The sequence below is a fragment of the Prionailurus bengalensis genome, chromosome B1 (assembly GCF_016509475.1).
Source record: "Prionailurus bengalensis isolate Pbe53 chromosome B1, Fcat_Pben_1.1_paternal_pri, whole genome shotgun sequence".
In the NCBI taxonomy this organism is placed as follows: domain Eukaryota; kingdom Metazoa; phylum Chordata; class Mammalia; order Carnivora; family Felidae; genus Prionailurus; species Prionailurus bengalensis.
In genome coordinates this window covers 72078373-72150461 of record NC_057344.1, presented here as the reverse complement: position 1 = coordinate 72150461, position 72089 = coordinate 72078373, and the positions used below count along the sequence as shown (strand labels likewise).

At 37.9% G+C, this 72089-nt stretch overlaps 1 protein-coding gene across 1 annotated transcript; it reads right to left on the bottom strand.

Annotated features, from left to right (window-relative positions):
• Window positions 1-21419: 21419 nt before the first annotated feature.
• Window positions 21420-51435, bottom strand: ASIC5 (acid sensing ion channel subunit family member 5). Its single transcript, XM_043555827.1, is given in 11 exon segments — window positions 21420-21633; window positions 24013-24104; window positions 30942-31110; window positions 33780-33836; window positions 36850-36997; window positions 37931-38080; window positions 40894-41019; window positions 42453-42693; window positions 48263-48500; window positions 48503-48568; window positions 51396-51435. Coding segments are annotated over 11 exon segments (1515 nt in total). The 3' UTR covers window positions 21420-21445.
• Between the last annotated feature and the right edge of the window lie 20654 nt (window positions 51436-72089).

Genomic DNA, 72089 nt, shown 5'->3' with positions numbered 1-72089 from the left:
CTGAGCCGAAGTCAGATGCTCAACCGACTGAGACACCCAGGCGCCCCTATGAGGTGACTTGTAAATCACACCTAAGGATGGAGGCTGGTGCCAGTGGAGCCAACCATTGATTGGAGGGTTGGAACTTTCAGTCCCACATCTGAGCTCCAAACTCCGGGGAGGGTAAAAGGACAGGAAGCTGAAAAGAATTGCCAAATGGCCAATGATTTAATCAATCATGCCTATGTAATGAAACCTCCATAAAAGCTCAAAAGGACAGGGTTGGTGAACATGAGGACATAAAGGGTGAGTGATGCCATGGGAGAGGGCTTGGGGGCTCCATCCTTCACCTTCACCCACCTTGCTCTCTTCCATTTGACTGTTCCTGAGTTATACCTTTTATAATAAACTGGTAGTTTAGTAAGGAAAATGTTTCTCTGAGTTTGCATGCTGTTCTAGGAAATCAATAAAACCCAAATAGGAGATTGTAGGAAACTTTGGATCTATAGCCAGTTGGTCATGAACACAGGTGACAATCTAGACTTGCAATTATCCTCAAAATGGGGGACAGTCTTGTAGGACTGAGCCCTTAACCTGTGGAATTTGATGCTGTCTCCTAGTAGATAGTGGCGGAGATGAGTTGAATTTTAAGACACCCAGCTGGTTTCATGAGAACTGCTTGGCGGTGTGCAAAAAAAAAAAAAAAAAATACAAACAAAAACCCACATTGTAAATGGGCGCAGAATTCTTAAAGGGGAAAAGTCACTTACCTGCTTACCCCTAAGTAAATTTCTCTTTTTGCTGTCCTCACTAATGACTCTTAAAAGCTCTAGAGGGCAGCAGAGAATGCTATTTAGAATCTAAGTCTGATAAAGAATTGGGAGGGACACAGAGTACCTCTTGGAAGTGCAGTTCACCACCTTGGCTCCCGACTGTCACTTCTTATGTGCAACCTTGAATGCCTCCCTTCCACTCATCCATCCTCCCCTAGGTTCAAAGGAATGTCATCAAAATAACTACTTCTATCTCATTATAACCGTTTGTGTAGCATGAAACGTATTCACACACATCTTGTTTCAAAATTTCACCCATGTATTTCCTACCAATTCTGTAGGAAGCTGTTTAAATGTATTAAAACAGGCAATTGTGACACAAGCTATAATTTTGTACGGAAGAATTATAGACAAACTAAGCTGTATTTGTCTCATGTTAAAACCTGTTAAATACAAATAAGCAAGTACTATTTATTTACCAGGAGAAAATTAGAAAACCTCTTCTGTTGTATTAAAAGTGTATTTAAATGATACCTCCTTGCTACTTCTACTATATTGGAGAGAGGAAATAGTGTAGGGTAGATTTTAAAAACCAAACGAAAGCAAAAAACACTGGACAGAAAGTTAAGAATCTGAATCCAGTTCTCATGAGTTTAGCCCTGTGGTTTTAACACATCATTTAACTTCTTAGGATTTAGTTTCCTAATCTTTAAAAAAGGAGTTGAAAAAGATACCTAAAGTTAATGCTTACTCTAAAATTCCATCATTTCTTCAGTAAAAATTCGAGTGGAGCGATGCTATGACTTTGGTGTGGCCCTTTTGGAAATACTTGGATAATCTGTACTAAATGTACTCTCTTAACAGTTAATGAACATTGAGTAGATCAACTGAGCCATTTTAAAGTAACTTCTAAGAAATGAACAAATCCAAGGCAAAGAGTTGATGAGGACTTTTGGCTGCAAGCTAAAATCAGAATGCCTAGATCCTGATTAGTGTATGAAAGTATTAATGTATGTGTTTCTATTAAAAATTGACCTTATATTATTTACCTAATTATGATACCTAAGTTTAAATTCTTTAATAAAGTTTTTTTTTATTTTGATTCTCTAAAATAAGGGGAGAAAATGTACCTCTATTTTAAGCAGTAATCATTTTGAATAGAAAATTACGTCTTAAAATTAAAGACAGCAAGTGTCAATATTACCTGTAAGGTTTTTAAAATTAGTACTAGGGGCACCTGGGTGGCTCTCAGTTTGTTAAGCGTCTGGCTCTTGATTTCAGCTCATGTCATGATCCCAGGGTCGTGGGGTCGAGCCCCACATAAGTCTCTGCACTGAGCATGGAGCCTGCTTGGGATTCTCTGTCTCCCTCTGTCCCTCTCCCCTGCTTACACTCTCTCAATATATATAAAATAAGATAAGATAAGGTAAGATAAGATAAAATAAAAATGTTTAAAATTGTTACCAGTTAAATCTATTGCCCATTTTGTATTAACTTATGAAGCATTTCCCTTAAAAAAAAGAAAAGAACTTCATTACTGAAACTTGGAAACAATCTGTGTCCATCAATGGATGAATGGATAAAGAAAATTGATACATACATACAAATGGAATGTTATTCAGCCCTTAAATAAGAGTAATCCTGGGGCACCTCGGTGGCTCAGTCCTTAAAACGTCCAACTTTGAATCAGGTCATGATCTCACAGTTCATGAGTTCACGCCCTGCATCTGGCCCTGAGCTAACAGTGCAGAGCATGCTTGGGATTCTCTCTTTCTCTGCCTCTTCCCCACTTGTGCTCTCTCTTTCAGAATAAATAAATAAACTTAAAAAGACAGAGAGACAGAGAGAAATCTATTTGTGACAACATGGATAGATTTTGAGGACATTAAGGGCATTACGCTAAGTGAAATAAGCCAGACACAGAAAGGCAAATAATGCATGATCCAACTTATGTATAGAATCTACTAAAGTTGAAGTCATAGAAACAGGAAGTAAAATGGTGATTACAAGAGATAGGGTTTGGAGGAAATGGAGGGAGTTTGGTCAAAGGTACAAACTTAAGAGGAATGAGTTCTGGAGACCTAATATACAGCATGACTACTGTTAAGAATAATAATGTGGGGGCGCCTGGGTGGCGCAGTCGGTTAAGCGTCCGACTTCAGCCAGGTCACGATCTCGCGGTCCGTGAGTTCGAGCCCCGCGTCAGGCTCTGGGCTGATGGCTCAGAGCCTGGAGCCTGTTTCCGATTCTGTGTCTCCCTCTCTCTCTGCCCCTCCCCCGTTCATGCTCTGTCTCTCTCTGTCCCAAAAATAAATAAACGTTGAAAAAAAAAATTTAAGAAGAATAATGTGTTGTATACTTAAAATTTGCCAAGATCTTGGGGCGCCTGGGTGGCGCAGTCGGTTAAGCGTCCGACTTCAGCCAGGTCACGATCTCGCGGTCCGGGAATTCGAGCCCCGCGTCAGGCTCTGGGCTGATGGCTCAGAGCCTGGAGCCTGTTTCCGATTCTGTGTCTCCCTCTCTCTCTGCCCCTCCCCTGTTCGTGCTCTGTCTCTCTCTGTCCCAAAAATAAATAAACGTTGAAAAAAAAAATTAAAAAAAAAATTTGCCAAGATCTTAAGGGCTGTCACACACATATGCACACACATACACACAAAAAGTAAATATTAGAAGTGATAGATATGTTAATTAGCTTGTGGCAATCTTTTCATAATGTATACATATATACATACATCAAAACATCATCCTGTACGCCTCAAATACATGCAATTTTAATTTAACATTTGTACCTCAGTAAAGCTAGAGAAAATGGTTTTGTCAACTTAAAAAAATAAATTAAAAAAGTTTATAAATACTTTCCCTTTTGTGGTTTTGTGCACCACATGAATAAATTTCAACATAATTTATATATATTCACGAATATAAAACAATCATAAAGTTCTAGGCAACCACAACACGAAAATCTGGGAGTTTAGTTTAAATGTATTAGGACAAATAACAGAATCAAAGGGATTTGGCTCATCTCTGTGTAAAAATCATTACAGTGTAAGGCACAGGCTGAGCCAGCTTCTGGGCAATTGGCACTCTCAGCGGGAAGGGTCACAGTGTTTCCCAGGGAGTAAGGAGTTTGCATCCTGGAATCTGGGACAAGGTGATGTCAGGGCTGAAGAAAATATCAGTCTCAGGAAGTAGGTAGAAACCAAATTTAGGATCTGGCAGGAAAGCCTCGGATCTTAGAGATAGGGGCCGGGAACCTAGAGATCGCGAGGCAGGAAAGATCTGGGAGTTAAACGTGTCTCGGGGTCCAAAGCATTTTAAAAGCAGGGTGCCAATGTGTATGTGCAATGATGGTTTTGAAACGTGTGTTTAATGATTTTACATTCTCAATTTTTTTTAAATTTTTTTTTTTTAACGTTTTTATTTATTTTTGAGACAGAGAGAGACAGAGCATGGACGGGGGAGGGACAGAGAGAGAGGGAGACACAGAATCAGAAGCAGGCTCCAGGTTCTGAGCCATCAGCCCAGAGCCCGACGCGGGGCTCGAACTCGCGGACCGCGAGATCGTGACCTGAGCTGAAGTCGGACGCTCAACCGACTGAGCCACCCAGGCACCCCTTACATTCTCAATTTTAAATATAGAGCGGGATATAAAATAATAAGGCGGTTATAATTCCTTGATGCATTAGTAGAACTATTTCTGCATCCAAAGCACCGTATCTTTTAAGCTTGTTTAGAAAATTGCAAGGGTGGTCTTTATCCACATGGTCAAAAAGAAATATAACATCAGATGTAAATTTGAGTCACATTAAAATAGGGAAATTTTAAGTGAAAAAATGTCTGGTAGCCACACTTCAAAAAGAAGAAAGAAACAGGGTGCAACAATTTTAATAATATGTTTTATGTAACCAAATATATACAAAATATTATCATCTCAATATGTAATCCATATACAATATTATTAATGAAGCATTTTATATTCTTTATATCTTCCTGAAATTTTGAAATCCAGTGTGTATTTTATACTCGCAGTACATCTCAATTCAGACTAGTGTTAAAATTTTATATGTTAAATATTTTAAGAGTCTATTTGAGCAGCACCTGGGTGGCTCAGGCTGTTGGGCATCTGACTCTTGATTTCAGTTCAGGTCATGATCTCGCAGTTGGTGAGTTCAAGATGGTGCGGAACCTGCTTGGGATTCTTTCCCTCTCCTCTCTCTACTCCTCCCTGTCTCTCAAAATAAATAAACTTAAAAAAAAAATTTTTAAGAGTTTATTTGAGCAAAAAACCATTCCAAGTGGGCAGTACTATACTGGGAGTGGTTAGGAACACTCCACTGACTGGGATATCAGGGAGAGACTTTTCTAGAAAAAAGGTGGAAACAAAGTAAGGAAAATTTTGAATGGCTAATAGTTTAAAGTATAGATGGCTGTTTGTGATTGGTTGTCTTTGGGTTTCAATTTCATAACCCTGAGGCATTTTCAGGCTTAGATTTTGGGTTGCTTATGTAGACTTACATGGCCTTAGAGCCACATCAGTCTAATGACCTCCTCATTTGGTTAATTTAACACCAGCCCTGCGTGCCTTGGTGGCTCAGTCGGTTGAGCATCTGACTTTGGTCAGGTCATGATCTTGCAGTTTGTGAGTTTGAGTCCCGCTTCGGGCTCTGTGCTGACCGCTCAGAGCCTGGACCCTGCTCCCGATGTTTGTCTCCTTCTCTTTCTGCTACCCCCTCCCCCCCACCAAATAAACATTAAAAAAAAATTTAAAACAAACAAATAAAAAACACCAGCCACTTTTCAAATGCTCGATGGTCACTCAAAGCTGATGGCAATTATCAGACAGTTCAGGTCTAGCTACACAGGATACTGACTGCATCTTCTATAAAAAGTGGATAGTCATATGAAATATTTGATTGTTTTGTTTCTTCCTTGCCAGCACGTTGAATCGTACCTTGTTATTTATAAAAACAAAACAGGGGGCTCCTGGATGGCTCAGTCATTTAAGCATCTGACTCTTGATTTTGGCTAAGAATACGATTTCATGGTTGGTGAGTCTGAGCCCCACGTAGGGGGGAACCTAAAAGTGGGGAACCTACTTAGGATTCTCTCTCTCCTTCTCTCTCTGCCCTGTCCCTGCTCTCCCTCTCTCGAACTAAATAAATAATATAAAAAATGTAAAAATATAAGAACAAAACAAGAAAAGTAGCTGAGTAGTTGAAAGTGAAAGTAGTCATGTGATAAAGAAAAAAGTATATGTATGCTTATACTTCCTATTTTAATTTATAATATGCAGTTTTGAATAGAGCTTTTTCTTTTAAACTTAAACACTCTGTGTACTACAACATAATAGAAATGGTGATAAGAAGAGTAATGAAGGAAAATGAGTTGTATCTGAGAGATTCTTAGAAAAATATTTAAGGAAAGAGAAATTGGACCTTTTCATAAGTTGCTAACATTAGCAACTTAATGTTAAAATATTATAAAGATTATAAGGAACCTTGCACTTCCACTTGACAATTCTTTTGCAAGTTTTGCGAAAGAAGCAATTATAAAGTACTAAGCAGCACCTATTATCTTTTGACAAAGACTATAAAAATCTAGTTTATCATTCAGTTACCACCCACATTCCATTTCTCCTCTTCATTTGTATTCTTGTTAAATGCTGCTCTTTCCCTGTCAACGGAGCCTATTTTTAACACCTGACAGGAGTATTATCAAAGTACTAACTGAAAATGAATAATGCAAAAGATAACTACTAGCAGTTTTGCACACCTGTGGACACATGAGCAATTTTTACTTCACTTGTGCTCAATAAAATCCCCTGAAAGGTAGGAGTTCTTCAGATTTCAGTGGGAGAAAATATGCCTATCATACGGAGCTCATGCCCTCTCTTTCGTGCTAAAAAGGTGTTCCTGATTTATAAACTTTTGGGGATTTAAAGCTGTTTATATATAGCTCATTGCATTTGTTAACATGTAAATCCCTTTTAAAAGTTCTTTTAAAAATAGCGTTAAAACTGTAATAAAAGTTACAAAATTCTTTCAGCATACGTTTCTTTAAATGTTGTACTGCACTGTAACAGTTATTTGAACTTGGCATGAAAAAGTTGAACAAAGAGGTGATCGGAATCCCTGCAGCCCCTCAAACTCACACACAAAAAAATCTACACTACCAATGGCATTTGGGGAGCAATACTACAGTCACTGGGTACCTCATGTGCCCAACACCGTTTTGAACATTTTCATGCGTTTAATCCTTAGAGCAACCCATTGGTAAATACTCTTATTATTACCTCCATTTATTTTATTTTATTTTATTTTATTTTTTCATTTTATTTTTATTTTTAATTTTATTTTAATTTAATTTAATTTAATTTAATTTAATTTAATTTAATTTAATTTTATACTTTCAAACTGTATCCAGCTTTATTAAAGATGCTTTTCATAAACAATCATGGTATTTCAGGCAGGGCATAGGGAGACAACCGCTAACAGCATACAACAACTTTTGGGTTGCCTGTGTGGGTCAGTTGGTTAAGCATCTAATTCTTGATTTCAGCTCAGGTTATGATCTGACAGTTTCTTGAGTTCGAGCCCCACGTGGGTTCTATGCTGACAGCGTGGAGCCTGCTTGAGATTCTTTCTCTGCAACTCTCTTAATTACATTCTCTCTGTCTGTCTCAAAATAAATATGCTTAAACACACACACACACACACACACACACACACACACACACCAGTACACAACAACTTTCAAATTCCCTTCTTCAATGGACTACCAAAATCAGAAAGCCTCTATGAAACCCACTGAAGTCTTCATTTGGTGTTCTGAACATCAAAGTGAAGGTTGACATTTCACATGTAACATGTTGTTTAACCACTTTTCACAAGTGGGCCCTGACTCAGGAAGTGAAATGACAATGGCAGAATTACCAAGATCCACAAGCTAAAAAAGAAATGGTTTTAAGAGATGCCATCTCCGTGGTGACACTGCAAAGTCCAGATTGCCTAGTGTGCTGGGGACCACTTCCTGGGCTCAGGTTCCAACGGGTTTTTGGGTTTAAGGGAGTCAAGTCTATGGTGAAGGCAGAAAGGAAAAAGAAGTCATAAAAAATTGAGGAGGAAAGCTGGTAAACGCAAGTAAAAAGGACCAGCCAGATGTCTGAGGCTGGACACTCCCCTTGCATGCTTTTTGCTTCTGCAATCTTGCTTGCCTCTTACATCAGCCAGCAGCCAGGAACCGGAAGCTTGACTATACTAGTCCTGCCCAACCCGGAAGCAAATATAATAACAGATCAGTAAAACCCGAGCCAGAGGCTAGGCCTTTGAAGGTAACTCTGCCGGCCAGCAGCGGTGCGAAATAAACAGTCTTTTCTGATTTCCTGAGTGTGTGCTTCTTGTCCCTTCCTGGGCACCAGGTATTTGCTGTAACAAAATGAATTTCAGTTTTTCCACACCACAAGTGTTTGTGCCAAGGTGGCTAATGTGTGTCAACATCAAGGAATCCCCCATTCCTGGGAACCAAGAGGAAGTTTCTCAAAACTATAAGGCAAAGGCGTTTCACCCCTGTATCAATCCAGCTTCGGAAATATTCTATTAGTGACATGGGCCCTTTCCCCAAACAAAATGAAGCTTTCTGTATACTACCAATATAGTTCAAAAAAAAAAAAAAGAGAGAGAGAGAGAAAGGAAGGAAGGAAGGAAGGAAGGAAGGAAGGAAGGAAGGAAGAAGGAAAAAGAAAATCCTGCATTTTTATAAAACTTGATGAAAAATAGCATTTCACCAGGAGTAAACAGTTGTCAAAAATGCACACACTTCACTTGGCGTCTCCAGGACCCTCACCTCCCTGTGCCTGGTCTGTTTGGGCATCTCTGTTTTCTGCAGGGTTGTTCCCATCCTCACCAGTATTTGATTTTCCCTTTTCCTCTTTGGGTACCTTCTCTCCTTTCTTCACAGGGGTCTTTTGAGGGCTGGGCTCTGGCTTTGGAGGCACAGAGAGCCAGCAGACCTTTTCTGTGGCTCATCCTTCACCTTGGCTTTCCTTCCGCTAGCATCCCCTTCAACGATTCTCTTAGGTATGGTGGTCGTGACAGGGGGATGTAAATGTTGGTTGGAGGGATGCAGTGGCCCTCGGTTTTAGCCCATCCGGGGTCGTTCTTGCCTCTTCTTCACACAGCTCCACCTCCATTTTACTTAAAAGGAAATGGAGCACATAAAGTTTGGGTAATTTGCCAAAAGTCAAACAGAGAGTGAGTGGGAGAGCTAATAATTATACATGGCAACTAGGTGCCAGAACCTTCGCTTCTAAGCAGAATGTTCTGATGCCTAACATATTATAGGCAAGCAAAGCAGTTGGCAAGGGGTGAGCTTCTGATGAGTGTTTTAACATTAGATTATTATCTGTCAAGTGATAAAGTTCTAGTTGGACAAGTGTGCAAGGAGTGTGGGGGAGATATGACCGGTGGTTTTAGCCCTATACCTTATGACTAATACTGAAAGGCAGGATTTGGAGGGCTGGGGCACAGGCAGGTGACAAAAGCAGGTCCAGAGAAGGAACACGTGATAAAACGCAGTGTAGGTCACAAAGCAACAATCATAAGGATAGAACAAGAGGATCATATATGTAGTAGGAGAGATGTCGTGATAGCGATCAGGCCTTCTAAGTATGAAAGGCTTATGGTCTGCCTGAAAACCAGATTTGCCTCAAGTTTTCAGGTTGTGGGACTGTTTAATTCCAATAGTATGCTTTGATGGGCCATAAAAGTAAGGATAGAAAGTCATTTACTGTACCTTTCCATTAAGGCATTTTCCAAGAGTGCGGACTCCTTGGATGTGGAGGGAACCCTCCGAACGTGGCCAACCTCGCTCTCATGCTCCTCGCCTCTATCGACTAGCAGCTTCATTTTATCTGTAGCCGTTGTTGACTAAAAGAACTTTTACTGACTTTCCTTCTCAAGTCTTCTAACAAGGTCTTCCAGAAATACAGGAGACCCTGGTTTCCCATCCTAGTTTAGGTCTGTGCTTCCATTGTACCTGGGCATAATCCACTGCCATTCTTCTGTCTGATAAAATTTTGATGGCTTGTTCTCTTGTCAAATAGATTATGAAACAATGCATGTCCAAGACTGCATCTCCATCCACTCAAATCCCCGGCAGCCAGGCTAGAGCTTTGCCAGATGGCAGGAGTTCAGGATTGTCGATGTCCTTCTTCCAGAGGCACCTGGGTGGCTCAGTCAGTGAAACATCTGACTCTTGGTTTGGGTTCAGGTCATGATCTCTCATTCATGGGATCGAGCCCCACGTTGGACTCTGCTTGGGATTCTCTCTCTCTCCCCTCTCTCTCTGCCCCTCCCTCCACCTACTTCTCTCAAAATGAATAAATAATCTTTAAAAATAAATGATGTCCTTCCAAATACTAGAGAGTCTACTGGGGAGGAAGAATGATATTTGCGCAGTTTCTAAAGCATCTGTGTTTTCCACTTAGCAGCTTGTTCTTTGTGCTGACTGTGGAGTTATTTATTGAAACAGCCTTCTCTTCACATACACATGCACATGGATGGTTAGTACCAACTTGCAGTTTGAACAAAGCTTCACTGAAGATATGAGGGAAGAGATCAGATGGGAATAGCTGCAAAACAAAAAAACAAAAAAACAAAAAAATGTAACATTAAAGTTCATTATTATTATTCTCAGGTGTCTGAATTTCACTGATTATACTCAAGCACAGCAATCCAGCATTAGTCAAAAGACCACTCAGAATCTCTGCCTTCTTGTCTCTTTGCCAGCTTCTGGTGTCACCAATTCTCTGTTGACCACCTGGAGGAATTGTCTATTTCCTTTTATTAATCTCGGCGGAGGGCGGGGGGGGGGGGGCTGGGGGAGTAGGAAGGATGACAATTTATTATTATTTTAAGGGAAAAATTTTAAATTGTTAGCAGTTATCCTTGCTATCAGATAAAATATTGTTGATATATATGAACAGATCTCATCATTCATTCAAGGGTATATGCGTATTTTCTTCTAAATGGTGCCATCAAAAGAAGACTTGATTAGCAAAAGACATATATGATAGATTTATTTTCATATAGCTCCAATAAATATACTCAATTTGACTACTGCAGTAAAATGCTATTATTAGAGCATAAGTATTTTATAATCCATTTTATTCATTTAAAGTAACCTAGATTTCCCCATATATACCTTCCACTCTCCCCACTGGCACAAGTGTGTATGACTGTGTGTATATGTGAGTACATGTATCTTAGAGAATTTAGAAGATGATATTAGCCAGATTTAAAACAGTAATTATATGTACGTAAAGAAAACTGACTCACACTTAGATATAAAAATTTGGATTTTAATTTTTTTTTTCAACGTTTATTTATTTTTGGGACAGAGAGAGACAGAGCACGAAAAGGGGAGGGGCAGAGAGAGAGGGAGACACAGAATCGGAAACAGGCTCCAGGCTCCGAGCCATCAGCCCAGAGCCTGACACGGGGCTGGAACTCACGGAGCGCGAGATCGTGACCTGGCTGAAGTCGGACGCTTAACCGACTGTGCCACCCAGGCGCCCCCAAAATTTGGATTTTAAAATCTTGAAACTTTAACTGGATATTCCTTGACTTTTTTAATTTTTCTTTAAACAGAACCAAAACTAGTAACAGCCTTATTTACTTGTTTCTGTAACTCCCTAATAATATACACATTTTGCTTTTTCATACGGTTGTAAGAGAAAAAAATGGAAAAAGATGCCAACACGTCTCGATCTGTGGGCTTGAAATAAGAGAAATGCCAGGCAAGTCCTGCACTCACTGCTGTCAAGGTGCTGGCTTTCAGTGTTAAAATTCATCCTTGAAGCTCAATGAAGATCTCACAAAAGGCTCACTGCTTAGCTCTTGCAATAGTGCTGATTCAAAGGTTTATTCAACTTTTGTTGCTATATTTTCCCTTTCGTTTTAAAGGAATTTTAAATTAGATAAAATTTGTATTGCATCATAAATCTATATTTAACAAAAAGGCAAAGTCTTAACAAGTTTCTAAAACTTTCAAAAATATGAGATCCCAACAATTTTGCTAAATAATTAGCACTTCAATCAGTATTTTGTATATATAAAATATTTTATTGTCTTCAACCTTTTCTTTTTGTCAAAAGAAGAAAAATTACTCTGACCTTCATTCTAGAACTAAAGCATCTATTAAGTTATTTCGGAAATTTAATCACCCAATATTTTTCTCAAAATTTTTAAATGTCATGACCTGGTTTGCCCATTTACTTTTCTTTTTTCCCCTGGTAATTTTTTTCAGATGTTTGCCATAAGCAGCAACTACTTTAAGTGAAAAGAAAACAAATCTTTCTCCTGGTTCTCACTCAGTAATTTGGGAATTACACATTATTTATATGGGATTGTATATCTTTGTCTACATTTTAATGACTGAATTCAAATAGATTTTTCAATTACTATCTACTGTATTATTTTAATCACTCAAAAATCATCAAATTGTTAAAAATCATTTCTAAAATGTTGCTCCTTATTAAAGCACAAGTTAAGCTAAATAACAACAAAAGTATCAACACTTTAACATCATTAACATCAAATAATATTTCCATAATGGAAAAGTACCATTCTCCAGGCATAAATTATTTATGTGGCCAAACTTGACTGAAAACAAATATCGTCATGACACTGAAATAGGAAATCTTTATTTGTTCTTCCACTGTGAGGCATGATCTATTGGGGGTCACCAACATAAGAGTCCACAAAATAACATTTCTTTACTAATGGACTACCAAAATATCCCCAACTCCCAACGTTGTAATGTATGTATATTTCTCTTCATGTTTTTATGTGTGAATTCTTCCCTTGGGAGATTATACACATGAACAGACACACACTTGTATGTATGTATGTATATATATATATAGAGAGAGAGATAGATATACACACACACTTTTGGAAGAAATACTTATATATTTACTTTTTGAGATTTTTATATATGATGTATGTGATATGATATATACATAATATGAATACATAACATACTGCATAATATTAAATACATATTATATATAATATGTATTTATGTTTTCAATAGTAAAATTTCTGGGTCCTAATTAATGTGTAAATTTAATCTGCATACTACTTGCATAGAATCTGTCAACATTACTATTGGCATTGCATGGAGATTCCCATATTCTGTTGGTATCATACAGCCTATTTTTCCTTTTGATCTGCAACCACAATCTAACCACTCCGTTCAAGAAACGATAGTGTCTCTTCCTCAATTTGCTGCAGGGCAAAGATCAATTACCTTAGAGAAGAATTTAAGGATTCCTATAATCTAATCACTTCTTTTATTCAAAAGGATTTCTAGTTCAACTTGATGTCCTTTCCACTCTCTCTAAACTAATCTCCTTGATGTTTTGCAAACACACTGTACAAATCTACAGCTGTAAGGTTTTGTTTCAAGCTTCTATGCTGAAGCCCTTGCCTTCTCTCTGTTTATCCAAGTTCTACCAATCTGATCTGCAGGATTCAACTCTGTTTAGATATCTCCAAAACTGTGAATAGTTATTTCTCTTCACCTTTTCTGAACTTTTTTTTCAATAAGCTTTCTGAAACTTAACAGTGTATTAGTATAGATGTATATATGCCATATTATTAATATATATGTACATATAATCATGTATTAGTTTTCTTTTCTCTCTGTCTCTTAAAACAAGAATGATTTAGTGGATTTTGTTGTAGGAAAGCTCCCTTTAGGCTCAGGAAGATAAAGGAGTTGAAGGAGATTTTAATTTACTTTTAACAGAGACAGAAATTTTGCCAGTGCCTTAGAGAGATGTGCTAATTTATTGAGGACCTCCAAATGGTCACTGACAGAGTTCATATTTAATTGAATGGTACACTGTGTTTTGGTAACATGAAAATTTTTAATTCATTTAATACTCAATCTCCATGAGTATGACATCAGGGGGGAATTTTGGCTTAACATCTGAAAATACAGCCTCATCCTGGGATCATTGTCTACTCAAGTTTCATTTACCTTTCAATCCATAATTAAAACTCTAAATCTTTTATTGTAACGTACAACTGCAGTGGAGAGATGAAAAATCGTCTTTCCATACCATATCTCAGTTAATATTATCATGTTATTTATCAAACCGTCCCCAAAAGATTTCTTTCTATATAAAAATGCATCCCCTGCTACAAAAACAGTTACCAGAGGCCACTGCTCACTAAACTTCAGGTTCCATCTGGGATAAGAGGAGCAAAATTCTAGAAGCAAATTTCCAACAACATAGGTTTTCAGGTATCACTTTGAAGCTCTGACCATTTTCCTCTCCAACAATCTGACATCTACCTCCTGAGCAATTGGATGTACCATGGGGAAGGTTCTTTGTTGATTCATGGCATTTTGGAGAGGAAATAGCACTGATATATGTATATATATATATATATATATATATATATATATGCTCTTACCAGAAACATGTCATATTTTAAACTGTACAGGGTTTCCACAAATGTATTCCTCTAGCCTGAGTCTTCTCTGTATGAATATGATAAACATGGCTTGAAAAGCAAAACCCAAAAGATGATTCCTACTTGCTCATTTTGCAGGCAGTTTACCAAGGGCTGCCAATTAATATCTTTTCTTCAAATACCTCAAATAGCTTTATTGGGTCAACTTTATAGTTTGGCTTCAGGTCATTTTTCTGTCTCAGAGGAAAAGCACATCAGCATGAATCATGACCCATGACCATACCTGAAAGAATTAAGAGTACTAGGTCTCTCGTTCTGAGCCCCTCTCTGGAACAGAATGACAGTATTCTTTCCCAAGGTTATTTGTCATTTATGTGCTCCTTTTCCATATTCCACAGCTTCTGCCTATCTGTTTTTCACCTGGAGACTTGACCTCTCTAGGCTATAGTTTCATATGCAGCCATGCCATCAACCCCTCACAGGCAAGTAGCAAAAATCTTAGTGTTCCTTTCGTCCATTCCCAATAAAGTGTACTGTTAGAAAGGGAAAGATTAGGGGACTGCCACTACACAGGCAGTGGGCCAGGGCTTCCAATTATTCCCAGGTGAGCCACATAGTGTGGAATCTTCATTCAGTCTATTTTTCCCCTTAGAAATATTTATACTTTCAGAGAAATTGATATTATGGCATTGATTGTTTGCATGGTGGCTCTTCCCTCTTCCAGAACATACAAGTGCAGTCCTCGACCTGGTACAGCTAGACACAGTAGAATAAGAAAGATATTTTTAAAGTGAGAAAGTCAGATAGTATGTGCTTGCATCATCCTCCAACATTCATTCTCATCCCCATATTCTTTACAAAGAATGCTTTGCAAAGGTGCTCCTCCACTATCCCTCATATTCAGATAAAATCTGAATTTACTCATGAGTCGGATCAGCTTTTCATACCTCTATCATACTCTTTCCATTTTTAATAAAGGTTTTTGATTCCAGTTTGAGGATGGTAGGAGATATATTAAGTCCATATGATGTTAAGCTTCTTATCTCATTTTGCCACATTAGCAGCAATGACATGTCTCCTTGATCTGTGAAATGCAGTTGGTAGAATCAAACAGAAACACAATCTGTTGTTCCAAATCTGTGAGGGGATTGACTTCAGTCAAAGGGTAATAAAGCCCAAAGTAGTAATCATGCCTATTCCAGTCAGAACCTATTTGAAGTCACATGGGGTCACTGGTAAGAGTTCCCCTAACCTATCTAATAGCTATTGTCCTTGAGAATCTTACCCAAAGCCTTGTAATCTTTTCCTCTTGGCATTCTGGGAAGTGTTTTATACAGGAGAAAAGAATGTCACTTTTATACCCATCATTGAATAGTTTAAACATCTCTGTGTTCTTATATTTCATATACCAAGTAGCCAGCTTCAGGGGCCAGAACAAGCCTCAGACTTTGCATTGCAAATTCCTTTTGAATCAGCCACTAGGCTTTTCCCAGATGGACATCTACATGACCCATTTAGATTTTTCTTCAGAATTCTTACAGAGATTTCTAAAATTTCATTCTCCATAGAGAGATATTCCTTTTTTTTAATGTTATCAAGCTTTTATTTTTTTTATATGAAATATTTTGACAAATTGGTTTCCATACAACACCCAGTGCTCATCCCAAAAGGTGCCCTCCTCAATACCCATCACCCACCCTCTCCTCCCTCCCATCCCCCATCAACCCTCAGTTTGTTCTCAGTTTTTAAGAGTCTCTTTTGCTTTGGCTCTCTCCCACTCTAACCTCTTTTTTTTTTTTTTCCTTCTCCTCCCCCATGGGTTCTTGTTAAGTTTCTCAGGATCCACATAAGAGTGAAACCATATGGTATCTGTCTTTCTCTGTATGGCTTATTTCACTTAGCATCACACTCTCCAGTTCCATCCACGTTGCTACAAAAGGCCATATTTCATTTTTTCTCATTGCCACGTAGAATTCCATTGTGTATATAAACCACAATTTCTTTATCCGTTCATCAGTTGATGGACATTTAGGCTCTTCCCATAATTTGGCTATTGTTGAGAGTGCTGCTATAAACATTGGGGTACAAGTGCCCCTATGCATCAGTACTCCTGTATCCCTTGGGTAAATTCCTAGCAGTGCTATTGCTGGGTCATAGGGTAGGTCTATTTTTAATTTTCTGAGGAACCTCCACACTGCTTTCCAGAGCGGCTGCACCACTTTGCATTCCCACCAACAGTGCAAGAGGGTTCCCATTTCTCCACATCCTCTCCAGCATCTATAGTCTCCTGATTTGTTCATTTTGGCCACTCTGACTGGCGTGAGGTGATACCTGAGTGTGGTTTTGATTTGTATTTCCCTGATAAGGAGCGACGCTGAACATCTTTTCATGTGCCTGTTGGCCATCCGGATGTCTTCTTTCCATAGAGAGATATTCCTAATTGTCCTAATTGAAGGCTCATTTGATTGGACACACAGCAAGGCTATTGACAAATTCCAATTGTCTATGAATATCCAAATGTTATTCTGGTGGTGGGAGTCCCATGCTTCAGTATCCCCAAGTATAATGTCTTCTATTATGTCCATTGTGTGGACTTACTGTGCCTTCTTCAGCCAAAGATTTATCATTCACAGGGTGAATGAGGGCTCATTTCTAAACTGACTTACATCTTTCAGTGAAGAATTTTCCATCAGTACACCAAGAAGCTTGTTTTGTTTAAACAGAGAGGAAATAATGATGTTTGGGCCATTCAGTAATAGGAACTCCCCATTTTGGGGATTTTGTCATGGCCCTAAATGCACAACTACAACCTGTTCTTGGATGCAATATATTCCCACCCTTCCCTTCCTTCAGAGCTGCCATTGAACATGCTTCTGTAAAGACCATTTCCATTTTATCATACAGTCCTTCTGAATTGTTCTGTCTTTATTGGATGACGTCTCTGACGTTGCAGCTGAATTGGGGCTTAGAATTATTTGATGTGGTTCTGTCTCCACTAAAGCCTGGTAACAGATCAATGATTGACTCCTATGAGGATCATCTGTAGTTGCTGCATTCAGCAACTTGCAACCCTAAACTTCCACTATTTTATGCTGAGATGCAATATTAGGCTTCTGTCAGGGAGACAATAATCTTCATACATCTATTTGACAATATTTTCAAAATTATCTGTGCTTTTTTTAAAGTTAAAATATTAACTGTGGATGAAAATAGGGTAATTCTAAAGGTTCTCACTTAGCATGACAAAATGGAGCAAAAGGTTAAATTGACTTATTTAAGCTACAAGCCATTAATGGCAAAGCCCTCTATTTTATACAATAAGTGCATTCCATTATGGTAAGTGTATTCCATTCCTATCAGGTATAGGCAATGCCACAACAAAATGTTTTTGTTTTTCTTTTTTGCTCTCCAATGTGCAATTTCTTATTAATACTTATGTCATCCACTGCAGCACCAATGCAACCTCCAAGTTGTTCTTTCAACTTCTGGATATTGCCCTACATAGCTTCAAGTTCCTATGTGACCTTGTCCCCTTTCAATAGGAGGGCTATGTAAAGGGCCCAAACATTTATTGATATCCACTATTATTGGCCTCAGGGTTGTATCACTGGAGGGTTTGCTGGTTATTATGTCACAAGCCTAGAGTTCTTTGCACCCACAATATTTCAAATGCTTCAGAACTATTCCATTTTTCTGTAGGTGCACAGACTCTGTATTTCCATCTTCATCAATTCCCAAAGAGGTAACATTTAAAGTTCTGCAATTGTATGTTTAATTATATTTACATTTAAAACATTTGGGATTGTGTATTTAAAATTCTGGGATTTTTTGTTTGGATGCTGAACATGGCAACCAACCAAAATTAATATCCATCCTGAATAGTCTCCTCCATTCCACTGTGTTTACCATTCCATTATTTGTCTCTTGATCATTTAAGCAAAGAAATGAAGAAAGCAAGGATTCATTTGCAATTGATGGTACTTTTCAGCCAAGTGGTCCAACTGTCCTCTGGCCTGTTACTGTATAATACTGAGATGGTACATTTGTAATAAAGTCCTAAATAAGTAGCCTCACAGGGCACCTGGATGGGTCAGTCACTTAAGCGTCCCACTTTGGCTCAGGTCATGGTCTCACGTTTTGGGATTTCAAGCCCCACATTGACTCTGCTGTCAGTGCGGAGTCCATCAGATCCTCTGTCCCCCTCTGTCTGCCCCTCCCTTCACTTGCTCTCTCTTTCTCTCTCAAAACTAAATGAACATTAAAACAAAATAGCCTCATAGTACACTATGTTTCCAAGTTCCCAAAAGAGCTTTGAGCAGAAATGAGGCCCATTTTGTTTGCATGTTTGTTTCATATATCAGTCTCGATTTTACCTTGTGTTTCATTTTCCTTTCCCTTTCCTCATCAGTAATTTCACTTTTACAAGAGTGATTAACAGACACAGCAGCCTCCTCTTTTCTCTCATTTCCCGTTTCATTCATCTTCTTTATTTCAATCAATTTTGCCATTTTTCCAGAGGTCAAAGCTATATCAGGCAAAGTCTATGGATGAGATTGGTCTCTGCTTAATCTGTTTTAGAGCTTTTGCTACTTTTAACCAAGGGTAAGATGACAACCCTTAGGCATCAAAATCTCATGACATCCATAATACCTATTGTTTTCCCAAAGTAATTCTGACCTATTGATTTAGGGGTCCAAAAGCTACTCCTTATACTGCTTGTGTTGCTCAATTCTCTTTACTGACTCTATGGTCTAGGGTCTCGGAGCTTAAGTCTCAATTACAGGAAGTGAGGCTTACATTCTGAGAAGTTCTGTTCTTAATCAGTTGCTTCTTTTATTACAACAATCCTTATGTAATTTCTTTTAAACAGTATATATTTGTAATGTTTAAAGCATAGGAATATCGGAAGATAAGTTAGTAAAGGTCATGTGAAATACTTAAAATTTGTTATAATTCAGGATTCCTCAAGTCCAAAACATAGGAGTTATCTCAATTATATTTTGTGACTTTCTCACTTTTTGTTAGGCATAGAATAATGTTTGTGGAGTTTTTCCTGATGGATTCAAATCAGTTAAATATTTTTTCAATGTGTTGAAAAAGAGTAAGAATAGTATCTCCTTGGTTTCACTTAACAAATTTGAATAAGTAGAGGAGAAAAGAATTGCAATACAAGAAGTAAGAAGCTGTCCTGCAGTAAGCCTGAGATTCAGTCACACTAATATTAGCACAACAAATGATTTTTCACAACGGTCACAAAAACAAAAACAAACAAACAAAAAAAAACTCATGGCTTTGCAGCCAAATATTTTATGCTAGATTTTGGTCCACAGGGCAGAGAAATGAGTTACTTTTCACACTGCAGTACCATCAGTCCTATATTTTCTGTTTATTGGTTTATTTACCTTATTTATTTCTTATTTCTTATTTTATTTCTTGTTTGTTTATTACCTTGTATATTTCTCCACTTCTCAATCCCCTTTCCACTACAGGCAATCTTTCTGATGTGTTTTTATGTAAATATTTAATGTGATATTTTTGTTTACTTTTTAAATATGTGTTCTCTTAAAGACATACTTGCTCTGTGTGCATGCATATTCAATTTACATAAACTTGCATTATAGAGTTTTGGAGTCATATATATATATGTTATATATATGTTATATAAATTATAATATATATGTTATATGTATATATATGCTAAGTTTATTTATTTTGAGAGAAAGAGAGAGACACTGGGGGAAGGCAGAGAGGGAGGGAGAGAGAGAATCCCAGAATCGCCATGCTGTCAGTGTGCAGCCCAACGTAGGGTTGGATCTCACAAACCTTGAGATCACAACCAGAGCCAAAATCAAGTCAGATGTATAACCAACTGAGCCACCCAGGTACCCCAGGAGTGTTTTATATTTTAAACTTTTCTTTACTTAACACTTTATTTTTTAAGATTTATCAATATATCAGCATTTGGGGGGAATCACATTTAATCCATAGGGTCCCTCTGCTGCTTAGTCTTGCATGGCATGTACCCACACCATTGCCGTAGGTCTCCCCAATGATAGCTATAAGGATGAAGCAGCTTCTAGCCTGTCACATCTCTGGGAGAGAATTTCTCTGAAGTATTTGTCATGATAGGGATGGCCAGGTCATGAGATAAACATATTCCTCATTCGACTGAGTCCTAATTGCACTGGCCTTATCTCCACAACACTAAGCACTTGCTTATAAATAAACTTGAAAACAACACCTTAAAACTTTTCAGATGTTATTCTCATGTGGCTGGAAAGGAAATGAGACCTGGCAACACTAGAATGAGTTTGGGGTTAGAGTTCTATGACTTGTTGATTATTTCTTAAATGTTTTTGGCAAGACTTCTGAATAATTCACCATTGATTGAATATTCTGAGAGGCTGAAAGCAGGTTGATTGATTAAATAAGCACATGGAGATATGTGGAGAAACTGACAAAACACTATGTACTCCCAATATACCAATAAAGTTAAATAAATATAACTTTATTTTTAAATAGATTTAAATATCCACCTGTATAGGAAATACATAGAGATTCCTGCTCCTACAAAAGTTATACAGTTATGCAGTATAACTTTCCAGACAAAGTAAAATAAAATTACGTTGAATTTCAGTGAAAGTAAATATTCTCAGAAATTTTGTAAAGCACAGATTGCACATATTATTTCCAGAATAAAAAAGTATCTTTTCTCCTCACATACAGTTCATTTACCAGGTCCAGTTTGCATTTTTAGATAGGACATAAGAACATAAAGGACATAAAGAATGTCCTTGTACATTATACATTCATTCATTAAAAAAAAATTATGAAATGCCTACTACACCATCTCTACTGTTGTAGGTGCTGGGAATTCAATGTTGAAAAAAAAAACAGTACCTGCCTGCTCTCTCTCTCTCTCTTTTTTTTTCTCTCTCTCTCTCCCTGTATGTGTATGCATGTGTGTGTGTGTGTGTGTGTGTGTGTGTATGTGTTTGTGTATATATATTATATATATGTAATATATATATATTATAGATATACACATAAGTATAGACAGAGATAAAGATGTATAAAGAGATAGATACCTACAGTGGCTTTTATTGAATTCCTAAGATATAAGATAAAATTACATAACAGTGAATTAGTCATGAAGAAATTTGAAGGTATTATGAAGAGAAAAGCAAAAGCTTTTGTCCTATGTGAACATTAGCGTTCCTCTATGTGATTTCTCTTCTTCAGATGACGCTGAGGTGGAGGAGACCCCTGGGTCATTTGAGGTATCTTCAGCAAGAACAAAATGCATATCCAATACAAATTTGTGAATATATATTCAATAATTTCTATAATTGTAATCATGCTGGCCCCACAAAATAGGTCCAGTTGACCACCAACATCTGATGTAATAAGGCCAATAATGAAATTGAATAAATAATGTGTCTTTTATAAAAGGCACATCAAACATTACTAGAATTTAAATTATTTGAAGCTAATAGATTAACCATAGTTGATATTATATGAAAATGAATTAGTTGTATTATGTTAAGTTATAAAGTAATAGAAATTAATGATATATTAAAATAATATTTATGTAAATCATCTCAAAAAGGAGAGAGTTACAGAGAAAGAGTTAACCAACTGATGAGAGAGAGAGAGAGAGAGGAAGAGAAAGCAATTATAAAATCTGTTTCCAAAAATATAACTTAAAGATTTTGGAAGATAATAAATTGAGGCAAATCAATAAAACATCCTAGACAATTACAAATTCATTTCCATGTGCTAAATGAACAAATGTAACATTCAGGTGACTAACTGAATGATGATGTTTTCCAGAAGCAATTTGTGAAGCAATTTGTGAATTCTAGCGTCCTAACTATTTCTTTTTAAGCACCTGTAATATTTCATCTAACTAAAATATGTTAGCACAGTACTGCCTTCTCTTTAAGAAATTTTTAAAATCTATATTTGTCTTTATTGATTGTGCTTAGTTGTAGTAAAATGTGACACAAAATTTACCATATTAATAGATTTTAAGCATGTAGTTCTGTGGCACTACGTACATTCCCACTGTAGTGCAGCCATCACCAACGTCCATCTCCAGAACTTTTTTATCCCCCAACTGAAACCCTGTACCCATTTAAAAATGTCTCCAGTCTCCCATTCCCCCCAGCCCCTGGCAAACACCATCCAACTTTTTGTCTATGAATTTGACTACTGTAGCACTGACTTCTTTTTTTTAATTATTTTTAAAAATGTTTATTAAAATTTTTTATGTTTATTTATTATTTTAATAATAATAATGAGTGAGGGAGGAGCAGAGGGAGAAGGAGACACAGAATCTGAAGCAGGTTCCAGGCTCTGAGCTGTCAGCACAGAGTCTTATGTGGGTCTCAAACCCATGAACTGCGAGATCATGACCTGAGCTGAAGTCAGTCTCATAACTGACTGAGCCACTCAGGTGCCCCTGTAGCACTGACTTCTTAAATAGATTACATTATTAATCTTTTTCTCATTGCCTTGGACCATTCTTAGAATCATGCTATTTGTTGTACAGTTTGGTAGTGAAATATAAGTTGCCTCTAGACCTTTGAGAAATTTGTATATTTCCTCCCCATTTAGGGTCTTAGCTGCCCATGTGTGATTGCTGTTATTTTGCCTGATTGATACTCTCTACTGTCTCCTACATCACTTCCTGTAAATATGCAATAAGATCTACAAAATCAGCAATTAAATTTGTTAAGGACATGAACAGACAATGCTTGTAACTTAAAGATTGAATTTTACTTGAGTGCTGATTCATGGGGGCACATGTACCCCAATGTTTATAGCAGCACTATCAACAATAGCCAAATTATGGAAGGAGCTCAAATGTCCATCACCTCATGAATGGATAAAGAGGAAGTGGTACATATATACAATGGAATACTACTTGGCAATGAAAAAGAATGAAATCTTGCTATTTGCAACAAGGTGGATGGAACTGGAGGGTATTACACTAAGTGATATAAGTCAGTCAGCAAAAGACAGATATCATACGTTTTCACTCATAGGTGAAAGTTGAGAAATGTCACAGAAGATCATGGGGGAAGGGAAAGAAAAAACTATATACTTACAAACAGAGAGGGAAGCCAGCCATAAGAGACTTTAAATACAGAGAACAAACTAAGGGTGGAAGAGAGTGGGGTGGCAGGGGGATGGGCAGGACAATCGGTGGTGGGCATTGAGGAAGGCACTTGTTGGGATGAGCACTGGGTGTTTTGAGTGAGTGGTGAATCACAGGAATCTACTCCCGAAGCCAAGAGCGCACCATGTACACTGTATGTTAGCTAACTTGACAATAAATTATATAACAAATAAATAAATAATAAATTGGAAGTACAAAAAGATTAAATTCTACTCGCTCAGTCTCTTCTTTTCACTCCAGTCTGAATGGAGTTCTGTGTGGATGTCTGAGATGCTTATCTACTCAGAAGCAGGATTGCTGAAACACTCTATAATAGTCAGTTGCTTGGCGGGGAGGAGTGCCTGGTGTCTGAAAGGAAAGCAAGATGCTGAGTTCGAATATGAATGTCAGCCTTTCTTGGTGAAACCCGGTGTGAGGTTTACTGGAGGTGTGTCTAGGGAGAGAGAAAGTGTCAGATTTAAATGACAGACGAAGACTAGCACTATCACTTCCCCATTGAGAAGCTAAAACCTTAAGTACAAAAGGAAAAAAAAAAAAACCAACCTGAGAGAAAATGTCTTAAAAATTGAAGAACAAGTAAATTAACACTTACCAAGTAACTCAGACACACTCACTGCCTTTTGCTGCTGAGTTATCTTATAGTATAAGTCACTGTAGTTTATTTCAAGGTTCACAAGACTCTCCCTAGGGATAAAAACAGAGTTAATCTGGCTCAAGATTGTCAGCATTACTTTTAATGCTTATTTGATGAAATTAATATTCATTTTTAATTCAGTTGTCACTTAATGTTGAATTAAACACAGCACTGTAATCACAATAGCTTGTTACATTTGGAAGGTACTCTTGCCATGTTGGTATTTAAGGAGAAGAATTTTTCCCCAGATCCAATAATTTTTCTATGGCTTATTCCTGAGAAAATTGGAAAAAGACATTAAATGTCAATATCTATTGAGTAGATTGGAATATTTACAAACATTTAAGTATGTGTCTGATCTGAATTCAAATCTTGTCTTTTGTTACTTGTGTGATCCTGGAGAAACCATGTGGGTTTCTGGAACCTTGGTTTCCTCATCTGTAGTGGGGATTTTAGAGTCAGGATTGGATTGGATTGGATTTAATTTTTTTAATGTTTATTTTTATTTTTGAGAGAGAGAGAGAGAGAGAGTGAGTGGGGGAGGAGCAGAAGAAAGGGAGACACAGAATCCAAAGCAAGCTGCAGGCTCTGAGCCGTCGGCACAGAGCCTGATATGGGACTTGAACTCATGGACTGCGAGATCATGACCTCAGCCAAAGTCAGACACTGAATCGACTGAGCCACCAGGCACCCCTAGAGTTGGGATTTTAAAGCTATGTGAGGAGAAATTAAATAATGTATGTAAAGAATTGGCATAGAATCTGGTATATACTGGGTGTTCAATAAATGGCAGTCATTTATAGCATTAATATATTAGGGCAGACTGTTTTCCTAGTGTCTTCTAGAAATCTTTACTTGAGACCAAAGTGAATAAAAATTATTTTAAAATATCTCTTGAGATAGCCTCGGATGCCCTCACACTCTGTCCCCACCCCAGCTCAGATCTTACTTTGAACTTGAATAACATATCCAGTTGTCTCATGGTATTTTTCTTTGAATGTTCAATAGGTATTTCAAATTGAACATACTCCAAGTCATACTCTTCACATTTCCTCCATTTATAAGGTATTAACAATACACAGCCAAATCCATCGGTAAATATTTGCTTTACCTTCAAAATATGTACAGAATCCATCTCACCTGGATTTTTCCAATAGCTTTCTGACTGGTCTTTCCACTTCCAACTTTAATGTATTTCACTGCAATATCTACATATCCTATTTTCTTCACACAATGATCAAAATAATACTTCTGCAACTAACAAATCATGTCACTCTTTTGCTCAAAACTCCCTAGATACTCCCCAGTATACTCTAAGTAAAACTCCATGGCCCTACCTCTGTCACCCACCCACTTTGAACTTTCTCAACTCATGCCCTACCATCCTTGGTCATTGCTTATACTGCTTCCTGCCACACCAACCTCCATTGTGCTCTATCCGTATACGAGGCATGCTGTTGGCTTAGAATCTTCCTCTGCATTTGATTTTCCCTCCTGCTGGAATGTTCTTCCACCATTTATCACTGAGGCTAATTCTTATATCTCCTTTAGATCAGTAGTTTTCAAAGTGTGGTCACAGACACTTAGGGGTCCTCGATATCTTTTTGGGGGGTTCATGAAGTCAAAATTATTTTCATAATAAACAAACATATCATATCATGTGATATTTTCACTGTGATTGTTATTTCAAGAAAGCTAGCAAACTGGCAAACTATGGTTATTCAGACTATGATATTTGGTGGACATTGTCACAGAAATGAACACAATGACTTGTTGCTTCAATAGCTGATAAGACTTGTAGTTAATAATAAATTTCGAGGGGCACCTGGGTGGCTGAGTTAAGCATCCAACTTCGGCTCAGGTCATGTTTCACAACTTGTGGGTTTGAGCCCCATGTCAGGCCCTGCGCTGACTGCTTGGAGCTTGCTTCAGATTCTGTGACTCCCTCTCTCTTGGCCCCTCCCCCATGCACCTTCTGTCTCTCTCAAAGATAAATAAACATTAAAAAATTAATAGAAAATAATAATATAAATTTTGAGCCTAGGTTTTAATGTGACAGTTAGAATTTTGGAGAATTTGTGTCTGCTATGATGAGCTTGACAACTCCCCAATTTTTAAAGACTTTTCTGATAAATAATGATATTAAAATGAAATATATATTATATAATAAAATGGATCAATATTTGGAAGATCTGCACAACTCAGAGAATTTTTTCTTTTTTTTAATGCTTATTTATTTTGAGAGAGAGAGAGAGAGAGAGCATGAGCAGGAAAGGGACAGAGAAAGAGGAAGAGACAGCATCCCAAGTAGGCCCTGTGCTGTCAGCGTGGTGCCCAATGAGGGGCTCAATCCCACGAACTGTGAGATCATGACCTGACCTGAAATCAAGACTCTGATGCTTCACTAACTGAGCCACCCAGGCGCCCCTAGAATTTTTCTAATGACCAAGAAATAACGTTCAAAATCATTCATGGATGAAAGATCCATTAAAAGTACAAGACCAAGAGATATTAATATATTTAAGTACAAAAACTTCATTGAGATGTTTTGATATATCACTACTTTCAAATGGCAGCTTTCCAGTGCCATCCTTGCCTCTTCCTATCCCATAAGAGACAAACTGATAGGAAAGCCCATGCACTTTCTCCTTTGGTACCTGGGAAAGTTCAAACCCTTGGGATTTCTAAGCCAAGTCTTAATTCATAACCACATTGCAAGGCAAAGGTGGCTGCCTCTCCTTGTTCTCTCAAGCCAACAGAGGATCTGCTTGGGAGACCCCAGGGACTTCCCAGAAAGTCTCATTATATGACTATGAATTTTTTCATACTCCCTTGATGCGAGTGTGGCATCATGGGTCCCAACATCCAAATCAGATTTTGAGTACAGAGTTAATTCCACTTCCCATGGGGCAACGACAAGATGCGTATTATAATGAACATGTAAGAAACTTCACTTGTTGAGCTCTGATGTGTTATCAAAGAAACGTGTCACATATCCACAAAAGCTATTAAAATATGCCTGTCTTTCCCAACTACATATCTGTTTGACCTAAGGTTTTCTTCACAGTCTTCAACCAAAGCAACATGAACCAACAGATTAAATGAAAAAATGAGAATCTAGCTGGCTTCTATTAAGCCAGACACTGAAGAAATTTACAATATTCTAAAACAATACTACTCTTCTTCCTAAATTTTATGTTTCTGAAAATAGTTATTGTTTATAAAAATCTTTTATCTAATGTTGCCATAGAGTAATTGATTATTACTGTTTCAAATGAGTGAACAAATAACATTTTTATAGTTTAAATTTTCAATATGACAAATGTTGATACAACTCACACAAATAAAAGCTCATTGGACTCTTCAGTAACTTCTAAGAATGCAAAGGGACCTGGAGATCAAAAAGTTCGAGAACCACTGCTTTAGATCTTTGCTCAACTGCCACCTTCTCAGGAAGATCTTACCTTATTGCAATCCTCAACCCTAAGAACAACTCTTCCTGACTCTGGCTTCCTCGGGCCCTTTTTCTGCTTCCTTTCTCTCCACAGCACTTAGCACCGTCTGATATGACTATATATATTTATTGTTCATCTTCACCCCAGTGGGAATAAATGCAACAAGTCAGGGTTTTTGTCTTTTGTTCAGTGAGGAAAACTTAATGCCTAGAACACCTCAAATCCTGACACAGAGTAGGTGCTCAGTACATATTTGTAAAATGAAGAAATAAGGGAACAAATTGAAGATGAAACCAACGAAGGAAGGGGTAGATATTAACCTGTCTGTTTATAAGCTGAGGTGGAAACCAACCACCTGACGATTTTTCAGATGGCAACAATAAGAATGAATCCTATTAGCAATGTTTCTTGGAATTATGTGGTGTTTTCTCATATATCTAAGGAACATGGCTGTAAATCACTCTCCTAATTGTTCACAGTTAGAAATCAATATTCCTAAGTACACTTACTTCAAAATATATCATTAATATGTTTACTTAATTTCCACTGGTTTAACCCAGGGTGACAGGAGAATGTATTTTATTTAAGTTGATAATCAGGAGGCACTGCCATATTTAGAAATAATAAAACAGCTGCCAAAGTGAAGGAAATAATAAAGTCTTGGAAGTCCAATAATTTTAGCAATACTGCAATCTTCTTGCTCTCCATTGTGCTCCTAATTTGCATGTACACTGATAATATTGTTTCATTTCCTAAGCACAAACCTCATAACTGTTTCCAATCATTATCCATCTGTGTTTTTGAGAGAAGATAAATTCATCCCTTACAAAATAGTGTGACATTTATTCTACTTCTCGCAGGCATGTGCCTTGCCTAGTAATTTGGCTCTCGTTGAATCTATGCTTCTTGAAGATAATGAAATTGTTTGGGATTTAAGTCCAAGAATATTTGTTTGTGTCAGGGGAGGCACAATTATAACATATTTGGGTTTTAATAACAGTAAGGAGATCAACATAAAAATCGAGAGTGTATTGCGTTTACAAAACACTAAATAAGGACTTCAGTTGCTTGAGTACGCGTGCTGTATTAAGGGGAATGAATTAGTTTTGCATAAAACAAACAATTTGATGCAATTTTTACTTGAAAAATTGTCAAATTAAAACAGAACAATTCACAAAGTTCATTTGTTTTGCTAATGGAATTGGCCTGGATTCAGCCAAAATTTATCTTTATATTCACTTGCAAACTGCCTACCTTAGTCAAGCTAAGCTTCCTATCATCTTTCTAATGGGGTTTGGCAGCTGCCACATGAGGCCCTGGATTGGTCATAGTCTGAGGTTGGCTTGTGTGCACGGAAGAAACACAGACAAGTCTTCACGTATGTTGGAAGTTGCTTTGTTTCAAATCTTACCGCGGCTAAGATTTCACATCTGCTCTCCTGGCATTTGTGTTTTCTGATTTATTACTCTTTGATTTCTGGTACCTGTGCCCAAGCCAGTTTCCTAATTATATGTGTGGTTTCTAACCACCAGCTCCATCTATGATTTGGACACCCTGCATTCCGCTGCATCAGTTCAGCGACTCGCCCTATTCCTCGCAGTAATGGCCTCAACTCTTCACAACCATCTGAGGTCCTCACATATCCATTGTGTGATAAGATTAATTGGAAAGAAATTTATAATAATCTAAGTTTTAGGGAAAAAAAAAACCTCTCAATGTTCTCTAGGATCATCTTTGTTATACATGGGTTCTTTTCTGATTCACCGATATGTCTCCAAAATCATGCCTACATTCTTTGCATATTAAATAATGATGAAACTCGGGAGATCTCTAGCAGCCAAAAGTCACACAAAGTACTCTTCTTGGTCATATTTTAGCATAACAGAAATAATACCATACATAAATCACTTTCACATATTAAAATGGAATACAAAGAGACATCTGTACTGGATACAAAACCATTAACAGAGATCATTGCAAATTTTCTAGCCTTTTCTTCTTTTTATCTGCTAAGTATTTGAAATCATACCTTATCAACCCTGTCTTGATGAAAGTACTTTCTCTTTCTGATTTAAAAATGTTTTAAATGTTTCTAATTTCTGAGAGAGAGAGAGAGAGAGAGAGAGAGAGAGAGAGAGAGAGAGAGAGAAAGAGAGCGTGAGCAGGGGAGGGGCAGAGAGGGAGAGAGACACAGAATCCAAAGCAGGCTCCAGGCTCTGAGCTGTCACCATAGAGCCTGATGTGGGGCTCAAGCTCACAAACTGTGAGATCATGACTTGAGCCAAAGTCAGACCCTTAATCAACCCAGCCAGCCGGTTGCCCCACTTTCTGATTTTTAAAGATCACTTTATTGTTTGGGTATTTACATGGGGAGAGTATTTTATTTATTTCATTAAAATAAATACCAGGATAACACTGGATTCAAAACACGCTTTTACCGTTAGATACCCGGCTGTGCAAAAGTAAATCAGCTTTTAATTAGTTAATATATTTTAATTATATTAAATGAAATTGCAAACACCAATGTACTGTGTTGCTGTTTCAGGTGCTCAACTTAAAAATATAAACACGAAACAAAGAGAAATGTTAAGGCTGCTCCCTGATTTTAAAAGAGTTCTCCATGAAGTTTGACTTGCAATTTCTAATGGTGTAGCAGAAAGAGACCTAATTTAATCCTCAGTTAATGAAACTTGGAAGTATATATCTGTGTGGAAAAATACAAGGAATCTGTGGTCATAAGTCTTGGGCATAAGTTCTTTCTGTGCCACTGACTACCTTTATAGGACATTTACATGAGATACGGTGTGCTTCAGTTTCCTTACCTGTAAAGTGAGAAAAATAATTTGTGTTCCATCAACCTTACAGTTATTAAAACAAACTATGTGATATGCAGGTAAGGAGTTTTCACACTTTAATTTTTTTAACGTTTATTTATTTTTGAGACAGAGAGAGACAGAGTGAGCAGGGAAGGGGCAGAAAGAGCAGGAGACACAGAATCTAAAGCAGGATCCAGGCTCTGAGCTGTCAGCACGGAGCCTGATGCAGGGCTTGAACTCACAAATCATGAGATCATGACCTGAGTCGAAGTCAGACACCCAACTGACTGAGCCACCCAGGTGTCCTGGAGGTTTTCATACTTTAAAGCATCAACTAATATTAGTCAGTACTATTATTTTCTCCAGTTGGGTCAACAAGGGTGAGATCATGAGCAAATTACTCAAGCAGGCCTCATTTTAGTTTTCACACAATTAAAGGATTCAAGGGCATGACCTTATGTACTTTTAAAATTCTAGGTTTTCATTGTTAATTGAGTGACATAAGTCTTTGCCTCCTTTGATTGATCAGAATTTTGTTTTCTCGGCCTTTAAGAGTTTTGAGTAAACAAAATATTCGTGCTGATTTCAAGGAATTTACAAGACTAAAAAAGATTACCTGATATATTCCTGACTTTGATTTAACTTCTTGGAAAGATATTTCAAAGCTTTTTGACTTGGAAAAATAGAATAAGAAATAGTAGCAGGGTATTCTGTTTCTTCACAAGGAACAGGGCAGCTAGAATTATGTTTTCCCATTGTACATGATTCCTTAACTTTAATGTAGTCTGAAATGAAAATCAGGACAGGATATTGAGAAAAGGGGATCATTTCACAGTTGGGAGGAAAGATCTTTTTAAAATTTTATCATCTGATTTTCAATGCTAAAAACGTGGTTAACAATTTCTATCATCACTGTCTTAACAAATGGTGTTTATATTTTATATTTTAACATAAATACAGCGAAGGAGACAGAATATGAAACATAGGAATTATTATCTTTTAAATTCATTGAGTCACTGGCTTCTGACCTTTGTGAGAAATGAGAAGATTTTTCTAGAAATTCTTTGGGTTTATCTCCATAAAATAGTATGCATTTGGACAGGAGAAAGATGGAAAGTTGTTTGTGTGACCTTATATCACTTTGAGAGGAACTTTGAAATATAATCCTGAAAGCCAATGACTCAGGTTTAAAGTAAACTTATCCTGCGGTTTATCTCAAGTTCTAACAGCGTAAAATACATGGCTGGGTGTTCAGATTATCTTGTAGCTGTGGACCTAGTGACTTCCGACTCAACCACCGAGGTTCTCCGTCCTGTCTTGTCTTGACTTCTGTAGAGCAATCAGGCTATCGATGCAAATGTATCCTTGAAAAATCCCCTGCAGGAGGTGGTATTTGTCTCCAGCTTTCCTTTGGACCACATCCTGGTACCCAATCTCTCTGCTCCTCACTCTGGGTAAATATTCCTTTCTTGTTCTTCCCTGTAGCTTTGCTACGGAAACTCTGTTCTTGTGAATGCTTTGTTTACCAAGACTCCCTGATTAATGGCAAACTTTGGGTTTCTTCTCTGGAATCTAAGTATGATACTTCTTCAGGGCATGACTTTTGCTTGCGTTCTCTGGTTCTTGATTCTGGTAATAAACACCATCCTTTCCTTCAACTGACACAAACACATCCACTCACACACACGTGCTGTCATAGGCACACATTTTTCTGTGTAACCCATTATCACTCCACACTCCCTGAAGGACTGCATGCATGATTTATTTCCCCAAACTTTCTCTCCAGCCTCCATCAGGGATAGGAAATCATAAGAAATTTGACAACGTAACTCCTAACTCCACTGGTCAATAATCTGACTTCTGGGGGCACCTGGGTGGCGTAGTCGGTTAAGCGTCCGACTTCAGCCAGATCACGATCTCGCGGTCGGGGAGTTCGAGCCCCGCGTCAGGCTCTGGGCTGATGGCTCAGAGCCTGGAGCCTGTTTCCGATTCTGTGTCTCCCTCTCTCTCTGCCCCTCCCCCGTTCATGCTGTCTCTCTCTGTCCCAAAAATAAATAAATGTTGAAAAAAAAAATTAAAAAAAAATAATAATCTGACTTCTGCATATTCAGCTTGAAAGATATTAAAAAATACATCAGGTTCCTTCTACCCGTATCCATTCCATGAAATATTTTACAACAATGGAAAAGAAACTTCTCATTCTGTTCCTGGTGTCCTGGAGATATTTCCACAATGGGATAGAACAGCAAGTTTTATAGAATATTATTCTATTTTAATTTTAAAAAGCAATGATTTACCATCACAAATACAAACCTATTTATGTGGAAAAAAATAAAAGTAGAATATACTAGAGTATTAACATTAGTTCAGAGTTAAGATAAATAATATGAAAGTAAAAAAAAATATTGCTTAAAAAGAAGTTGTACCCAGTAAAGGTGGCGTGTATGGTATTGGTCTCATTTGCATAAAAATTTATATAAGCATTTACATATAATGCGGTGTATAGCGAAATGAATAAATGAGGGGATGGTCACCTAAATAATGATAATAATTCTCAGAGTGATGCAACTTGTACTGATCTCTGCGAGATTTTTCTCTGTTCTGTAATGTTGGAACTAGTCACAACAAGCATGCTTTATTTGTGTAATAAGACAAAAAAAAGCAAGGCTATTTTGATTATACAAAACTATAAAATTGAAAAAAACACAAAATTTGGAAATAAAAATCACGCGGTGCCTGGGTGGCTCCCTCAGTCAAGCATCTGTCTCTTGATCTCAATTCAGGTCAGGATCTCACAATTTGTGAGATAGAGCCCCACGTTGGGCTCTGCACTGACAGCACAGAGCCTGCTTGGGATTCTCTATCTCTCTCCTTACCTCTCCCCTGCTCATACTCCCTCTGTCTCTCAAAATAAATACACTTAAAAAAATACACTTTTTTTTTAAAGAAAACAAATAAGAATCAAAGCTTTCTGCTGTGACTTTGTCACTGAATATCTGTTTTTCATAAGAATTTTTTAATGTCTATTTATTTTGAGAAAGAGAGAGCGAGAGAGCATGCAAGTGGAGGGAGGGCAGAGAGAGGAAGACAGAGAATCTGAAGCAGGCTCCAGGCCCTGAGCTGTCAGCACAGAGCCTGACATGGGGATTGAACCCACACACCATGAGATCATGACCTGAGCTTAAGTCTGACACTTAACCCACTGAGCCACCCAGGTGCCCAGGTCAATGAATATCTTTAATTCAGGTGCATCTCGAATTCAGAGGGTTTTGTTTTGTTTTACTGTCTATGTCTATATAAGCTACTGTTCTTAATTTTAAAAACATTGAAAAAGTTCCTCTTTACAGTCTCTATTCTGTTTCATCTCAGGACTAGCCATACTATGGTTTAATGTCTTGTATCACTCTGTGCAATTTTCATATAAATCGTGAGAATAAAGAAATAAACCACTTACCAAGTGTAGGTGAAACACAGTTGTGAAACTTTTGTAGGTCACACTCTATCCCATTTCCTTGAAAATAATAAATCTAAACATAAAGACTTTACATTTCATGAAATAAGTGACCTAATGACAAAAATATATTTTATCCATCCATCTGGTTGTTTGCAGAACAGTGAGAACAACAACAAACTATGAAACCATGCTAATACTTAAGGTAAATATACATTGGAAGGAAAAATAGAAATGTTTTTGTTAATTTCCTTTTCTTTTCCTCCATCTATACCAGGCAAAATCATTTAAGTGGAGATAATGTCTTAAAACATAGCTTTGAAATTTAAAATTATTCTCACACTTATCATCTCATTTGTCCCTACACTAATCCTGTGATGTGGGAATCATCATTGTTACAAATAAGAAACTAAGGTTCAGAATGTGGTTTGTCCAAGCAGTTGCAGGGGAGCTGGGCTTGGCTCATTTTGCTCACCTTCTGTCCTGTTCCTTCTATCCATTGATTGATTGCTTGATTTTTTTTTTTTTATGGTATTGGAAGATGCATAGCATACAGTATACTTTCTTTAAAAAAAAAAAAGTTTTTATCTAAGTTCCAGTTAGTTAACCTGCAATGTAATATTAGTTTACGGTGTACAATTTAGTGACTGAACACTTCCATATTTACATATGATTTAAACTGACCTATGATTACAATACTTACATGTGATTTAAACATACCTATACACACTGGCACATCTGGCATGTTGCCTTTCTAGCGGTAGTATGGGGCGGGTAAGGACCAATATTGTTAATCATTGGCTGTGGACCTTGCGAGAAATTGTAAAATCAATATGTAGCAGAGCTGAGATTAATTCCAGGCTGATTCTAAAACTTTAGTCATTGCACCTTAACGTAGCTAATTGTCTACTGCCGTAACCCCATGTGGTCTCTGGGGTTAGCCTCAATGTTTAGTCAAGGATCTTGAAAATAACCAAAAGGGATTGTCCACTTATAATTTGCAGATACATTTGGCTAACTATGAGGAAGTGCTCTTTGTAAAGGAAATGAAAGGAATACAAAAATAAAATCTACTTTCAGCATTAAATTGATAAAGAAGCCTGTCTTTCCCAAAGTATGCTGGGCTTCTTCAAATGCTGTTTTTCTCATTGCAAAGAGCAATGACGTTTTGGAAACAATCCATATCTGAAAAACTGATTTTGGGGATTGGCTCTGCAAGTTGATAGATAGTAGAGGTACTTTCGCTGCTTCATTTAACGTCTCTATATTTTTAACGTCCTCGTCTATGTTCTCACATAGATGGATATGTGAGGATCAAACCAAATCAGATACTATTTTGGAAGCACGTGGGATATGCAAAAGTTTGCACAAATGCCATGCTTTGTATTTTATATTTCACTTTGTCTAGCTCCTAATTACATATTTGTAATTAAATTACAAAATTACATATTTGTAATCCAGTTTCTGACTTGTAAGAAGTAACACATTTTTAAATTATAAACATTATGGTTCATCCATCAGTTCAGATATTTTTTTTTTCTCAGAAACTTTGGAAAGATAATTAGGAATGATGGATCAGATCCAGCATTAGCAGTTTTACAGAATGGCAGTTTTTTTTTTTTTTAAATTTCAACGTTTATTTATTTTGGGACAGAGAGAGACAGAGCATGAACGGGGGAGGGGCAGAGAGAGAGGGAGACACAGAATCGGAAGCAGGCTCCAGGCTCTGAGCCATCAGCCCAGAGCCCGACGCGGGGCTCGAACTCCTGGACCGCGAGATCGTGACCTGGCTGAAGTCGGAGGCTTAACCGACTGCGCCACCCAGGCGCCCCCAGAATGGCAGTTTTTGAGGGGCCAGAGGCCAATGATCAGAATGCTCGAAAGAAGGAAGTGATGATTCTCAAAATTCCTAAGAAGTTTGCCAAGTGGAAACCATTGTTAATAAGAGCAGAGTTAGCATTAGTATATCCAGTGTGTGTGTGTGTGTGTGTGTGTGTGTGTGTGTGCACGTGTGAGATGGGCCATAGCAGCAAATTTAAAGGGCCAAACTGGTATTGCCTTTAATGCACTCTACACTTCTTTATAAATTTGCCGGAGAAGGGGGATGAGGCAAATCTGAATAAAAATAACCAGTGTTTATATAGAGTGTATTCTGTGTCAGGTGGGTTTCAAGCTACTTACATGCTCCTTTCATCCTTACGACATTCCCATGAGCTAGGATACTATTATTATTCTTCCCAGCTTATAGGAGGTACAGAGAGGTTTAGTTGAAGGTCACATAGAGGAGAAATTGTGTAGCTGAAATGAACAGCCTGGGTCAGAGTCTAGCTCTTATCCACCCTGCCCTACTGCATCCTTCGGGGCTTGCTTCCAATATCCATGACTGGAAATGTTCCAAATTCTATGCAAAGGGAGCCTCGGTTGTTTTTCTAACCACAAAGAAAAGAATTCCCCAATGATGAAATATTTGGGGTTGATTAAGATTTATAGAGATGATCTAATTTTGCTTTCAAACTGAGAAAACTGTGATGATCGGTTTTAGATATTTAAGAGCACCAGACTTACATGCTCAAAAGAAGAATTGGGGCCTCGTTCAATTTTCTTTTCTTTTCCAGAAATCTCCACTATGACTCCGGGATTTAAAATCTGTCAGTGGAGGTTGTATCTGTTAAATGGATGACTTTCTGGCATAGAATTTCATAAGAATGGAAATCAATTTTCTTTTTCTTTTTTTTTTTTTTTAAAGAAAGTGGCAACTTTCTTTTTTTTTTCATTTTTTTTTCAACGTTTATTTATTTTTGGGACAGAAAGAGACAGAGCATGAACGGGGGAGGGGCAGAGAGAGAGGGAGACACAGAATCGGAAACAGGCTCCAGACTCCGAGCCATCAGCCCAGAGCCCGACGCGGGGCTCGAACTCACGGACCGCAAGATCGTGACCTGGCTGAAGTCAGACGCTTAACCGACTGCGCCACCCAGGCGCCCCGGAAATCAATTTTCTGATACGTTCATTTCCTGTGATTCAAATTAAGTAGGAAAAATTAAATAAGGGAAATTTGTCATTCTTTATTTACCAGGAAGCAGAAAAGGTAAACATCCACATTGCTCTTGTATGTGCTGAGCCATGCATTCCTTCAAGCCACCAGAAGTGCTGTAGGTACCAAAATTCTGCAGCTTGATGTTAGGGTTGCATTCTTCCCAGGGGTATTCTTGATGGAGTGTCTTGAGATAAAATAAATACCTGGCTCAGGAAGTTTATCTGAGTCAATCCCTACATCTCCATTCCAAGAAGAGAAGCTAATATACATTTTTACTTTTTTCCTCAGATCTCTTTGATTCTTTTTTTTTTTAATTGACTACATTTGCCTATTTTGCCTGCTCTATTAACATGAAAATCCCTGAAGGTAGATATAACAGGGGTCCTTTCACACATATCCCAAATGCTCTGTACCTGTAGTGAATTAATAAAATCAGACAGACTGCTCTAAAAATTAACTCATATAAGAAAAATAGTATCATTTATGGAAATAATGTTAGCATATTAATCAGTCCACCCACAAAATAGGAACCAAAATCATACACACACAAAAAATCCTTTATTGAGTACTTATTTTATGCCAGGCAGTGAGTAAGTGCTTTCTTTATGTCATTTCACGTAAACCTCATAATAACCATGAAAACACAATATTATCTTTATCAGAGAAAGGAGATGGAATTTCAGGAAGTTAATTAAGGAAATTGCAGAGCAAGAGGTTGGCCAATGGAAATCAGCCAGACATGTCTAACTCCAAACTTCCTCCTCTTCCCACTTATTTTTCTTCTTTCCAGAACATCTCATTGAGAAAACGCACAGTTCAGCAACTTAGGAGTCTCTTCATATTTACTGATCCTTTCCATATCTAATGGAATTTAAAATTACATTGATTTTACCAGGTTTCCCAGCTTTCACTTATGTTGTACATGTGAATTCATTGTTTTTGCTAAATAGTTACCTCCTAGTAATGGGAAAGAATCCGAAATGAAACTATGGAATTTCCAGAGGTCTTCTGAGAGCATGGCAGAAAAAGGTTTCTAGTGGAAGTATTATTTATGTCTATATACATTTATTACCTTACCTGATTCCCTCAGACTCTACACCTTGTGAATATTATTTACCTTGACTTGGCGGATTGTTACCCGTGCATGCATTCCCACAGGTGACGACAAGCCTAAACCATCAATCTGGGGCACCTTCTGTGGTGAATGGATAACAAAGATGATTCCAGCATAAACAAAACCAAGGGTTTGTTCATAAGTGAATTCCTCCTGAAACAAACAACAATTTCCCCAAGTTACAAATTGATATAAATTCTACAAAAGTTTAAGAATTAGTTATACTATCTCATGATAGCATTTGACTTACTTAAAATCAAACATTTCATATCACTGTTCAATTTTTATATAAAAACTGAAAATTAAACACCTCTAAGACATACTTTTCATGGTTGAATCACATGTCAAGGTGTCAAGAGTTTCCATAGATTACTTTTCACCTTAGATGAATGCCACAGTACGTATCATGACTGTTAATCATCTGATTTCCTGGAGGCCCTCTCTTCACCTTGTTGCCTTTTAGTTGCTTCTTCCTTGGCTGTTCTCTTCGCTTCATTGGTTTTAGAAAATCATTTGGCTCCTTTCGTCTCTTTGCAATTAAAATCTCTGGCCTTCTTTAAAATTGAAATTCATTTCCTCCTAAAAGTGAAGACTTACACTATTTCTTTAACATCATGCTCTTCTATAAATCCTATGCCAGATGAAAAAAACGAAGAAACTTCTGGTGATTTTGTTATTAAAGATCTTCCTTGACGTACAATGAGATTGCATCCTGATAAAGCTATTGTAAGGTGAAAATACCATAAATCAAAAATGCATTTAATACTCCTAACTTACTGAGCATCATAGTTTAGCCTCGCCTACCTTAAACATGCTTAGAGCACTCACTTTAGTCCACAGCTGGGCAAAATAATCTAACTCAAAGCTCTTTTTAATAATAAAATGTTGACGGGGCGCCTGGGTGGCGCAGTCGGTTAAGCGTCCGACTTCAGCCAGGTCACGATCTCACGGTCCGTGAGTTCGAGCCCCGCGTCCGGCTCTGGGCTGATGGCTCAGAGCCTGGAGCCTGTTTCCGATTCTGTGTCTCCCTCTCTCTCTGCCCCTCCCCCGTTCATGCTCTGTCTCTCTCTGTCCCAAAAATAAATATTTGAAAAAAAAATTAAAATAATAAAATGTTGAGTATCTCATGTAGTTGACAGAATATGGAACTGAACATGAGAAACAGATGGTTGTATGGGTGCAGAATGGTTGTAAGCATATCAGTTATTTATGCTGGTGATTGCGTAGCTGTCTGGGAGCTACTGCCACCCAGCATCACGAGACGCTGTCACACCACATATCATTCGCCCAAGAACAGGTCCAAATTCAAACTTCGAAGTGTGACTTTGACTGAATGTGTATCACTTTGCACCATTGTAAAGCTGAAAAATTGCAAGTGGAGACATTGTGAAGTCAGAGACTGTCTGTAGTTGTAATTTCAGGTTATAAGGAGAAAGAATGGTCTTGGGGATACGATGATTTTTCCTGTGAATAGGTCGATTGTATATGTAATTACATTTAATGAACGTGCTTAATATTCCATTTGTAACTCAGGACCCTATTTCTCCTGGGTCTGTTAGGACTCTAAGAAATACTCGGTTGGCTAGTCTGGACAAGTATTTAAGAGCCATTCACTTATGGAATATTGCATTACATCTGCAGACTTCAATTGCATCCTAAAAATATTTGGGAAATTCTAGCTTGTATAATCCACAATGTAATATTGGAACTGACCATATGGCCAGTATTGAAATCACCTAGAAATATTTTTTTTTAATTTTTTTATTGTTTATTATTTTTGAAAGAGAGAGACAGAGAGCAAGCAGGGAAGGGGCAGAGAGAGAGGGAGACACAAAATCAGAAGCAGGCTCCAGGCTCTGAGCTGTCAGCACAGAGCCCAACACGGGGCTCAAACTCACAGACCGCGAGATCATGACCTGAGCGGTAGTCAGCCGCCCAACAGACTGAACCACCCACGCTCCCCTGAAATCACCTGGAAATATTAATCAAATATATGTACAAGCAAATACAGTATATGATCAAATATATATACATGCATTATACTGTGCAGTACTGTGTTGAGCAAAAAGTATCTTGAATGAGATACAAGAGGAAGTTATGAAATATACCTTAAGAAAAATTCTTTGAAAGTAACCAATGGCCCCATTCACTTGGATTGGAAGATAGGATAATTCAATGGGATTTGGGGAAACTAGATGTATTTCTCAACTTTGCCATTAATTGTGTGATTTCGGATACTTAATTTATCAGCATTTCAGAATCCTCATTTATAAAACCACTATAATGAAGTAGATTATCTCTAAATGTGTAATACTAGAAACAGCTGTGTAAGATAAAGCTTAAAGATAAAGAATTAACCTTGGGTGGGAGCTACACCAGGTATGCTTGAAGCTGACGTCTGTTGAATTTCTTAGGTGTCTGGACATCTGCCTCTCAAGCTTAAACACTTAGACTTCTTGGATCAATTACCAATTTACAGAAGCTACGCTTAGGCAAAATCAATTTACACAAAATTCTTTCCATAGCAAGTATTTTTAAAATAATCCTTCAGACTATAGGTTCCGTGGTTTGTTAAATACGTGTGGCATGGGTTCTTTCCAAAACATATTGCCTTCTTTACATAAAAATCTTTCTAAAAATATTCTTAAAATACATAAAGTCATCTTAAATTAACTACACACATTGTGATTTAGAAACCTCTGGTTTCCTTATTTTGTGGCATAAATGTTTCTGGAGTCACAAAACTGACAGTAGTATAGCTAAAAATGTCCAGGTTAGCCTCTAAATTATGAATTTTTAATATTAGAGATCAATATTTGCATACATGGGACTCCAGTCTACATAATCAAAAATGGAAATAATATACAATTCATGGGCACAATATGACGGGGCAAAATGTTTTGATCAAGTCTTTTGATCATTCTTTTTTGTCTTGAGCCCTGGCTAGGTTTAGGAAAATTCAGTACCTGATTCAAATTGAAGAGCAAGCTTAATCCTCTTCCAGAGACACTCACTTTGTTCCTTGCTCAGATATTTTCGCCATAATTAAAAGTAAAACAGTTTCCATATTCAGTGAAGACATGTGCAAAGTCCTCCAATATGAAAATGAACCAAATAGGGGCGCCTGGGTGGCTCAGTCGGTTAAGTGTCCGACTTAGGCTCAGGGCATGATATCACGATCCGTGAATTCGAGCCCCGCATCAGGGTCTGTGCTGACAGCTCAGAGCTTGGGGCCCGTTTCAGATTCTGTGTCTCCCTCTCTTTCTGCCCCTCCCCTGTTCATGCTCTGTCTCTCTGTCTCAAAAATAAATAAACTTAAAAAAAATTAAAAAAAAAAAAAAGAAAATGAACCAAAGAAAATACAATCAGCTGGGTAGTTTGGTCACTTTTGAAGTTTAAATTGCTCAAACTTTTTTTTTTTTAAATCAGATGTCTAAATGAGAATGCATAAAGATCAGAAAGAATAGATAATGTGGTGACTCTGGTTTGTGCTCAATAATAGTTTTTATTTTTTTGTATGTGATTATCTAGGTGGGACATTTTAATATGTAAATAAGCAAGAAGAACTAATCAGTCTTCCATGGAATTATTAAGAGGATACTGGAGTATTAATCTATGATAATGAGAGGCTAGAGTTGCCAGGAGTCATCATGGCTCTGGGAGGGAGAACTCACACAGGAAAAAGCCAACGTGAGTCATGAGACAGTGAGAGAGGACCTAATACATGTTTACTATAAAATTTCTTGGTGACAAGTTTAAATATGTTGGTTGGTAAATAACAAGCAACAGAGAAGAACTTCTCTAAATTAAGAGTACAGCAGGGCTTTATCTCTGTCAGATGTCTGTCAGGCATTTTTTTTTTCCTGTTTTCTGTGTGCTAAAGAAGGCTACCAAAAGGATACAGAATTGTGTCCCAAAATCATGAATTTATGAAATTAACTTGGAATCACCTGACAACACATGCTACAGAATTGCTGATACAAGAAACAGGATGCCAAATTGCCTTTGCTAATAGTTTTCGGGTATATCTGAAACTTTATCTTAAGTGTAGATTAATCCTATAAAGGATAAAAACAGGATGTTATGAGTGATCAGAGAAATATACATAATTTTCACAGTCAAATGCTGGTGCCTACTCACTTTCTATAGCCCCCGAGCCAAAAAAACTAAATGTTGGCTCCTTAATGATAATAAAAATGCTATGTTGGAATAAGTTACTGAAGAATGCGAAAAATTAAAATATCCCCTGGGGTGAAAATTGTTTTTGTTTTGGAAAGATTATCCTTCAATAAAGGTAATCAAAGATTTTTGTTTTCTACCTTTTCTTATCTAAACTACTTAAGAAAAGAAATACCTCTCGTGTGTATTCCACGCCCCTGATGTCATAATGCTCAACTAACTAAACACAATCTTTGAGCAAGTTTCAATTGATTCCCCATGAAAGTAAACTTTATCTCAGTGTGAAGCAGTACTGTGCTATAGTTTTATTATATTGATGACATTGGAAGAAATATCAAACCATTACCTGTGGGCCACATGGCTTTCCAAAAAAGTCACATTCCAACAAAGTGCTATTGTTGAGATAAAGACCCTTTTTTTTTTTTACAAACTCTGTAATGCCGAAGTTTTGATAACTTGCAAAAAAATCAATAGCATCTTTAAAGCCAGTATAATTGGACCTGATTTCCTGAGGATAGAGGACGTTGGATACAATATTCCATAAGAGAAAAATAATACTAAATTGGGCTGCAGCATCTGTTTGGAACCTATTAGTAGAAATAAAGGCAATATTTAGAAGAGCAAAAACTTTCTATTATCTAGAAGACACATTATCTAGGGGCCAAACATCTGGCCCCTATCAACTTCTCAGTCATATCTGCTACGCTCTCCTTCATTCATAACACATTCAAGCAAAATTGAATCCCTAAGAAGTCTTTGTCACATCCTGCAATTTACCTTGTATTTGTACATACAGTTTCATTTACCTAGAATACTTCTCAGACATTGATCTGGATACGTCCTAACGGATCTTCGAGACGCAACATGAAGAGAATAGGAACACGAGGTCACTAAGAATATAGACTTAGGGGCAAGATTTCCTGAGTTCAAATCCCAGCTCTGTCATTGTTGTAGCTTTGTACCGTGCCCATGTGGTTATGTTGGAACATTTTCCAACATCTTCTTCCTTGGATTTATCTGGTTACAATCTGAGGTCATTGTAGGGTCGGAGCTTTGGTCTGGTACACACATTGTTGTAGATCTCCTGACTCAACTTGTTGGTGTGGGACAGCAGCCAGGAGCTCCCTGGCCTCCGTAAGCTTCTTCAGATCTTGGGTCAAGAAAGAGTACAACCTGGAGAAGGTGCCAGCTTATCCTGTAGGTCTCCTACACTACCAAGATCAGGGCTTGTGAAAAAGAGAGACACGCATTTCTAGTCTGTGTTTGTTTCCTTCACTTCAGATCTATTTTCCTTTCTGACTGCTGATGTTGCTGACTTCAAGCCCAGCACCAGAAACAGAGGCAAGAGACTTACAAAGACTGCTTAACCAGCCCCTACGTGCAGTGGACTTAATCCCCAGAATAAATCCCTTATTCTGTGTCACTCACAGGGCTTCTTTTTCTCTGATTGAGCCCTGATTGTTACAGCCACTTAATGGGACGACTTAGCCAATTTCTTCCTCTCACTGTGACTCAGTTTCTTCACTTGTAAAATTGGTGTATGTTAAAAAAAAAAAAAAAAACCTGTCTCAAAATGCTATTTTGATGATTAAGTTATTTTTCCTAAAAAATTTAGAAGAGTGCGTAGAATACAGTGAGAGGTAGGTAAATATGCATTAAATAAATGAATGCCTCATTTATGGTCAAAGTACTTTCCTGGCAACTAAAGCAGAAGTTAGCTATTTGCCCTAACTACAATAAGGATTTTGTAACTCCCTTATTCTGCTGAGCAACTTTGACCCTGCCTTATGTATGGTTGTTTAAATGTATACTCTATATTCTTTTCAAAATGTGATTGGTATTTCATACTTTGGATATTATAAATCTTGAAACTGAACAAACATGCTCCATTCAAATTTACTGCGAGAAAGCATAGAATAAAATGTGTATCCACCCTTGGTAAGTAAGTACACAGAGCTATGTGGTGCATGGTTTGTGTGTATGTAACCACACTCTTGGACTTCCTTTATGTCCCAGATTTTATATTATATTTTATCTTCACTTTCAATTATATTTTATATCCTTTTGCTTTCTCATATAAGCCACGTGAAACCCTTTCTCGGTCAGCGTAGAACACATACAAAACCAAACATAGAAAATAGAAAACAAACCCAAGCCAATATACATCCTTTCAGAGATGAGAAACTGCTTTAATGGCCAGGTCCTAAGATAGTGTCTTACTTACCCAGCTTTGACCCTTGCAGAGCCTGTCTTAAATCCACCAGCCCAGGTTCTAGAATCCTATACATAGCCTGCTATGACTTCCTCTTCTCTTAAAAACACAGCTAACTCATGGTGGTATTCTACTAAGTGTATCAGAGCCAACAACCTTGCTTTTCTTGGTCAAAAGTGTTTGTAGTGATCTTTGAGGAGTTAGCCATCTACATTTGCAGAGGATTTGGGGGAGAGTCATGGTGTTAGCCCTAACTGAGGGATGGACCTTCCACTTCCTTCAGCCTTCTGTCTCTCTGAATGATGACAGCATACCAGGGATCAGCTCCAAAGCCCTGCGATTTTGGGTCAAGAATCATTACTACTTCATATAATGTTCACCGGATTCTTTTCAAAAGGATTGTGCAGAGAAGTGAAGGAATTACCACACGTGTAGGAGGTATGAATACAATAGATAAAATGAGTACAAGGGAAGGCGTTTTAGAATAATCTTTTAAAATGTTTTGTATTACATAATAATAGTTGAGACGATGAGGGTGATTTAAGCAGATGAACTAAACTTAATGAATACAGTCTAACAATATTTGGAACAAAGGAAGTAAAAAAAAAAAAACTATGAGACATATTGTTCAGCATAAAACCGAAGGGCCTTGCCGAGTTTATTTTCAACTTTAATTCAAATTTTAAAACCTTCCTGTGTCTCATCTTTCAGAAACCTTGCTTAGTTTGAGTGTGCTCACTCTTTTATTTAACATACACTGGTAAGAGGCTAGCAAAAGAAAACATAATAAAAATACACTGATTTGTTTAAACAAGTTAATAAGTGATAGCCAGTCAACAAATCTGTCATTCTTGTGTGCATTAATGCCCTCTCACTACACATCCCCAGGTTATGTAACCCAAATGTATATGCTTCATCTGATGTCCAAGTTGATGCCTGACTCAGCCCTTCACTTAATCCCACCAAAACAGATTTAAGTCCACCATGTATTAACAAGAAATGAGTCTTTTCCAGATCGTTTTATGGAAAGGAAAAAGGGGGAAGAATGTCTGCTGGTTGGATCTCCTAGGAGCCAATTTTAATATCTTATCAGATCTCTCACTAACATAAAATCTTTGACACGTGTTCATTTTATATTTGTATGAGTCATGCTTTCATCTTTTATTTAAAATCTCTTAACATGTCTTTGTTTTTTAAGCGTTTATTTATTTTTGAGAGGCAGAGAGAAAGCATGAGTGAGGAGGGGCAGAAAGAGAGGGAGGCACAGAATCCAAAGCAGGCTCCAGGCTCCAGGCTCCGAGCTGTCGCCCCCGACGCGGGGCTCAGACTCACAAACTGCAAGATCATGACCTGAGCCAAAGTCGGTCACTTAACCAACTGAGCCACCCAGGCACTCCATATTATATTCTAATTATTGTAATAGATACAATGATTTTCTCTTTTTTGCTACTAATTTTTAAAAAATTTTATGTGGTAGGAACCCTTAATATGAGATTTTTCTCTTAACAAATTCGAGTATACAATATTGTGTTGTTGATTATAGGTACAATGTGGTACAACAGATCTCTAAAACTTATTTATCTTGTATAACTGAAACTTGATGCATATATTTTTTAATGTTTTTATTTATATTTGAGACAGAGAGAGACAGAGCATGAGCATGGGAGGGGCAGAGAGAGAGGGAGACACAGAATCTGAAGCAGGGTCCAGGATCCGAGCTGTCAGCACAGAGCCCAATGCAGGACTCCAACTCAACGGAGTTGAGAGATCATGACCTGAGCTGAAGTCGGACGCTTAACCTACTGAGCCACCCAGGGGCCCCTGAAGCTTTGTGCATATTGATTGCTAACTCCCCAATTCCACTTCCTGTCCCCTCAGTCCTTAGCAGCCACCATTCCACTCTTTGATTCAATGAATTGGACTATTTGAGAGACATTGTATAAGTGGATTCATGTAGTACTTGGCTTTCTGTGACCGGCTTATTTCGTTTAGCATAGTGTCCTCAAGGTTTATATTGTAAGGTTTCATATTGCAGAATCTCCTTCTTTTTTAAGGCTGGATAATATTTCAGTGTATGCACATATCACATTTTCTTTATCCATTTTTCTATCAATGGGCATTTAGATTGTTTCAGATCGTAGGTATTATGAATACTGTTGCAATCAGTATGGGAGTGTCAGTATCTCTTTGAGATCTGTTTTAAATTCTTTTGGATACATACTTAGAAGAGAAACTGCCAGGTCATATGGTAAATCTATTTTTAATTTTTTGAGAAGCCTCTAGACTGTTTTCCTAGCCAATGTTCCCTTATGCATTCCCACCAACAGTGTACAAACATTCCAATCTATTCAGATCCTCACCAACACTAGCTGTCTTTGTTTTTTGTTTGTTTTTGTTTTTTGATAATAGACATCCTGACAGGTGTGAGGTGTATCTAATTGTGTTTATTTGCATTTCTCTGATGGTTAATGATGTTGACCATTTTTTTTTCCATATAACTATTCTCCATTCATATGTCTTCCTTGAAGAAATGTCTACTCAAATCCTTAGTACATTTTTTAACTGGGTTATTAAGTTTTGTGGGGTTTTTTTTGGGGGGAGGGGAATTGTTTATATTTTGGAGATTTACCTCTCAATGGTTACTTTTTAAAAAAAAATAATTTTTTACCAGTTATGGTTATTTCTCTGAAGAGAGGATCTGTGAAATTCCTCACACTGCCATTGTCAAAATAGTGTATACATTTTATTTTAAGAACAGATATCTTCAATCAGCCTTTGCTTATGTTAGAACACAGACCATTTAACATAGTACGAGGCAATAGTATTAAAAATCTCTGGGGGATGGGGTTGATTTGCTTTTACTCTTTGGGACCTTGATGCACACCTTGACACATATCTAACAGTCACACAAGTGTGCTATAATATCTAATATATATTGAACACTTGTCCAAGGAAAACCCCAGGAATGAGAGAAAATGGTGTATGTGTCATCTCATCTGATGCAACAGGAAATGGGTAGACAAGGCCATATCATTTTACACATACAGAAGTTGAAGCTAAGATTAAGTGACTTGTCCATGATCAAGTAGTGGATCAGTGGGGGATCATAAGGAAATCGCCCTCCCCGTCTCTAGGGTAAATCCAGCATGTGCTCTTCCAGGCCATCCATTGGCAATTACAGGGCTTTTCTGGAAGGCGTCATGGGGCACAGCCACCCTCCTACAGGAGACCTGATACAGTCATTGAATTGTAGTTTTCTGGAGGGAATTGTAGCTAAGGACTCAAGAATAGCAGAGTATTAAGCCAAGTGTAAAGCTCTTCGAGCTTCGGGCCCCGTGTGATGGCACAGGTCATGCATCCATGACGCTGGCCCTGCCTTGGTTACCTTAAAGGTCTTGTTATGTACACATCAGAACATTTCCTGTCTCCATACTACCTTCGCACAGTGGCTCCCTCTTCAGGTTCTTCTTCACCTCCATCTAGGAACTGCCTGGGCATCCTTGATACTCAGACTTCCATGACACTCCAGACCGAGACTGTCCCCTGTCCCCTGTGCTTTCAGAGCCCCTGCACATACCTTTATGGTACTGCACAATTATCATACACACTGCATGGTGACTGTTTATGTTTCTCTCTTTCTTCCTAATCAACGAACTTTTTAAGTGCAAGGATCCAGACTTTTACTTTTATCTAACCGCAGGATTTGGTGTGATGCCGAGTAAATAACTGTGGAAAGAAAGAAGAAAGGAAAGAAAGAAAAATTAAAGAAGAAATCAAATAAGCTCCTTTGCCTTCCTAAATTTGGGTTTTTAGGTATAATTTAAGAACTTCAAAGGTTTTATATACATTAAATATCACATAGTAAAACCCAACTTACATTATACAAGCAAGGTTACCCTAGCAAAGTGATAGAGACCTATCACTACTAAAAGAGTAATTGTTACCTGTTTAAATGACAAAACGTCACAGCTGGGAACTCGATCTTTTCCACATACTGAACCTCGATGGACATCGTGGTGGACCATGTGAAGTAGCTGACCAAACGACTGTAGACCTGCCACACCATGAGTGACACTGAGCCCGGGACCACCACCAACCAGATCAGCTTGTGAATTTTGCTCTGGCTGCGAACAAGGTTGTGTACTCCTTGGAAAGAAGTGGAGATGGCAAAGTCATGGTCGACTTCTTCCGGTCATTGGCAGATGGCAGCGGTTTCTTTGAGAGGCATAGCTTTATCTTTTCCAAGAGTCCTTAAGTTGAGCAAAATAATGAAACAAACACAAGTAATGAGTTAGAAAACCTTAATGCAATCTGCGAGAAACACAACCCAAAGAAAAGTTGGAACAGGTTACCCTTTTCAACTTTTTCAAAATCCATCTTGAGTTACATGGTTTCTTTAGAAACTAAGTAGACGTGTTGATTCCATGGGTCGAATTGAATGGGATGCTTACAACTCATAATCTTTAAAATAATTAGCTCTCAGTTTTGAAATACAATTCCCCCCCCCCCCCCCCCCCCCCCCCCCCCCCCCCCCCCCCCCCCCCCCCCCCCCCCCCCCCCCCCCCCCCCCCCCCCCCCCCCCCCCCCCCCCCCCCCCCCCCCCCCCCCCCCCCCCCCCATGAAACACAAAGTCTCTTAGATGTCTTGAGCAAAATCAGGCTGATTCTTCTGAAAGTTATAAGTGGGGTTAAAAAGCAATCTTTAATCTTTGACTTTTAATTGATCTTCAATTAATCATAGTCCTACAGTAACGCGTGTGTGGCTGAACGTAACCTCTGCAACGTCACAGGCGTCGAAACACAACTATTTTACATCAGTTGGTTAATCTAATCAGAATGTTTAAAATCGTGTTATCAGTTAAGCAATCTATTTTCAACCTCTTCAGAAAGTGAGTTTTTTCAATACTGTCAGTAATAAATCAACTCGTGTTTATTTATATTGATTGATAAGGGCTGGTGAATGTGGCCCTAAATTTTTCCTGGCAATATATAACATATTCTGAATCTTATGTTGGAAACAAAAAAAAATTTGTTTTTATTTTTCTGTAGAAGACATTCAGAATTTCTTCGCTGAAGGAAGTCTGAAATACAGCTCAGAGGATGAGATGGCCTTTGACATGGAAATAGCATTCGCCTGGTCAGGCCTGGCCTCTTATAACCTGTGCTACTGTTCAGAAACTGTGCCAAGTTTCTTAACCTTTCTAGTAAGCGGTTCCTCTTCCATCAGATGGGAGAACAGTATTTGCCTCATGAGTTTGTTGTATTAAATAAGACAATACCTGGGGATAAATTGGCACATCACCTGAACCATGCATGAAAAGTACTCAATTAGTATTACCTATTTTTGTTATTCTGCTAATTTTGTAGTGATGTGGCAAATGGCGAAATATTCGGGGATTTTTAAACATTGTCTAAAATTCTCATTTAAGAAATGAATTCTTAATGGCCTCACAAATGCTTATAATTAAGTGAATTGACTTAATGTTTTTTGCTTCAATTCAAGAAGTATCATTTGTTTCAACTGGTCAGCACTTGTTTCTAAAAGGTTTCAAGTGTGGCTTATCATTAAATCATTACTTAATACATCATAGGTCCCAATCAATTAGCTGAGCTTACATCATGATATATAAAAGGCACTTATAAACATTTTCTAAGGGACTCCATTTCATTTGTAAAGTCTTAGGACACAATTACAAATTATATTATGATTATTTTACAGACTAGACACTAAGCAGGAAATTATGTATTAATCTGAGTAGCCTAACTTTAGACAAAAACTTTACAATTGTCCCATGTATCGTTGCTTTTAATATTGAGTTAGGCAATGTATATATAAAGTAATTGGCCCAGTCCCAGGGAAAAATTAGAAATATAAGAAAAACTATTGTGGGGCACCTGGGTGACTCAGTTGGTTCAGCGTCCAACTTCGGCTCAGGTCATGATCTCACAGTTCGTGGGTTCAAGCCCCACCTTGGGCTGTGTGCTGACAGCTCAGAGCCTGGAGCCTGCTTCGGATTCTGTGTTTCCCTCTCTCTCTGCTCCTCCCCCACTCATTCTCTCTGTCTCTGTCTCTGTCTCTCTCACAAATAAACATTAAACAAAAAAAATTCTTTCTCTTTCTCCATCTGCACACCTCTCCCCACTTGTGATTTCTCTCTCTGCATCTGTCTCTAAAAAAAAAAAAAGCTATTGTTATTTTTATTTCCTAGCAAAATAAATTAACAATGCTCTTTTGTGTGTATTACTTAGCCATCAGTTTACAAACACAAAGAATGAACTCTTACTGAAGGACAACTCAGTCTCTGGGCATCTGGCACCCTTCCTACTCCAGGGCCCAAAGCTGTTAGAAGGGGAAGAGTGATCTAGTAATTAGTAACTGGCCAACCAAAGTATTGCCAGTTGCAAGCATACCCTGAAAAATCAAAGTTTTCAGGTGTATCTGTCAACTTGTTTAACATAGACCCATTCCTTGACAATTACTGCGGTTTTACTGGAATATTCTTAATCATTTGCGAAGACTTTAAAAGAGTTTTGGAAATAATTATTATTGCTCATGAATAGTGAAGAAACAAGGTGAAATATTCCTATGAGGAAGGTTAAAATTGGTTTAATAAATGACACACCAGCGGAAAAGACAAAGCAAATGTCTTTCCTGACTGAAGTAAACCCTACAGAACTATGGCAAGTGGCCCTTGCATTGAATACTGATCTTTAGAGAAGCATTTTAAGGAACATCAAACAAGTTTTACTGTATTTAGAAACAAAACAAAACAAAACAAAACAAAACAAAACAAAATAAAAAACTTAGAGGCACATGATACATAGAAACAACAACAACAAAAACCCAAACAAGATAAAACCAAAAAATAGATCCTAGCATACGGTGATATTTCACAACGATTTTTGTTTGACTCCTTCATAGAAATTACTTCATTCCTACATAACAGAAACTCCATTACTTATATCCAAGTCATATTGGAAATCAAATTTCCCAAATGGAAAACATAATCTCCCTTTCCCTTGGCTAATTTCTAGCCTGTGGGAATGAAAATGGTAACTGGAGGAGTTCACTCCTTACCTTTCTCAGCATAGGCTTTTGGTTTTTCAATCTGCTTCATTCTCAATTTCAGCCTGTGGCGTCCTTGAGGTATATCCAATTTTCATTCATAACCGTGTTCATTTTGTGGCCTTTATATAAAATGCACCAATTGAGGTTGTAAAACGTGGGGGCAGTATAAATATTTGTGTTGCTATGTTTTGCCTCATAAAACACATAATCTGCAAACCCAAAATGCTGGCAGAACCAGCTATGAGTATTTATGGACTGACGAGAGGCCATCAGAGAGGGAAACAAAATACATAATTGGGAAATCTTTTTCTCTGAATGAAAGGGACAATCCCTGCAGATATCTTTGGTTTTAGAATCACCCCTGACCAGCCTTGTTGACACTTAGGCGGTGTACCTGGAAGAGAATCTCTTTAGCTTTCGTTTCTACCTCTGTCTTTCTACCACTTTGAATCAAAATGTGGTTGAAATGAAATTTGGGGGGTAGAGAGGCCTTTTCCTGGCTGAAGTGACTTTCTTAGTAACAGATGTAAACTGTTTTAAACAGAAATAGTAATCAATGAAAGTAACAAAATAAAACATTAGAAAATTTCTCCTCAAGAAGTAATGATTGCTGAAAGCATACTAATTCAATAGAGCACACAGGCCAGTTATTTGTCCATATTAACATTTTTGAGAAAGTATATCAAATAAAAAGTGAGAAAATACATTGTTGTGTATAAATGGCACCACCTATTGACACAACTGAGGAACTGCATGTATCACTACTCCGAGCCTTTTAGAATTTTGTAACACTGACCATTAACATGGTTAGATATATTTTACATACAGTTTCTTGGAAACTCAGTACTGTAAGCTGAAACTAGTGTTATATGGAGGCAAAGTAAGAAGTTGCAAGGGATGTAAATGAAAATCCTGGATACTTCCCCAACAATCAAAGATTTCAGGAAGAGGGTCAATCTCATGGTGGATAAACTTCTCCATGAAAGATCTCTTCTTTGGGGTTAAATGACAACTTCAGTTTTTAAAATTTAGGTATTCCTGAGAGGAATAACAGCTAGTTACCTATTCACCTTGCCTTCCTGGCCTTCCTCCCTTTCTTCTTACCATCTCTCCACAGCAGCTGCTGGAGCCCTTTGGTTAGCAAGGTCATAGATTACAGTGTTAAATAGGCCTAATTATTTATATCCTATATTTTCTATCCTATATAAGCCTATTATTTATATTCTATAAATAAGGTAATTATTAGTTATCCACTGTTTGAACTTCTTTTTTTTTAATGTTTATTTATTTTTGAGAGAGAGAGAGAGAGAGAAGGGGAGGGGCAGAGATAGAGGGAAACAGAGAATCCGAAGCAGGTTCCAGGCTCTGAGCTGTCAGCACAGAGCCCCTTGGGGCTCCAGCTCACAAACTGTGAGATCATGACCTGAGCTATAGTCCGATGCTTAACAAGCCACTGAGGCGCCCCACTGTTTGAACTTCTAAAGGCAGAGTCATTACTTGATTCAAGTTGAGAACAGACTGGTAAGAAGTGGGGCTAATCCAGAAAGAACAGGTCAGGCAGGCAACAATAATAAAGAAGGTGGGTGGGGAGAGGGGGTTCCTATGAGTGTGTGTGGTGAGAGGAGGGGAACAGGTGGTGAGGGAAGCAAAATCAAGAGAAAGACAGTCTTCCAAAGCTATATTTTATCTGCCTTATAATTTAACCAAGGCTCAAAAATAACTAGCAATTTTCCTAACGTTTCTTAATATCTTCACTTCCATGTCACTTCCTCTTTCTTGGAGCCCACACTTTAAATAATTGTTTTTAATGTTTATTTTGAGAGAGAGAGAGAGGGGGGGGGAGTGAGTGGAGGAGGGACAGAGAAAGAGGAAGTCACAGGCTCAAACCCATGAACTGTGAGATCATGACCTGAGCCAAAGTCGGCCGCTTAACCAACTGAGCCACTCAGGTGCTCTGAGCCCACACTTTTAGTTATTTCCCCACATTGCCTTCGGCTGTTAGAGAGGGAGAGAGACAGGGAGAAAGAATGAAACAGAAAGGAAAGAGAGCAGGCAAGATCTCTCCATTTCTTGCCTGTCTTATACTTAATAAACAAGAAAAGAAAGAAAATCATCCTCTTATTTTTATTTGCTCAAACTTGTCCCTCTCTTCTGGGACATTTAAATATGATGAAAGTATCTGTTCCTGCTTGTGCTGATGTAATACCTCCTCATCTCTCTCCCTCTTGTTTTATTTTTTTTTTAACGTTTATTTGTTTTTTGAGAGACAGAGAGAGACAGAGCATGAGCAGGAGAGGGGCAGAGAAAGAGAGGGAGTCACAGAATCCGAAGCAGGCTCCAAGCTCTGAGCTGTCAGCACAGAGCCCGACGCAGGGCTCGAACTCACTAGCAGTGAGATCATGACCTAAGCAGAAGTCAGATGTTTAACCAACGTAGCCACCCAGGTGCCCCTCTCCCTCTTGAAGATAAACTTCTCAATGCTGATTTCTTCTCTCCTTCTCTCTTCAGGTGAAAAATACTAAACCATCTCCCCCACTCGATTAGCAACTTTTAGTAAACTTAAATTCCATCCTTTCTGTCTGGCGAGAAAATCTCCCTCTCATTTGCCTTGTTCTTCCCTGTTTGATTGAAATCAAAGCCCAGTGTCTTTTCCACAGTTATCCCTTATATCTTCTTCCTGATCTGAATATCCTTAACTCTTTGAGGGATTTCCTTAAACATCAGTACAGAAATTTCCACTTTCCTTTTTCCTACTTTCCAGGCTTCTTGTACTTGTTTTGCATAGCAAGTGCATTTGCTAAAAGATAAGATTTTTCAGACCCCGTCCAACACCACCCCACAACATGCACACACACAAAAGTGGGTAATTACATGGCAAAGCAAATGCAGTGCGGATCTACAGAGTTCTGAACTGTCATTGTACAAGTAGCACCAACAGCAGAAAGCTACTCATTATTATTGATAAACTCAAAAGATAAAAGAGAATGAATAGGAAAGAAACAAAACCTTTCATCTGACCTCAAATTTGAATTAAGAACATAAACAACATTAAGAATTTTATGCAGTGTCTAGAGAAGTATATTCTGGCCCAGTCAATTAAATAGACAAGTATTTCCTATTTATTCTATTTTTCAGAAAATCTTATGTTTTTCATAAAAATGTCGATCCTATTGAATTGGCAGATATCTAAAGTTATTTTAACAAGTCATCTTTGGCTACTACTTTTATTTATTTATTTATTTATTTATTTATTTATTTATTTAATGTTTATTTATTTTTGAGACAGAGAGAGACAGAGCATGAACGGGGTAGGGGCAGAGAGAGAGGGAGACACAGAATCAGAAGCAGGCTCCAGGCTCCATCAGCCCAGAGCCCGACGCGGGGCTCGAACTCACGGACCGTGAGATCGTGACCTGAGCGGAAGTCAGACGCTTAACCGACTGAGCCACCCAGGTGCCCCTTTGGCTACTACTTTTAAATTTAGCTTTCAATTAACACTCCGTGTTTTACATTTTGTTTAGGGCAATGCATAACCATTAATGGTGATGCATTTTTTTTTTTTTTTAATTTAGACAGATTTGGAAAAGCAGTATAGGATCTGCAAAGGAAGACAAGGTAAAGAATATGTTTTCTTTTACTGGAAATAGATTTTTTCCTTAATAATTTTGGAAAGAAAAACCAAAGAGAATTTAACAACTTAGGATGTTTTCAATAAATACTTTGATAGTGTCTTGCTTTGGTTTGTAATAATACAAAAAGCAGGACCGATACTGGTATTTTCTGTTATATCCTGTACGTAAGCATTGTTGGTTAGTGGTTTTGCATTCATTGCAATATAATCTTTTTTTAAAACACTAAGTGGGAGCCTGGGTGGCTCAGTTGGTTAAGCATCTGACTCTTTTTTTTTTTTTAATTTTTTTTTCAACGTTTTTTATTTATTTCTGGGGACAGAGACAGACAGAACATGAACGGGGGAGGGGCAGAGAGAGAGGGAGACACAGAATCGGAAACAGGCTCCAGGCTCCGAGCCATCAGCCCAGAGCCTGACGTGGGGCTCGAACTCCCGGACCGCGAGATCGTGACCTGGCTGAAGTCGGACGCTTAACTGACTGCGCCACCCAGGCGCCCCAAACATCTGGCTCTTGATCTCAGCTCAGGTCATGATCTCACACTTTGTGAGTTCAAAGCCAGCGTCACACTTTGCACTGACAGCATAGAGTCTGCTTAGGATTCTGTCTGTCTCTCTTGCTTTCAAAATAAATAAAGAAGCTTAAAAAAACCACTAAGTGGAAGAAATTAGCCACTGTGATCATATCCATTCAACACAAATTCGTTCATCTAAATGATAGCATTTAGTGTAGAACGGGGCCTTATGATAGACCTCACTGAGTCCAGCCCAGTTGTCATCCTCCATCCTCATCTATGGAAAAAAGGAGGAAGCTCAGACATGAGGTAAAAGCTCAGATGTTCCACGAAATCAGGGCTCTTTGCCTGTTTTGTTTGCTGATCCGTCCAACTCTAGAAGAATGTCTGGCAGGTGGGAGGCAGGTAGTACATATTTGTGAATGAATAAAAAGTTTGTCCTAGCCTTGTACTTTTCTCATGACACACACTAATATAAGAAAATTATTGCAATTTTTCCAACCTATTATTATTATTTTTTAATGTTTATTTTATTTTTGAGAGAGAGAGAGAGAGAGAGAGAGAGAGAGACAGACAGACAGAACATGAGTGGAGGAGGGGCAGAGAGAGAGGGAGACACAGGATCTGAAGCAGACTCCAGGCTCTGAACTGTCAGCACAGAGCCTGAGGTGGAGCTTGAACTCAAGAACTGTGAGATCATGACCTGAGCTAAATTCAAACGCTTAATCAACTGAGCCACCCGGTGCCCCTCTAACCTCTTATTTTTAAAAGTACAAACTTACAGCGATGCCTGGGGGGCTCAGTCAGTTAAGCATCTGACTCTTGGTTTCAGGTCATGATCTCACAGTTCATGAGTTCAAGTCCTGCATCAGTCTCTGTGCTGACAGTGTGGAGCCTTATTAGGATTCTCTCTTCTTCTCTCTCTGCCCCTCACCCACTCACACTGTCTTTGTGTCTCTCAAAATAAATAAATAAACTTAAAAAAAATAAAAAAAAAAATTAAAAGTACAAACTTATAGTAAAGTGGAAAAAATTGTGCAATGAATACCTAACTACGCTTTACTATAATTCACTAATTATTAACTTTTTCCCACATTTGTTTCATCTTTTTTAAAAAAAAAAATTTAGCATTTATTTATTTTTAGAGACAGAGAGAGACAGAGCATGAGTAGGGAGGAGCAGCGAGAGAGGGAGACACAGAATTTGAAGCTGGCTCCAGGCTCTGAGCTGTCAGTACAGAGCCCAACACGGGGCTTGAACTCACAGAGGGCAAGATCATGACCTGAGCTGAAGTCGGACGCTCAACCGACTGAGCCACCCAGGCACCCCACATTTGCTTTATCTTTGCTTCTAAATGCAATACATCATCCTCTTCTTTATTTAAAAAAAAAAAAAAAAAAGGACATCCTCCTGCAAAAATACAATATAAAAATCTTACTCAGGAAGCTTTACTGCGATACAGCACCATTACTTATTAGGCATTCCACACTCAGAATTTCCAACTTCCTCCCCAAACAGAAAGGTATTTTATTTATAATGTTTTATTTCCCCAATCCACCATCCTATCATGGATTGTGTTCAGTTGTCATGTCTATTTAGTTGCCTTTAATCCAGAACATTTTCCTAGCCATCAATTTATTTTTGTCTTCTTGTTACATTTCTATTTTTGAATAATTGATACACGTCATATGTTTTGCAGAATGCCTCTCAATTCTTGATTGTATAGTTTCTTCTTGATGATTAGGCTCCAGTCAACTATTTAAGGTCACTGGAGTACCACAAAGTTACGTATGTTCTTCACAAGGCATCGCGTCCAGAGGCCTATACATCTCAGTCTCTCCTGTTATTGGTGACCGCACATTTGATCTCTTGGTTAAAGTGCTGCCTGTCAGATGTGTCCTTCGTAAATGTACTTGTTCCCTTTAATAAGTAATAAGTAACACTGGGAGCGATTCTTTGAGATTAAAATATCTTGTTCCCAACTTTTCATGCAAGGATTTTAGCATAGATCAATGAATCTTGTCTGAATTCGTTATTGCTCTGATGTTTCCAAAATGATGATATTCTCCTTCTGTCATCATTTCTGCTTTGTTGTTGTTGTTGTTGTTGTTGGCATTCTTCCGGAAACAAGAGCATTAATTTCTGGTTTCTCTGATTTTGTTTTTAAACTAATGGATGATTCTATATATTAAAACATAGTCCTATGGTTACTCATTTAAGGGATTCTTCAAAGTAGCACCTTTTCTGCAAGGACTGAAGTCAGTTTTCTGTGCTTACTGCTGTCTCATTTTCCATAATTATCCATTAAAAGATTGTAAGTCAAATATGTGTTAGAAGAAAAATACTGCTAATTTTGAAAAGACAGACTTATTATGCATTAGACTCAGATTAATCAGTTTAAAGCACCAAAACAATTAGCTGTAGGAGAAGAGGTGGGGTTCATGGTAGTGTCAGTTGTCAGTTATTTGGATAGTTGTGAGAAATGGTAAGGCAACATATAGACATATATCTACATCTTATATAAAAGAAACCAAGAGATTATATACTTGTCGTGATATACTTGTCTCCATGAAGAAGGTGAAGGATTTTTCTTTTAAATAACTCAATAATTTTTTATACTATATTTATTTTATGTTTTTCTAGCAAATATACTAGAAACCAAACTTCTTGGATCAAAACAAAAGTGAATAGCATGCTGTGTATTTCTTTATTCTATGTCTTGTTATCTGAGTGTATCTAATAAGATGTTGATCTTGGTATCCAAACAATTCTTCTGATTCATGCTTTCATGTATTGATTTAATGGGATGTTCATCCCTAGATGAATGTAGGAAGTGACTGCTTTATAATTTACGTAGGAACGTACACAAGAAAATGTTATGTATCTGTGACATCGTCATTAACAATCATTATAAATGTATCATGAATATAGTCTAATTATTTGTTTAAAAAGCCCATCCTGGGGCAACTGTATGGCTCAGTAAGTTAAGCGTCCGAGTCTTAGTTTTGGCTCAAGTTATGATCCCACAGTTTCGTGAGTTTGAACCTCACATTGGGCTCTGAGCTGACAGTACGGAAATTGCTTGGGATTTTCTCTCTCCCTCTCTTTCTGCCCCTCTCCCTCTCACACATACTCCCTCTCTGTCAAAATAAATAAATAAACTTAAAAAAAAAAAAGCCCATCCCTAGCTGGTGTGTTCAACTTTCTGAAAATGAAAGGTTTTTGAGAATCTGCTAATGAGTTTTTTACTCCATTTCTTGCCATGGTGTGCTATTGGCTCAGTGTGTGGGAGGTTTTTGTTTGTTACTCAGCTGCCGCCAGGCCATCAGTAAAACAGCTCTGTTTATACACCTCTGTAGTTTTGCTTACAGGATTGAAAAACGTTCCTGTTATTGGTCGAGATAGGGGGAAGGACTCCACTAATGCTTAACTTGTAGGCCCAGAAAGTTGCAAAATCATGTGTCCATATAGAACATGACACTGTGGGTCAAGGTTACCCGGGCAGGGTCTAATTATACAAACATACTAGCTGCAATTTTATGTTTCTTTGTTTTCGTCACTCTAACCTCTTACCTTTTTGTGCAATAGAACATTTGAGAGAAATGTATTTGCCAGAACAAAAATATTCATTTGTCATTATTTTCATATTTTTGAGGACTATTCTAAAGGAAGGTTATAAGTTGTGTGCTTAGTGTATCTTACCAAAAAAGAAGTCAAAGCAAAGCAAAACAAAAACACAACTCAAAAATAACAAAATTCAAAAGTTGAACATTCAAGAGGCATGAGGAATAATATAGTATAAATGATTTAAAAATTTTCACCATGTGAATTTTATACTACAGTGGTATAGTTTCTCTCCAAATTCATGTCCACCTAGAACCTCAGGGTAAATTAATTTGGAAATAGATTCTTTTCAGATGTGATTTATTTAAGGATCTCAGATGATGAAATAATTCTGGATTTATGGTTTACCAGCATCAATTTGCCATCTGTGTGGAGAAAAGAGAAGATGTGGACACAGAGACATTCACAGAGAAAGGCCATGTGAAAACAGAGAGAGATTAGAATGATGTAGCCACAAGCCAAGGGACTCCAGAAGCCACCAGAAGCTGGAGAAGTTGAGGAAGGGTTGTCCCCCTGGAGCCTTCATTGGGAGTATGGTCCTTACAGCATCTTGATTTTAAACTTCTAGAGATCTGTGAGATAATAAATTTCTGTTGTTTTTAGCAACCACATTTGTTGTGGTGATTTGTTACAGTTGTCCTAGTACACTTGCTGAAGAGAAATCAGATGAATTTTAAGATTTATAAAAAGTTGTGAGGTTCCTTGGCAAATATAAGAATTTTAAAACTGGAAAAATAAAAAATAAAAAGACTTTTAAGCCTGATGAAAGAGCCTAGTTCAACTGTGTTTTTAAATTTTTTTTTTTTTAACGTTTATTTATTTTTGGGACAGAGAGAGACAGAGCATGAACGGGGGAGGGGCAGAGAAAGAGGGAGACACAGAATCGGAAACAGGCTCCAGGCTCTGAGCCATCAGCCCAGAGCCTGACGCGGGGCTCCAACTCACGGACCGCGAGATCGTGACCTGGCTGAAGTCGGACGCTTAACCGACTGCGCCACGCAGGTGCCCCTCAACTGTGTTTTTAGAAGGTGACTGCTGAGACTGTACGTGAGATGAAACTCGTGCGCAGCTCTGTGGCAAAACAAATGTGACAACCCAGATGAACGTCAGATAGATGTAGAAGATTTTTTTTTAATTAAAAAATTTTTTTTAATGTTTATTTATTTTTGAGACAGAGAGAGACAGAGTGCAAGTAGGGGAGGGGCAGAGAGAGAGGGAGACACAGAATCTGAAACAGGCTCCAGGCTCTGAGAAGTCAGCACAGAGCCTGACGTGGGGCTTGAACTCACAGACCGCGAGATCATGACCTGAGCCGAAGTCAGACACTTAACTAACTGAGCCACCCAGGCGCCCCTTAGATGTAGAGGATTTTTTAAACAAACATTATTACAATGGCAAGAAAATTCATGAACATTTATGTTGCATCATAAGACCAAATTCTTTGTAACATTTTTAGTAAATCAAGAATAATGAAAAGTATTTTTATACAGTACTTGGGTTAGCATTAAATTCTCAGGGTTAATTATCCTCACTCAACAAAGATAAAATACCTAATGTGGTCCAGATACTGCTTGCAGATGTATAGGATGCATCAATGAGCAAAACATATGTTTAGAAGAGATGACAATAAACCTAATCACTAAGTAAGTTAACTAATGAGTTGGAAGATGAAATGTGTCATGGGAAGAAGAAGAAGAAGAAGAACAAGAAGAAGAAGAAGAAGAAGAAGAAGAAGAAAAAGAGAGGAAGAAAAAGAAAAGAAAAGAAAAGAAAAGAAAAGAAAAGAAAAGAAAAGAAAGAAAAAGAAAGAAAGACAACATGGCAGAAGAGATCAAGATTTCTCAGTTTTGAGGAAATGGTGTCAATTATTGTAATAAGTGGGGTAGGCAGTGTAGACATATTTGGGAAGGTAATATTTGAACAGTTTTGGAAGCAGTAAAGGAGAACATTGAAAGCAGTAAAGGAGAACGCAAGAGGAGAACATTCCAGGTACTCTGCATAGCTAGAACCAAGGTCCTGTGTGGAAGCTATTTGTTTTTGAGGAAGAGCAAAGAAGTCAATATAAGTGGACTGTAGTAAGAAAAAGAGAGGGGAGAGGATCAGAAGGATAATGGGAAGGCATATAATACTAGGCTTGTAGACGACTGTAAGAGTTTTATTTTTTATTTTAATAAAATGGAAAATTTTTGTGATTTGTTTAAAGAATGACATGAACCTATTTATGTTTATTCTTGCTTAAGGTACTGGGAATAGCATATGTGTGGGGGGTGGGTGGGGTGATTGAGTGGGTAGTGGAGAAGGTTGTAGGAAGCTGTTGGATTCTTACATTTTTAAAGGTAGAGCCAAAAGGGTTTTCTTGTGGATTACACGTGGACTGTGAGAAAGAGATAGGAGTGAAGGATGACTCCAGGAGTTTTGACCTGAGCAATCAGAATGAAATTGCTATCACATGAGATAATAAAGGCTCTTTGTAGATTTTGCAGAAGTGGCAAGGTTAGCTCAGTTCTAGACCTGTTGAGATTGCAATGCCTATTAGCCATTCAGGTAGAGATGTTGGGCAGGCATTTGGAGAGGGTTGAGTCTGGAGTTCAGAAAGGAGGTCTGGGCTGGAGACAGACATTTAGGAATGAGTGGCAACTGGATTGTATTTAAGGCCATTAGAATGAGTCATCAAGCCAGGGAGTGTAGCTAGAGAAGAGGAGATGATCAAGGACTGACCCCTAATCCCCAACTTTAAAAACTATGGGAAAAGGGAAGACCATATGGAGTGACCAATGAGAGGAAGGCAGGAGAAAAACCAAGAGAGTGAGATATACTTGTCTCCAAATGAAAAAGGTGACTCACAGGGGAAGAGTAGTCAACGGTGTTAAATTCTGCTAATGATTCAAGCAAGATGAGACCTGAAATTTGACATTGAGCTAAACACTGTGACAGAGTTAGAGAAGGGGTAGTATGAATATTCCAGTGGCCAAAAAGAGAATCCAAGAAGAAAAGTTTGAGACAGTGCATATGAACAACTCTCTTGAGGATTGTTAGTACTAAATGGAAAAATTAAAAACAGTTCTGACACGCAAAATGTGGTCAACGAAAGTTTTCATGAGTTTCAAAAACAACAGCATGTTTACATTCTTATAGATATGATACACTTAAGAGTCAAAGTGCAACTATGTAGAAGAAAGAATCCATAATTGATGGAGCAAAGCTCTTGAGGTACCATGATGTAATACACAAGTGAAAAGTTTGGTGTGGATAGTTCATTTATGGTAAAGGGCAGGAGCGCAGAGTACGTAGGGGTTGATGGTAGGAAGCGATGGAAGAGTCAAAATGGAAATTCTCTTCTGATTGTTTCCACTGTTTCAATGAAAATGAAATCAGAATCTTCAACTGAGAGTAGAGATAGGGGTAGAGGAGAGTGTAGAAGGTGTGAAAATTAATAGGATGAATGGTCTGGGGATGTATCAAGTCACTTCCTGGCAATGTAAAAAGCCCACTTGAGGGTCATGGTTATGATTACATGAATTCAATAGTGTGGCACTTGTACTGGACAAGTACAACATTTTCTTGTGGATGTAAAAAGGTAGAAACAGGTGAAATTAATTTTAGTAATATATCTTATTTAACAATAAATTAAAGTATTATTTTGACCTGTAACCAACATAAAAATTACTAAGGAGACATTTTCCATTCTTAGTGTTTGGTCTTTGAAATCTGATGTATACATTACACTCACATATATATTTGGACCAACCACATTTTAAGGGTCCAATAGCCACATGTGGCTAATGGCTCCTGCACTGCTGGTGTGGGTCTGGGTGATCACTGCGGAGTGACTGGCCAAGAGACAGTGGAGTTCAAGGTCCTCAGGGGAGGAGGAGAGTTCAGGGAACTAAATGGCGAAGCTGTTGGCAGGATCGTCTATACATATATTGAAAATTTCAAAAAGCTAACAAAGGGGAACTTTTGAGGAGAATGACAGACAATAACCAGGTAGGAAAAGTCAATGAGAAACAAGGAGGATGATGCAAGAGTCAGCAGGTAGTAGCAACAGTGAAGAGTAATGGAGTTTTTAGGGAAAGAATAGTCTGAAAACAAGTAAGTAGAATTTCTGTCCCTTCCCATGGTACAAGGGCTGGAGGGAGAAGAAATAGCATATGGCAAATGGATTGTGTTTAGAGCCATGAGAATGAGATCTTCTTTGGGAGTCAGTATCTTTATAGGAGGTTTTCAGGTGAGTGAAAATAATAGGTTAAGCAAGAAACACTGGTTTGCTTACAGCTGTTAGGATATGAATGTGTCATTGCTGACGGTGAGGAATTGTGTAATGGGCATTTTTGTATACATACTTACATTTTTCAACAGAGGTAAGAAAGCTTTGCCTAAATTTATAATATTAAAAACAATGACTTTTCTGGACAGGGGAGAATTCAGGGAGTATAAAACTCAAGTTAATGATTGGTTATTTCCGGGAGGTGGACCTCTAGGAACTTTCATTTTTGACTTGGTCCCTTTTTGTATTAACATGTTGTTACAACATGTATGTTTTTGTTTGAATCAAAATAATCAAAGACCTATTCTCTCCATGAGGTCCTTTAATTTGATGTAACCTCTTTCCTGAAAAAAAAAAAAGGTTTTGAAAAGAATAGCTAAGTGAATAAGATTGGGGTGTGGATGTGAGTGTATGTTAAATACCTCGTTAGATTAAAATACAAAGAACAGGGGTGCCTGGGTGGCGCAGTCGGTTAAGCGTCCGACTTCAGCCAGGTCACGATCTAGCGGTCCGTGAGTTTGAGCCCCGAGTCAGGCTCTGGGCTGATGGCTCAGAGCCTGGAGCCTGTTTCGGATTCTGTGTCTCCCTCTCTCTCTGCCCCTCCCCCGTTCGTGCTCTGTCTCTCTGTGTCCCAAAAAAGTAAATAAAAGTTGAAAAAAAAATTTAAAATACAAAGAACAACCAAATGATCAAGAGTCAATAATGAAGGAAACCAGAATATGTCACCCCAAAATATACTTCTTTGACTTGAAAGTGATTTTAAGCTGAAGGCAATTAAGAGGCAGTACATGCAGAAAAGACTCCCCCCCCCCCCACTTCTGCTTAAAGGCAGGAAATGAATTCTCGTTTTACTGGAAATGGACTTTTATCAGCCCAGAGTAATTTGCAAACAAACCTTATTAACCTAACCTTTATCTTTCTAGTTACTTCTTCACCATACCCTTTTGTCCAAACCCCTTGGTCCTGTTATATGTTTATTTATTTACTTATTGTCCAAAAGGTATAAAAGCTTCCTGTTCTGATCACTTTGGGTCTTCATTCTCTTATGAATGTACATGTACTTGAACAAATTCAATAAGATGTGTATCTTTTCTTCTCGTTAATCTGTCTTTGTCAGTTTAATTTTCAGACACAGCCAGGGACCCTAAGACGGTTGAGGGAAACTTTGTCCTCCCTTACTATGACAATTCATGTGTCCCCTGTATACGAAGCAAATCCCAACCTTCAGCAGGACACACATGTTTCTCAGAAAAGACACCAAGTCAGACAGCTAAAAGAAAGCTGGAATGGCATCTATTGACATAAGTGTATTTGCAGAACTGCTGAGAAATTGCCATTGATGTGTGAAATGGATTGAACAATCAATGACGGAGCACTGGTTCTTTATCTTCTGTTAAATAACATCTGTCCCTTGGTTGGTGGCAGCAGCTATGGTTTTCAGAGCCTGTGGCTTCTTTACAATTGTCTTTTTAGACTGAGGTGACCAAAAAGTTTTGCTGAAAATAAGCCACAATCCACTCAAGTCAGAATGATGACTTTAAAAAAAAAAAAAGTTTAAAGTTACCATTATTTTTGTTTTTATAGAATTCCTTCCTCTTACATGTTGTGATTACCCTATTTGCTATTTTTTTTTTTTTTTTTTTTTTTTTTTTGGTTCATCAGGTTGTTTATACTTTGTCAACCAGTTTGGACAAATATCAAGATAATAAACTCATTTAGGTGACAGAATTCCTTGATTATCGGAAGGCAGCATAAAAATAGAAAGAGCAGTGGTCTGACTGTGTCTCCCCCAAAATCATATGTTGAAATCCTAACCCTCAAAGTGATGCTGGTAGGAGTTGGGCCTTTGGGAGGCGATGAGGTTAGAGGAGCCTTCCAGAATGGGTAGAATGGGATTAGTGTTTATTAAGGAGATCCGACAAAGCTCCCTAGTCCTTTCAGTCATGTTAAGGACCAGTGAGGAAGCAGGCTCTCTCCAGACACTGGTTCTGCCAACTCAATGACCCTAGAATTCTTAGCCTTCAGAATTATGAGAAATAAATATTTATTACTTACGAGCTACCCAGTTTATGATATTTTTGTTACAGAAGCACAAGTGGACTAAGATAGTGTTTGACATCGGATTTGAGATTTGTAATGTGAACTCTACTATTTGTTGTCTGTGTAGCCATGAGAGGTCACTCGAATTCTCCAAGGTAACTTTTCTGCATCTGTATAATCAGTCTAGTATCATCTCACAAAGAATTATATGAGATAACATGTCTGCTACAGGGTAAACTCAACACATGTTAGCAATCGTTGTTCTGGATTAGCCCATATTGTCAGTTAGGAATGACTTGGACAAATTTTTTTTGGTTGAAAGATTGACAATAATTTTAATTTCAAGCATACATTCCTAATTTTTACATAGAAAAAATATCACACTTATTTCAGTCTTCAAAGTCATGTGCAGTCTATAGTCTTTTATTTGTCTTGTAGTATCATTCTGTATAATCAAATCAATCATGTAATATCATTAAATCAAATTCATATAACTTTGTAGTGTCTACCATGAGTAAGAAAAGTTATTGTGCTCTCTGGAGGATATAAAGCCTATTCTTTCTTTCTTTCTTTTTAAGTTCATTTATTTATTTTGAGAGAGAGAGAGAGAGAGAGAGCACACATGTACGCACATGAGCTGGGGAGTGTCAGAGAGGGAGAGAGAGAGAATCTCAAGCAGGCTGTCAGCACAGAACCAGACTTGGGTTCGAACTCATGAACGGTGAGATCATGACCTGAGCTGAAAGTAAGAGTCAGGTGCTTAATCGACTGAGCTACACAGGCACCCTTAAACCTGTTCTTTAAAGGCAGAGACAAAGCAAACATTTGTCAGATGTGTTTTCATAAATAATAGACTTTCTGAAATCAGAGGAATTCGATCTCACTGTGGGTAGATGGTGCTCTGAGATAATCTGATAAAGGAAGGATTTCAAACAAATCTTCCAAGAACTAAGGAAAGCATCGGGAGATTATTTATGTAATTTTGCACCCCATGAAAACATTTTGTAAGGTTGTGTTTATTACATACTGCAGCAGGGGAGACGGCACACAAAGAACTCGGTTTCCCTCTTCCACTAACATGAGAGACTCTTACTTCTCCAGGGAAAACTCCAGCTCCACTTCTCACCCCTGCCTCCTGGATGAAAATTAGCACACTCGGTCACCAATCACTGGTTATATAATCACAGTGCTTCTCCTTGTATTTCATTTATTTTTACCACATTGGACACAAAACAACGTCAAATCACCAGCTGAAACGCCAAGATTTTGATGAGAGGGACACTATATTTAGGATTTTCAGTACAGGATTTTCCAAATTTTATTCTATATAATACTAGTTCTTTGATAAATTTCTGTGGATATTAAAAGAAGAATCACCTAAATTTGTGATTTACCATGCACTTTGGGAATTTTATTTTATTTATTTTTAATTTTTTTTTATTATATGAAATTCATTGTGGGAATTTTAAAGGTTTTAAGAGGATTTGCAGGGCCTACTTCTGCTTGTGTACAGGTAGCATCTGATGATAGAAATCTTTATTTCCATTATTCCTATGAAATCAATGAGAAGTTTTGTTCCAGGCCATCCCCCACCAAAGTGATGAGTGACAACTGAAGTGTGCAAATAAACGAACCTTCATTGGCAATTTAGGCACATCATGATCCTCAACAGAATATCTATTGATTGAGATTAGTGCCATCCATCATCACCTTCATCCATATTCTAGGTAATCTCCTTATAATAGAATAAAGGAAACTTGTCTTTGTCTCATTATCAGAACTGTTTGTAGATTTCCCCAATAACTGATTTATCTTTATTTTAATAAGACTGTGAGTCAAGTACTTATGTAATCTCCTTCTTCATATTGGCTACTAGAACAGCCAAATTTTGGCCCATCTCTAAAAACTGCCTGGATTCTTCCAGCTTGCATTATAATAATCTCATTTCTGGCTGAATCCTATTTTCTTACATTCATTTTCCTCTAGACCATTTCTCTTTATCTGCCTAGTTGTAGGTGCATTTTTTTTTCATGTTCATTGAATGTATATTGTAAATTTCCTTAGCCTTTTTTTTCCTTTTGGAACAAGGGGAGTATAAACAAATATATAACTATATTTTACCAACTACTTGCATATGTTTTGTTTCATCAACTCAGTCTCCTTTTAGAGAAGCAGTGTAATATAGGAGAACGATCATCGCATCCTTGGAGCCAGGACAGATGGCTTTGTCTCAATTCTGTCTTTACTAGTTGTTGCAGTTAGTTAATATTTTGAAATTCTCTGGACTTGCCTTTTCTCAGTTGGTTAGAAATAGATAGCCTAGGTTAAAGACTTCAAGCCAAGTGCTTTGGGCTGGAAGGTACAACAGAACTCCTGTTCCTGCTGTAGAAAAAGGAAGAATGACATGGGGTTAACTTCTGTCAGACGTGGGATAGGAACAGGGCTGGTCTAAGATACGTGGGTAGCTAGAGTAGGCTAAATTTTTTTGCCATTTAAATAAATATGTCTTATGGATCTGTTTTCATTTGTTGTTTTTGTTTGTTTGTAAAGAACACACTTTGATTTAATCAGAATTACTTTTAAAAACAAATTCACACAATAATTCTCCTCCAATATCTGTACTGGAACAGATAATTTGAAAAAACGTCAACAAATGGCATCGTCACGATCTTTTATCTTTTAAATTCGAAAATAGCATACCAAAATGCTGAGCAATTATATATTGAAAATAAGTTATTCATTTCCACTAAACAGAATATTTTTGCATTATTTAGTTTCAGAATTTTAGCTGACATTTTGTCACACTCGTGGCAAGAATGTTCAACTGCAAAAGGTCAGGGCTAATGAGAAGTCTGTGTTGCCTCTCTCAGCCTTGAGGATGCTTTCTATGTAGTCAGGAGAAAACTCTGGTTGTATTTCACCCACAAGAAAAGAAGCTATGCATTCATGTCTGTATTCAAGTCATCACCCATTACCCAGTACATTTGTAACTCTCTCAGGCAAATGAGAGTTGAATACAGGCGAGCTTAAAAGATAGATGACATTTAATACTAAGCAAAACCCGAATATGATCGTCGTGTTCTGTTGGAACAGATGTGTCACAATTGTATGAATAGACAAAAGTGCTGGCAGAATTGAGTGTCACATGTCCCTGTCATTAGAGGCAAGCAAAACTCAGAAAGACCTGCATTGAAACAAGTGCAGTCACACTCTGGCTGGTCACACAGTTGTAACAGAACATTAAGTTGGATTTATGAATTTGAATTTATTGGATATACAGTTTTATTTGTTTGCTTTTATAAATTTTCCCTGAAGTTTAAATTCTATGCAAGATGTAAACATCCTTATAGCTGATATTATGTTCACCTAGATCTGAGTCTGGCCTACTCTTTTTTGCCATTTGGACCTAGTTAGTGTCACCCTTTCATAGGGGCCTTTCCTTATCAATCAAGCCTTCCCACTCCATTATTCTCTGTCTCATGACTCTATTTTATTTTATTCATAACCCTTATCGTGATCTAAAATTATCATTCTATTTCTTACTTTGTCTTAATTTTTATTGTCATTTCCCTCTCATTATAGGTATTAGCTTCATGAAAGAATGGATATTTTCTGGGGGCGCCTGGGTGGCGCGGTCGGTTAAGCGTCCGACTTCAGCCAGGTCACGATCTAGCGGTCCGTGAGTTTGAGCCCCGCGTCGGGCTCTGGGCTGATGGCTCAGAGCCTGGAGCCTGTTTCCGATTCTGTGTCTCCCTCTCTCTCTGCCCCTCCCCCGTTCATGCTCTGTCTCTCTCTGTCCCAAAAATAAATTAAAAAAAAGTTGAAAAAAAAAATTAAAAAAAAAAAAAAAAAAGAATGGATATTTTCTGTCCTGTTCATCATTTTAATCCTAAGGCTTAGGACACTACCTATCATAGTCATCAGACTCAATATTCTGAGTGAATGAATACTTTTAGTACAAACTTAAATAACCTTATAATAAATGTAATTTAAATCATCACTCAAGATTGTTTATATTTTGGTACACTATTTCAAAGGAATCTCTGTTATTGGACAGATGATGAGAATAGGTAACTTTTAACTTCTAAACCTTAGGTTATATTTATCATACCTAGGACATTATGAAATAAAATGTAAAAAATACTAAGCACTTGTTTCTACATCAGAGATATGAGTCTTTGGGTATCCTGTTGATAGTTTATCTTATTAACTTTGGATATATTTCTTTCAATTTGGCCGTTTAAATAGACCCAAGCCTTGAGGCAAATTTGGAACTAGACTTATTCTTTCACCAATGCCTTACTTCCTGGAGCAACTAGGAAATCTGTCATAAAGATCAGATTCTGGATATTGTGATTTTATCACATCATTAAATAAAAGTTTAAATCAAAGTCAAATAAACAAATCATTACCGTGAAAAAATGACTTCTTTATTGCGTAAGATAATTAAAGGTATTCTTAGATTTACAGTAATGCAGAACATGGAACTTAATCTTTGATTAAGAAGAGAATCAGTAAAAGTATATAGAAAGGAAAAACTCAGATTACTTTTGGTCACCAAGTGCATGGAGGTTTTCCCCCTTCAAGCAATCTCTCTCTCTCTCTCTCTCTCTCTCTCTCTCTCTGCCCCTAGTTATTGCAACCACTGAAGACTTTAAAATCCCACCTGGACATCAGGTGAGAACAGGACAAAGGGTGGGCAGAAAATTAAACCGCAGATCAAACAGATAGGAGGCTGGTGAGCAGACTGTGGTTACTCATGTTTTCACCAGGCATTGGCTACAGAAAAGATAAGTGGCCCTCACAGGCAGGGTCTCTGCCCTAGAGTAACAGGGTGCAGAGGCCACCATGAGCTCCCAGCTAAAAAACATGGGAGGGACAAGAAGAAAAGGCACTTCCAAGGAAGGAAAAAGAAAGCTGGACACCAGCTGGGTCTCCTACAGTTTGACTCAATTCAACACTATCTACCTGGAGATAGTGTCAGATCCAACAGGTTAGGGGCTCAGTCTCACAAGACTGCCTTCACTCCACTTCAGATGTCAATCACAAGTAGGAAGTCCCCAGGTTCCCCACAACTTTTGCCCCACTTGGCTACAAACAGGAGGTCCCCGTGACCCTCTCCTTGCCTTCAGTTAATTTACTATACAGTGGCTCAAAGAAGTCAGGGAAACATTTACTAAGGTTGGCCTTTTATTAAAGAACATGATAAAGGGTATAGATGAGAAGCCAGATGAAAAGGTACATGGGGCAAGATATTTGGGGAAGGGTGCCAAGCTTCTGTGGCCTCTCTGAGTGTGCTACTCTCCCCACATTTCCACTAGTTCACCAACTTGGAACCTCTCTTAACCTCATACTACTAGGATTTTTATGGAGACTCTCACATAGACATGATCAATCATTAACTCCATTTTCAGCCCTTCTCCCTTCTCAGAAGAATGGGGGGCAGGGCTGAAAATTCCAAGCTTCTAATCATAACTTGTTCTTTCTGGTGACCATCGCTCATCCGGGAACCATCCAAAACCTCACCCAGAGTGGCCTCAATAGAACGAAAGACTTCCTTCTCACACAGGAAATTACAAAGTTTTTAAGAGTGGTATCAGGAACCAGGGTCAAAGACCAAATATAAGAACCAGAAATGTTCCCAGTGCTCTTATCACTTAGGAAATTAAAAGGGTTTCAAAAACTCTGTGCCGGGAACTGGGGGCAAGGGCCAATATGTATTTTCTCTTATTGTCACAATGTGTTATTGAAGTCTAACAGTTGGGAGTTACAAGGCAGCTTCTGTGGGAGAAAGAGAAAAGACTTCAGAGAGAGCGACCTCCATTTGTATTCTGGCTCTGTCAGTTACCAGCATCTGTGGTCACAGTTCTTAGATGACTAAATTCATGAACCTATAGAACAACTCTAGCATAAGGCCTGGCATATAGATGTTACAAAAACATAGTTCTTTTCTCTTATCCTTTATTGAATTTTCTGCATCCATTTGTGCAAAGAATTTCACAAAATTGGCCAATTATTGGGGAATGATCGATCTAATCTCGACCTCATGAGAATTCAAAAGGCACAGAAGATAGTTAGCTGCACCTGAACAACTTTTACTGAGTTTGCTTAGCAAACTGTTGACTTACTGACCTGCCTGTATGCAAAGATTAAGTAGAAATATGCAACACACAGTACCTGCAGCTTCACAATTTTATTTTATTATTTTTAAGAACATTTTTAAAGATTTTTTAAAGTTTATTTATTTTTGAGAGAGAGAATGGGAGAGAAAGAGAATGTGGGAGGGGCAGAGAGAGAGAGGGAGAAAGAGAGAATCCCAAGCAGGCTCCCCACTGTCAGTGCAGAGCCCAACATGGGGCTTGAACCCGTGAATCGTGAGATCATCACCTAAGTTGAAACCAAGTGTCAGACACTTAACCGACTGAGCCACCCAGGCACCCTGAAGCTTCAGAATTTTAAAACCAAAGCTCATTGACTGCCTTCATCGGTTATCCAGGTTTTTTCCTTCTCATGTTTCTCAATATTGTCAATAAGCCACTCTTCTGTTTGATACCTGAACTTTTAAATTCATCTTTGACTCTGCTGAAAGAAAGGTGAAGAAAAGATGACATTCACTTTCGTCAAGAAGT